Here is a 62,858-nt window from a genome sequence, read left to right on the forward strand (position 1 = left end):
TGCTAGGAATACTCTTTCTAGTGAGAATTCCCTCAGCTAGAAGTGGATGTCTTAGTAACTGGGTGGCACAGGTTGGCCAAGGTGGGAGTGGAGGTGGAAAGGGGCTGGGCAGTGGGGGAGACATGAGGAGTCGCTCTCCCAGCCCCAGCAGCTGCCTGCAGACTCCCTGTCTGGGCTTTTGGTTCTCTCTGGAATGATCTGCCTGCCCCCTAGTGGATTTCTGCGGAGCTTCTCACTACTTGAAAGGGACTGATGGCAGCTGGAGCCTCCAACAGGAGGGATGTGTGTAAAGAAGCCCAGGGCTAAGCCTGGACAGTGGTCATTGTGAAGGAACACAGGCGTGGGCATCCTTAGCCCCAGGCCACTTCCCCTCTGGTCCAGGTCTTCTTCCCATCCCCAGGGCTACTTGGTGAGGATGGCACCCAGTACTCAGTCCTGTGTGGCCCCGCCTTTTTGCTCTGCCCACATCAACACGGCCCATTGGATTCAAACCCCAGTCTGGCTGAGTTTTGAGCAGCTCTGACTTCCATGCACGGGGACTCACCTGTCGCCTCAGCAGCTTCCTCCACCTCCCCTGCCCCTTTGCAGGGTCCAGCAGAGCAGATCTGGCATCGTAGGAGGGGAGAGTGCTGAAACCTTGGGCTGCTAGCTCATTGACTCATCCATGTGGCAGCTTAGCCTCCTGGCACATGCCTCTTCCTGGGCATTGAGCTGAAAGAGTGAGTTGAGGGTTGGGGTGTGGAGGGGGCTCTGCTGCCGAGGGGTGAGGCCTGGCTGCTGCTCATCATGCAGAGGAGGGCTGGGAAAGGGTTTTGGTGGAGGTGGTTTGGATGGGGGCTTTGAGGATGTGCAGGCGTTTGGCAGGTGTCAAAAAGAGATAAGGTAGAGAAGGTGGCAGGAGCAGGGCTGTGCATCATGAGGGGTTTGGCATTGTAAGGGGAACACCATGGCCAGTGTCGGGGTGAAGCAGCAGGTGCAGGCAGATCTCGAATGCCAGGCTGAAATGTTTTACAAGGATTCCATCCCAAACTGGACCCAGGTGCAGAACCAGGAGGCAGACTTCTGCAGCCCGCATATCTGCCGCATATCCAGCAAGAATCTCATCTCCTCAAGGGACCAGGATGTCCCACTGTGCTTGGAGCCAATCCCGAGGATAGGAGCATGCTCCTGCACCCCCAGACTGGCAGGGGAGGTGTGGGACCGTGTGGAGCAGCTCTGGTGCTCAGTGGCTGTGAAAGTCACCCTCCAGAACTCCCACCTGGGGTCCCACCTGGGTTCCACCTGGGTCCGTGCACTGAGGCCCATGCAAGTGCTGGCCCGGCTCTGAGGACAACCCAGCCATGGTGCCACCCTCACTCCCATTCTGCAGAAGAGAAAGACACATGACGTCTACCTCCCCAAGAGCCGGGTTGACTGCACGGACCAGGTACTTGATTCCCCAGCATCTGTGCTCTCCTGGAAACTGGGCCAGTAACCTCTGGTCACAGGGTGAACATGGCTGAGAAAAGGAGTGTGGGAGGCACCCAACCCACACCCCAGCCCAGAAGCTGTTTACTGATGTCCCCTCCCCCACTGCAAAAGACCTATACCAACAGACTGGGACCTAGACACACATTGCATGTACGGACACAGGCTGTAAGCACAGGCACCCAGACAAACGCAGAACGTGCACAGCCAGAACTGTGAGCAGGCAGACAGGTCAAGGCACACACAAACCTGGTGGACATGCACACAGCACATGTGCAGAGCCCACAGGCTGGCCGTGACTTGTGTGCTCAGGGCCCTGTGCACACCAGTGTCTCTGGGGGTGTGGTGGGTTCCTTGGGAATAGGTGCCTCCCACAGGCTATGTGAGCCCTCTGCTGCCTCTTCTGTGGAGGGCACTGGTCTCATGTCTGAGAGTCCTACCCTTGGGACCTGATCACCCCAAAAGCCTTGCCTCCTAATTTCACTGCTTTGTGACTGAGGTTTCCATGTGTGGCTCTGGGAATGGAGGCAAGCTGCCTTCTGCTGTGAAGTCTGCATTCTGGGCCTGTCCCTATGCTGGGTGGGTCTCTATCGCCCATACGTGTGTCTGTGGGTGCTCCTGGCCTGCCACAGCCAGATCCCCAGGGGCCACACGAGCTCATGATGCAGATGAGGAAACCAAGAGACTGAGGTGGATGACACAGACAGGGCCATGTGTGTCTCCCCTGCTCCTGTGGCTGTGACACACACACACACTGGGGGCACCAGGGCCATGTGAGTCTCTGTCTCCTGTGGCAGTATCCCCCCATCCAACACACACACACTCACACCATGTACACCTGCCGTGTGTTCCATGGCTGGCCATGCAATTACAGTCTTGTTTGAGTCTCGTGACACCTTGTGAGGTCAGAGGGACTGTTCCCATTTCACTTTGGAGGAAACCAGGGCCAAAGCAGGCAGGGCCCAAAGATGTGCAGGTGGGGGCAGGCTGACACCTCCCATAGCTAAGCGCCCACACCTCTGCACATCTGCTTCTTACACAGACACACACACAAACAGACACACAGAGAGGCATCCCAGCCCCAGCAGATGCGCGGTCCCCGCATGGAGCATCCTCCCAGAGATCTCCACCGAGTCAAAGCCCTGGTGTCAGCTCCTGCCTCCAAGCGGTCCTCTGAAGAAGGCCAAGTTGGTTGAGGGATTTAGCCTGCCGCTCGGCCCAGCCCTCTCCCCTCAGTCAGAAAATGTATTTCCTGTGTGTGTGCATGCATACCTGCACGTACCTGGCCCACCCACCCTAGAACTGCCTGTGGGGATTTGGTGAGCAGCTCTGATGCTGGAGCGGTTTAATGTTTGGCTTGTGGGGTTCCTTTTCGTTTGTGTTTCCTGTAAGGCAGTGGTCTCATTTTCCTCAGAGCCAAGAAATTCCCCTCTTCCTCCTCCATCCTGAGATTCTGGGCTCCCAGCACGCTCACAGACCCTAGGGGCTTAGGCAGACTGGGGTGGAGAGCCAGGAAGGAGGCAGGGCACTCGGAGTGCTTTCTCTGGGCCAAGTCCTCTATTAGCAACTTTTTGTGTCCTCTCCTGGTCCATTTCATCATCATCATCATTTTTTAAAAATTGTATTTATTTGAGAGGTGGAGACATTGATAAACAATGGAGACCTCCCAACAGCTGATTCCCTCTCTAAATGGCAGCAACAGTGGGGCTGTGTTGGGGGTAAAACAAGTGCCAGGATGCCATCCACGTGGATGGCACAAAACACAGTTACCCGAGCCAACACTGCTGCCTGCCAGGGGCTGTGTTAGCAGGAAGCCGGACTCCAGAGTCAGTGCTGGGAATGGAGACCAGGTTCTCCACTGTGGTTTTCAACTTCTTAACTGGTGTCTGAACTGCTGGGTTAAATGCCTGCACCATCAGAGCCCAATAGAAAGCCAAAGAACAAAGAAGTGCTGTGGGGGGCCCGGCGACGTGGCCTAGCGGCTAAAGTCCTCGCCTTGAACGCACCGGGATCCCATATGGGCGCCGGTTCTAATCCCGGCAGCTCCACTTCCCATCCAGCTCTCTGCTTGTGGCCTGGGAAAGCAGTTGAGGATGGCCCAAAGCTTTGGGACACTGCACCCGCGTGGGAGACCCAGAAGAGGTTCCTGGTTCCCGGCTTCGGATCGGCGCGCACCGGCCCATTGCGGCTCACTTGGGGAGTGAAACATCGGATGGAAGATCTTCCTCTCTGTCTCTCCTCCTCTCTGTATATCCGGCTTTCCAATAATAATAAAATCTTTAAAAAAAGAAGTGCTGTGGGGACAGCAAGGTGGCATTACAGACTACGGGGGGCGGGGCACCAGCATCCCACATAGGCGCCGGTTCTAGTCCCAGCTGCTGCACTTTTGATCCAGTTTCCTGTTTATGAGCTGAGAAAGCAGTAGAGGATAGCTAAAATCTTTGGGACCCTATACCCATGTGAGAGACCCAGAAGAAGCTCCTGGTTCCTGGCTCCTGGCTTCAGATCAGCTCAGCTCTAACCATTGTGGCTATTTGCGGAGTGTACCAGCAGATAAAAGATCTCTCCCTCTGTCTCTCCTTCCCTCTGTAAATCTACTTTTCAAATAAAATAAGTAAATTTTTTTAAAAGTGCCATTACATGAGTAGGTTGCGGTTGCCTAGCTGAGTCCAGAGCCCTCGTCTGCCTCCAGTTCCGTGTGCCAGTTTGTTCTTGCCCATGACTGATGCCATCTCTACATGCCACCTGAGGCAGGAGACCTCCTCCCTCCCTCCAAGCCTGGGGCTCCCAGCTGAGGAGTGGGGACAGTGATTTTCACTGGCAGACATAATGTGCTCTCTTGAGGACAGAGAAGCCCCGAGTCAGTCACCCAAAGTGAGTGCTATGTAAAAGGCAGGCATCACTTCTATTTTATTGTTTCTGTGTCAAGGGGGCAAGTTCACCCCCAGGATTCCTCCAGCAGTACATCAATTCCTCACCTCTCCCCGGCTCTTGCTAATGAGTACCTAGTCAGTTACCAGGGAGTTCAGGGACAAATCCTTTGCAGGAAGTGGAGCAGGGATGATGGAGGGTGTGTCCAGCCCAGCGATCTCTGAGCAGGTGCAAGCCCCTGGCCTACTTGATGTCTCTCCTCAGGGTGGGCTCGGTGCCTTCTCTGAGCTCTGAGTCCCAGGAGTGCCTTGGTGGGCTTTGGCAAAGGCTGCCTTGATTTCTTGGTTTATGAATTGCTGCCAGGGGTCACTGCAGAGCAAGGAGAAACAGGAGTCAAAAGCATCACCCAGAAGCACAACCGTGGACACTGCAATTGCCCGGCAGCTTCTCTCTCTTCCCAATGCAGGCAGCTGCAGAGCCTAGCACCACTTCTGCACTTTGACCTTGAGGGACCTCACACTCCTAGCTGCTGACTCATTGGCATGTGCAGTCTGAGTCCAGAGGCCTCCCAGGCGACGGGGGCTAGTCTCTGTCTGTCCTCTTACATAGGACATGAACTTGAGATGCTCTGGGGTGAGGCACCCAGAGCCCCCCAACTGGCCCCACTTTCCCATTCTCTTCTGCTGCCTGCAGGTGCATGGAACCTGAGAGCCAACCCAGAGGAGGAAGCTGGGCTGGAGGACCAGCTCCCTATGGCCCAAAGGGCTACTCAGTGCAGCATCCACCTGATGTGTGGGGTGTGAGGGGTTTGGCTGCCTCCCCCGACCTCCACCGGCCCCTCTGAGCCCCATCAAGACTAAGAGCCACAGCAGGTGTAGGAGTGCTACGAGGGAACTAAGGGAAGCACCAACGCAGTTTTAGAGAATGTGGCTTTTTAGACAAGTCGGGCTCTAACATACAACTCAAGTTGAAATGAGCTAACTGAGGCTCCAGGTCAAGTTCACACCCAGCTGATCCCCCAGCCTCTCCTGCAGAGACACTGTGTCTGATTGCTGTACCTGCTCACCCAAGCAAGGGAAGGCCTGTGTGTTGGCATCCTCACACCGTGGCCGGTGTAGTGTTTGTGCATTCACATGTGTGCATCTGCGCACACGTGCACACAGGCCCTGTAAGCTCTTGTGCAGGACATGACTGTAGAAGTTGTCCCCTGCCTGCCTGCGGCCTTGGGAGGATGCTCACCATGACTCATGTCAGCTCTCCTCCCTCCCTGAGCCAAGTAGATGAAAACATTTCTGGCACTTTCTAAGGTTTCTGCCCCAGGAGTGGAAATATCATCAGCTGAGGGAGCTCAGAGGACACGTGGCTGCCAGACTCCACAAGTTCCCAGGCCCAGGGTAGGACGGCTCTGGCAGGGCAGGAAGCTGGGCTTCCCAGGGGTACCTGCAGGGGACATGGCGGGAGGACACCGGTGCTCATGCTCCTTGGGTGCTGGGCACTGATGGGCAGACCAGCACCACATGGGCCATCCAGGAGCTGACGAGACTTTCCTGGAGTGGGCGAGGCCAGCACGCTGGAGGATGGACTGGCATGTGATGCAGGCCTCCACCGGAAAGTGTGACAAGGCACTGGTGTGGGGCATGGCTGGCAAAGCCACCACCTGCAACACTGACATCCTGTATGGGCATGGGATCATGGCCACCAGTTGCTTCACTTCCAGTCCAGCTCCCTGCTAACGGCCTGGGAAAAGCACCAGAAAATGGCCCATTTGCTTGGGCCCCTGAACCCATGTGGGAGACTCAAGGGAGCTCCGGGCTTCTGGCTTTGGCCTGCAGCCATGGCAGTTGTGGCTACTCACTCGGGAAGGAAGCCAGGAGATGAAGAGCTTTCTGTCTTTCCCTCTATCAAACTCTGGCTTTCAAATAAAGAAGCATGTGTTTAAAAAAGAAGAAAGTATGACAAGAGACACCTCCAGACAGAGGTAGCGGGAGGACTGAGACCTGAGCCCCAGAAAGGTGAGTGTGTTTCCTGTGCAGGGAAAAGCATGGGCAAAGGCCCTGGGGCTGAAGGAAGAGAGAGGCTGGACACATGGCAGGAGCCTGTGGGTCGTGCCCATATTGGCCACTGAAGGGGCATCCAGCAATGCTGCGGATGGTACAGGAAGGTGTGTCGAGCACTGGGGAAGTGATGCTTCCATTCCCGGGAAAGCAACCACAGCAAATGCAAAACAAACATGTACAGGTACGTGGCTTTTACTCACCCAGGCTGGATGTCCAGAGGGGCAGGGAGAGGCCTGGTGAAGCCAGCCTTGCCGGTTAGCCAGTAGGTCTCTTGCACACCCTTCCCCTGGGAGAGAGAGGAGGCAGCACTGTGAGGACCCCCAGGGAGAAGCCAGGGAGGGGTATGGAGAGCAGTCCAGAATCTGCAAGATCAAGTCCTGGCTCCGCTCGGCCAGCTCCCTGCTGGCTGTGTGCCTTGGGCCAACTTGCTTTCTCTCTCTGTGCCTCTGTGCCCCTGTGTCCCTGCTCCCTCACACAGACCTTGAGGATGGAATCAGTGACTGTTCGGGAACTAAAGGAGTCAGCCTCTCCCCTGAGTCTGTGCTCTGGCTACACCAGGAGAGACCTACTGATCCCTGGAGATTAGGTGAAAAGGGTGCGTGAGGGGCATCTCTTAGGAGTCCCCTGCCATGCCACTCTGCCATCAAAGTCCTCCATACCCGGCTCCCAAACAAACTGTTCCTGCTGTGTCTGAGCCCAGCTTGTCCTCACACTGCTGGGGTTCCTGCAGGCGGCACCCTCTTACTCACATACCCCTAGTAGGATGCTATGAGTCCCATGGAGTTCCCTGTCACAGAAGTGGGCCTTTAAAGCAGTCTGCCCTGGTCTCCCGGGCAGGCCTGGCCCTGGGGAAGGAACCGGGGGACTAGGAGGAGATGTGGTGAGGGGGAAAGTCACTCCCAGAAGTACTGTCCCATGTCTCTACTGAATCTCAAAGTTCAGATATTCTAGACCTTTCTGAACCCTTAAGGTGCTCAGATTCAACCCCAGGGCAGGCGCCAGGGCAAGGGACAGGTGGGTACATAGAGAAAGTGGAAAATTCCGGCTGGAGTTCTGAAAAATGAAGAGGAGCTCAATAGGGCTATAGAGAAGGGCCAAGCTTTGGAGTGGCACGCTGTGTCCCGAGCTGTGTGTGGGCCTTGGACAAGGCATTGACTCACTAATGGGATTTCTCCCATCCCATTCCAATCAAGGCTAGTGTCACCGTGTGTCATGCGTCTGTGGGTAACACAGGCAGACATCCATAGGAGTGATATCTCCGCTCCTTAGGGACACGCAGTGACCACGTGAGGGTAGCCAGCCATCTGCCTCCCCAGCTCCAAGTAGCCTGAACAGTCATATGAGGCCTAACCCCTTGGGGGGGATCACGACGTCCACTCACCTTTAGCTCGGTGGGGCCCCTGAGGTCGACCTGATAGCCCTCATCCAGGCTGAGCAGGGTTTGAGCAGTGCTGAGGCTGATGTGGATTCTATAGGCTGGGAGAAGAAAGGGGAACTCCAGGTCGCCACCTGGTGGCAGCATGCTTGGTGTTTGGTCTAATCAGTGGCTTGTTCAACCCTTGGTGCCCCAGGCTGTGATGCCCGCAGCACCCTCAGGGAACCTCTCTGAGGAGCTCCCACTGCCAACAAGGGTCCAGGGACTCTGAGGTGCCCCCACCGTGGCAGGGTTGGGACTGCCTTGGCAGGACCAGAGTGGCACAGGGCCAAGAAAAAAACCTCAGCCTCAAAGATGTGTCTCATTGTGAAGATGCAGATGCAGAGCACGTAGCTGCCAGCTGTGGGGCTGGGGAGGAGACCCAGGCCTCCCCCACCCTGAGTCACCCCCTGCTCTGCTAATCCCCCCTTGTGAGATCATCATACAGACCTCGTGGTGAGTGAAGGCAGGCGGTGATGGACAGCATCCCCTCCCGCTTATTGTCCTAGCCCTCGAGTGTGGTGACAGGCCACCCTGGGGGCCCTGAGGAAGACTCCCAGTCCCCACCCTACTCACGCAGTCCCATGGTCTCCATCCGGGAGGCAGTGTTGACCGTGTCCCCAAAGAGGCAGTACCGAGGCATGGTGAGACCCACGACCCCCGCCACACAGGGCCCTGTAACCCAAATGTGTATCCATGAGCTTGCCCGAGTCCTGGTCAAGACAGGGGTGCCAATAGCAGTCTCCGCCCACCCCCTGCCTGCTCCCTGCCTTCCCCCTGCCTCCTATCTGCCCCCTGCCTTCCCCACCCCTGCCCCCTGCCTTCCCCACCCCTGCCTGCCCCACACCTACCCCCTGCCTGCCCCCACATCTGCCACCATGCCACTCTGCACTGCTGGGCTCCAGGGAGGGCTGAGGGCTGTCTGCAGTGTCCACTATCCCCAGCTCCAGGTTAGGGTGGGGAGAATGCAGAGAAATCAGAGCTGGGTGTACAGGCAGGAAGGAGGGCCTTGAGGGAGGCGGGCGAGGTTAGGTTGGAGAGGGCTGGAGAGCTGTGGGGATGGGCAGTGCTTTATCCCACAGGTGAGGGGAATCAGGCAGGGAGAAAGGAGTGGGGGCTGGGGAGGGCATGTTAGGGCCTGGGGTCTCTCCCAGGGTTGTCTCAGCAGTTGTTGGCAGTTCTGCCCTGCCTCTTGCATTACATCATCTGTCAGCTCCATGACCTGGGCCCAAAAGCCCTTGACAGGTACAGAGACACAGAGAAGTGAATCTGGCGTGGCAAATTCTTTGATGACATATCAGAGCCTTCAAATAACAGAAGGGCAAAAAAGCATACAACTGTTCTAACAGGGCTTAAAAGCTCAGAATTCCCAAAATGTGCGGGGTCTGTCCCTGAGTGCCCCCAAAGATGGCTGGGATGCATCTGAGCTTGGTACTCTGCACCCCACTCCTCCACCCCCCGCCTTGGCTCTACCTGAGTGCAGGCCAGCCCTGATGCACACAGGCACATCAGGCATGTGCCTCATGCGGAAGTCGCTGGCGGAGCTGAGAATGTCCAGGGCCATGTTGGCGATCTCGGCTGCGTGCCGCCTTCCGTTGCGCTGAGGCAGCCCCGACACCACCATGTAGGCATCTCCGATGGTCTCCACCTGTAAAACAGCAGTGGGCATGCTCCAGCGCCTCTGCAGCCTGGCCCCTGCCCTTCACGGGCTTCCTCTGAGACCTGCCCCCTGCCTCTGCCTCTGCCAGCTCTGCACATTTCAGACCATTTTGTACCTGCTGGCTGCAGATCTACCTCTCAAAGTTAATCCAGAAATCTCTCCCAAGCACTGTCTGTGTTCCCGAAGCCCTGTTCTGGTTGCTGGGAACACAGCTGTGAATGACGCATGGCCTTCTCCGCCTCCACAGGCCAGGCCAGCCAAGACCAAGGTGAGAACTCTATCCCAAACCTGTCCTGTAGGCTGAAGAATAAGTAGGTGTTGGGCCCGGCGGTGTGGCCTAGCGGCTAAAGTCCTTGCCTTGAATGCACCGGGATCCCATATGGACGCCAGTTCTAATCCCGGCAGCCCCACTTCCCATCCAGCTCCCTGCTTGTGGCCTGGGAAAGCAGTCCAGGACGGCCCAAAGCTTTGGGACCCTGCACCCGCGTGGAAGACCTGGAAGAGGTTCCAGGTTCCCGGCTTCGGATCGGCGCAGCACCGGCCCGTTGCGGCTCACTTGGGGAGTGAAACATTGGATGGAAGATCTTCCTCTCTGTCTCTCCTCCTCTCTGTATATCTGACTTTGTAATAAAATAAATAAGTCTTAAATAAAAAAAAAAAGAATAAGTAGGTGTTCTCCCTGTGGCCAAGTGCTTCATTAGAATATGGTGGACCTGCAGAGCGCATAATCCGGGAGTGGGAGTGGCCTGGGAGGGAAATAGTGGGCTCCTCCCTCTTGGGTTACCACTCCCATGGAAGGGCACAAAAACTAGGACAGGGGCTGAGGTGGCTAGACAGAGGCACCCAACGACATCCGTGAGGGCTGGATAGTTGAGTTGGTTAGATGGAACTAAGCTTTTTTTTTTTTTTTTAGATTTTATTTATTTTATTACAAAGTCAGATATACAGAGAGGAGGAGAGACAGAGAGGAAAGGAACTAAGCTTTAATACCCATTGACATGTATGAGAGCTGAATGGGATATGGGACAGACTGGGCTAGTCTGCTGCACATACTGGCAAAACAGAGTAGGGGTGGGCCTGGTAGTGGTTATTGTGGGTCGCTCCAACTAGGCTGCAGCTCCCACAGGACCGAGTATGTGCTGGGCAGAACCAGACTGGACTGCAACACCCACTGGTTCCAGTGGAAGACAGGGCTGGAAACAGAACCGACCCAGCAATTGCAACCACCAGCTGATCAGGGTGAGGGACTGTGCCAGACCCTGTACTTGCTAGTACATACAAGAATCTGGACTGGGAACACCTCAGACAAAGTTTCTTTGGGGATCTCCCCAGTCAAACTGCTGGACTCAGAACCCCAACCATGAAAAGACAGAAGACAGAACAAGTCAATCAACCACCTCAGTTATATATTGGTAGCGAAATACTCAGCTGTATGTCAATCAACCACCTCAGCTTTATGTTGGCAAACGGAGACTCCATGATGGACTATGTCAATCAGTGGATTCTTCAACGACCTCATTGTGCTTGAAGTGGTGAGATTGGCAACAATTCATAGCTGGTGAACCATCAAAACCACTTGAACAAGACCCTCAGAGCATGCCCCACATTGGGGACCTGGGGTGGGTGGGGCTTCTTCCTCAATATCCCCATTTACCTCAGATACATGAAGGAAACAATATGGAAATAATAGTCTTACCCACTTTCCTATAGCCCTTGAACCTTTTTACCGTAATTAACTATGTAAAGATTGTCAAAAATATAATAAAAAATAATTTTAAAAAAATAGAATACGGTGGACGAGAACTATGATGATGTTTCCTGGCCCATAGGGGGCGCTCTAACACTACATGCTTCTCACTCAGTGGATGGTGCCCCTGGCCTACCGTCCCTTGCTGAATCTCTCCCTCACCTGGGCTGACCTCCACTCCCTAATCACATCACATTCTGCTTTGGATCCTTAAATGATTCCACCCTGTGCCAATGGCTTTAAAATTTACAGCCCACAACCTGGCCATCACGGCCCTCCCCTCACCACAGAGAGACAGCCATTCACTCTACACCCCTGGAAGGAAGATGCGCCAGGCCTGGCTTTCCCCTGTGCCCCGCACTGTTTGCCCTGACAATACTGGGAGGGGACCAGGGACTCCCTGAATACCCCCATAGCACTTGCTGTATGTCACATGCTGTCCCCAAACCTCTCACAAATAGAAACCTATTAGAACTTCACAAGAATTCTGAGGAACTGGTGCTGTGGTATATATCAGTTGAAGCCACCTTCTGTGACACCAGCATCCCCATGTGGGCGCTGGTTCAAGTCCCAGCTGCTCTACTTCCATTCAGCTCCCTGCTAGTAGCCTAGGAAAAGCAGTAGAGGATGGCCCAAATGTTTGTGCCTCTGTGCTCATGTGAGAGACCCAGATGAAAGCCCTGGCTCCTGGGCTTTGTCCTGGCCCAGTCCTGGCTGTTCCAGGTATTTGGATAGTTAACTAACAGATGGATGCCTCCTGTTGCTCCCTCTTTCTCTGGAACTCTGACTTTATTCAATGTTTTTTAAGATTGATTTATAGAGATAGAAGGAGAGACGTACTGAGAGATCTTCCATCTGTTGACTCACTCCCCAAATGGCCACAGTTGCCAGAGTTGGACCAGTTCAAAGCTGAGAGCTTGGTGTTCCTTCCTGGTCTCCCACATGAATTCAGGGACACAAACACTTAGACCATTGCCCACTGCTTCCTCAGGCAATTAGCAGGAAGCCAGATTGAAAGTGGAACAACTAGGGTTTAAACTTGTGGCCATGCTGGATGCCAGTACCACAGGCAGAGGATTAGCCTGATACACTAATACACTGTACCTGTCTTACATAAATCCTTTTTGTTTTTTAAGATTTATTTATTTTTATTGGAAAGGCAGATGTACAGAGAGAAGAGACAGAGAGAAAACGCCTCCATCCACTGGTTCACTCCCCAAGTGACCACAATGGCTAGAGATGCACCTATCTGAAGCCAGGAGCCAGGAGCTTCTTTCAGGTCCTCAATGTGGGTGCAGAGTCCCTGGCTCTGAGGCCATCCTCTACTGCCTTCCCAGGCCACAGCAGAGAGATGGTAGGGGAGTGGAGCAGCCAGGATATGAACCAGCACCCATATGGAATCCTGGTGCATGCAAGGCGAGGACTTTAGCCACTAGGCCACTGTGCCCGGTCCTGACATAAATCTTAAAAAAAAAAAAAAAAAATCTGGGGTATGTGCATCATTACTATTGCCATTTTACAAATGAGATGTAGGCCAGAGAGGCCAAGTCACCTAGCCACCCACAGCGTGGCTAGCACATGACTATGATATTGATCCACCCAGCTCCGCTTTCCATAGCTCGTACCGCTCTTGGTACCATGTCATGATCCTCTCCTTCTCTTACAAGAGTATTTTGTGGTGGGTGGTCCCATTACCATCCAGCAGTGGGTCAGCCTGGGTGTCAGGGGTGGGGCCTCGCTCAAAAGATTCCTGCTGACTGGCCAGGGGCAATTCAGGCACAGGGCATCTGCCCCAGGGACCAAGCTCTGCCTCAGATGGGTGTCACCTGGTCCCCAGCTGGCCACATTCTCTTAGCTGCTAAACCTGCCTTGTAGGCTGAGCACAGCGTAATTTATCACCACTTTCACCCCTAGAGACAGGAGAGAGGGCAGGCCGCAGGCCCCACCCGCTGGGAGCCACATGCCCAGAGGCACCTGTTGGAATAGGCATGCTTGGCTGCTGGGAAAGGCTTCTTGTGCACAGATGTGGCTCCTGGCACAGACAGGGAGAGGCAAGAGTATTTTGAGGTGAATCTCACGCCAGCTCTGCTGTGCTGTGTGTCTGGGGTAAGTCCCCGACACTCCCTGAACCTGTGTCCTCACCTGTACAGCCAGGATAACTTCAATCCAGGGCAAGATCCCCATCAGCCTGAGAGTGCTAGCTAATTCTCCCTTCCTCCCCCTCTTCCCCTCAACCCCTCCAACCCCAGTTGTTCCCTGCCCTGGTCTCATCCATACACCTGCTGGCTCAGCAAGCACCACAGCCTGGGGCGGGATGGCAGACCCAACCCTGATTGCTTGGCTGCCTGCCAAGTGGATTAGTGAGAGAGCCGTAACCTGATCCTGTTGTGGGAAGTGTAAAGGGGCAGGGCTGGAGTGGTGAGAGATTGCAGGAGCCCCTCTGGATACCCCATTCCCAGTCTGGAGGGTGTGCGGCCATGCCGCAGACCTGCTGGCCAGAGTTCAGAGCACACCAGAGGCGTGAATCAGAGTGCAGAGCCAAGCAAAGAGACACGACCGGGTGACTCAGGGCACATCAAAGCTGTGGCACTCTTAGGGGCAGGCAAGATGAGGAATCTTTGCGGGGGGCGGGGCGTGGAGGGGAAACGTGGGGCCAGGGCAGCTCTGGAACAGAAGGGAAACTCAGATGGATGATGGGCATGAGACAGTGTGGAGGCAGGGTCCAGGAGGGAGGCTGCCTTGGCAGGGAGCCTGGCTTGGGTCTCTGATGGACGCCTATGGGGCAGTGGTCAGAGCACCTGTAGGGGAGGACGATGCAGATCACCCTCCAGGCAGTGGAGGAGCACTGAGGCACATCCAGGTCAAGTAGTGGAGCTGCTGCTAGGAAGATGCCCTGGCCAGCTCCTGGAGGGCTCACAGGCCACAAGGAACCCGTGGCTCTCTCCTTAGGATGTCCAGGAGGTGAAGCCTCCTTGGAGAGAAGCCTTAGGACCGGAATGCCAGCGCTGTGTCCACTGGAACTGTCAGCAGCAAGCCGCGAAACCTCAGTTGCCCCATTTTCCCTGGTCACAACAGGCAGGCACCAGTGTCTACCCTACAGCTCGCTCTGCTGGTGAAATGGGTTAGCACATACAGAACACTTTGTACAGTATACAATTGGTGCTCACTAAGTGCTGATGGTGGTTGTTGCCAGAATACTGCCTACCACACCCAGCAGATGGTCTGGCTCCTCTAAGATTCCTTCTGACCTCAGGAACTTGCTCGCCCAAAAAGGGCCTGGCTCTCTGCAGCCAGCCCTGCCTCTTGGAGCCTTGTGAAGCCCAGGCCTGTGGAGCCAGAGCATGGCTGTGTTTTGTGGGCCTGCCATCCCCTTTCCCACCACATCGAAAGCTGTGCAGAGGCCCCAGCTCCTGAGGCTGCCTTTCAAGCCCAGGGGATCTGCAGATGCTTCTGGGATGCCTTTCTGCTTTTTATTCCACATGTCTACTCCTGACTGCATCAGAGCCTCCGGACCTCTCTTGCCTCCCTCTCCCTCCCCTCCCCTCCCCCCATCTCTCTTCCACTGTGTGGGCGGCAGGCTGACAGCCCCTGGGGAACAGGGCCCAGAGCCAGCCCAGCTGTCTGCTCAGGCATCCCAGGGCCTGCCCATGAGAATGTTAAAGGGCTGGGTGGTGGTCAACCAAACACCATGGCCAATCGTGTGCAACAGCCCCTGTGCCCAGTCGGTATGCAATGTGGCTGGAAGCTGCTCTCGCCCAGCAGGGGAGGGGTCTACTTCCCACCTCTGGAGTCAGGGCTGGTCTGTGACTTAGACCAAGGGAATACACCAGGGAGAACAGGTTGTGTCTCCAGAGGCCTTTGTCAGCTGTGCTCTCAGAATCTGCCACACTGTGAGGACCATCTCAGCTCCTCCTGCTGGAGCATGGGAGGCTCCAGGGACCAGGATGGAGTGAGGGACCCCAGCCAAGATAAATGGCACCGCCCCCTGCCCTCACCCACAGGTGTGAGTCCAGTTGACCTTTTGGCTGATGGGCAGCTTGTTGAACACTGCTGGTCTGGGGATTGTCTGTTATACAGCATTAGCTGGCTGAGACACCCACATAAATGTAGACGCTGCAGCAGAGAGTGGGGTGAATAGCCCCTTCTTGTCCTCACCTTGTACACATCATGGCTTCCCAGAATGGCATCGAACAGTGTGTAGAGGTCGTTGAGCAGGGCCACCACCTCCATGGGCTCACTCAGGGCTGCGATGGTAGTGAAACCCACAATGTCACTGAAGTAGATGGTAACCTGGTCAAAATACTCCGGCTCCACTGCCTGCCCCATCTTCAGGGCTCTGGCCACAGACCTGCAGGAATGGGAGGGTGGCCTGAGGCACAAGGTTGCTTTGCTTTGCTTTGCTTTCACAGCTTGGAGATCAGAGAAGACGTGGAATATTTGGGAGGGAATTCTGGGTTGTATGTGTGAGGGCATGGGATGTGCCTAAGGGTGTGCTGGCTGCCCTGCAGCAGGGGCCTGTCTCTCTCTGGAGATCACGCTTCCATTTGGGTGAGGAGGTGTGTATTGTGCTTTCCTGCTCCCAACAATGCAGCAAGCAGAAAGTCAACACTTGTGTGTGCAGCACAGTGGCTAATGCACCGCTCTAGAGGCACATGCTGGACAAGAGAGCATGAATGTGTTAACAGACTGGGACTTCCTGGGGCTCCTGCTGGTGCCGTGTGTGTGTGTGTGTGTGTGTGTCGGGGGGGGCACTTACGGAGGCAGCATCTGTGTGAGCAGACGGTCTGTCCGCTGGCGCTCCAGCTGCAGCTCCTGGGTGCGCTCCTGGACCAGGCCCTCCAGGTCCCGTGAGTATTTCTCCAGCATCTGCAGCAGGCAGTCCGCCGTGCCACTCTTCTTTCCTTGGGTGAGGCTTTTGAACTGAAGATGCAATAGAAGCACTGAGTCACCCACCAGCCAGCAGTGGTGCACCTGGCTCTCAGCAGGGGGCCTGGGTCACGGGAGAGAACCAGACGTGGTCCCTGCGTGGAGGAGCAGATGAGTAAGGGGTATGGTGGCTTTGATGAGTCATCAGACTGGGAGAGGGCTTTGCTAGGGGCCCAGTGTTCAGCACAGCAATGCTGTGAACAAACATGCAACCCTATTGCATTGCTTCCCAAATGCTGCTGTGGCAGCACAATCTACAATAGCAAAGTCATGGAAACAAAACAGATGTGCATCCAGGGAAGAGTGGTTAAAGAAACTGTGGTACATCTACTCTATGGAATATTATTCAGCCATTAAGAAGAATGATATTATTCTATTTAAAACCAGTGGTCCCAACTAGAAGCCATTATGCTCGTGAAACGAGTCAATCACAAAAGAACAAATACCATATATTCTCTCACATATAAGGAAGCCAATATGGAAAGTGTAGCGCCAATAGTCCAATCTATACTGATTTTTTTTCTTTCTTTTTTTTTTTTTGTGATTGTCTGCTCTTTTGGCTGTATCTCATAGGTTTTGATGTTTTTATGTCAGTTTGTTTGCTTCCAAATAATCTCTTTTCTCTAGTAGAATTCATCAAGTGCTCATGAAGTATACGATGGCATCATCCTAACAACCTCTTAACAGGAGGTCATACGCATAGAGCAGGGAGGGGACCCCAGAGTGGAGCAGGCGGACAGGAGGAAGCTTTTATCCGAACCCTGAAGACTTCTAGATCCTCACCAAGGACTATCAGTATGAACACTGAGGACTACATCCCTACTGCCAAGGAGACCACGGGGAATTGGAGTGCCTTCAGAGACCAAGAACTCTGAGGTCACCCACCTCCATTTGGATCTACCAAATGGAAGAAGCCCAAATCCTGCCTTGCAGGATCCAAGGTCATCGGAACAACAACCAGGATCCCTGAGCAGTCCGCAGAAACAGAAGAACAGTAAACTTCCTTCGGGACTACAGAGAGGAGCTTTCTCTGGCCCTTGCCTGATTCCAACTTTGGGTCCCCACCCCTTCTCGTAATAACCATCAGGAGCGCTCCAGAAACCCCTCAAAACAAACAAACAAATAAACAAACAAATAAAACTAGAATAGATAAACAGAACAACAAGGAAAGCTTAGAAACAGACAGGAAACAGTCAGTGGGGATGCACTTGTAACTCACTGGGTGGGACACAAAGATTAGTTACTCCTCACTGGGGTATGGAAGATTTCTCTGCACACCCCTCCTACACATTCTCACCTAAGCTGTTGACATATATCCTGTTAGAATTATAGAGTTAGACCACCCGAAAAACAGCCAGGTTCAGCAAAAACATGCTTCGATGCTATAAACTGCTAAATACTAAAATTAAAATAGGCATGAGACAGCTGAATAGCAATCTAAGCCATTTTAAGGTATATAGAACACGGTTGAATAGAAACCAAAATTGAAATGTCTATGAAGAAGTCACAGGTTGTGGTTGAGAACCTGCATTTTACTATTAACATATTGGTTAACCAATACCATGTCAATTAATGCCATAATGTTGTAAATGGTTGGAAATATTATGTTGGGGCTTTTAATTGATTGGGATGATACTCTGCTGGCTCTACCTTCAGACCAGAGCTGGTATCACCAAGAAACCATTGAACTTACCAGGACAAAAAGATGCTAGACTTTATGCTTGGTAAATACCTCCAATGAAAGAATGTCAACTGAATTTGAACTATGGAAAGGCAACAAGGTGGAGCAATCCGCCATGGGGGGAGGGGGAGGGGAGGGGAGGGGGAAATCCCAGTGCATAAAAAATGTATCACATAATGCAATGTAATTAATTTTTAAAAAATGAAATGCAATAAAAATATGTTAAACAAAACAAAACAAATGCTGCTGTGGGATAGATAGCCTTTGTTCTCCTCCAAGGTAGATGGACAGATGACAGGTGAATGATGATAGATAGATAGATGATAGATAGATAGATAGATAGATAGATAGATAATAGAGTGGGTAACATGCTTAAGTGGGCAGAAGAATGGATGGATGGATGGGTGATGAGTAGATAGACAAATGGATTATATACAGAATCTACCCTTGTTCTGCCTTTTTGTCTTGTTTCAAAAATGTTTTCTTTTCTTTTTTGTTTAAGAACTAGAGAAAAACAAAAGCAATATCTCAAAGCAAAGTAACAATTGGGATCAAAGCAGAGTGTTCTTCATACTCTGCTTCAGGAGTGAGGTCTACATGCAAAAGGTGTGCTGGAATTGTGTTGCCATTGTGAATCGAATTTTCCAGCAGTGCAGAAGGGAAAACAGACTACATGACCCACGCGGACACAGCACAGCAGGGCACTAAGCCAGATGCTCTAAAGCAGCATGGTGGCTGACAGCAGGGCCTAGAGAAGGTCTCTCTTGGGTCTTTGCCTGAGGACACTTATGTGAGGGTCATAAATTGTACTCCAGGGCGTCCCTAGAGCAAGCCCATCAGCAGATTTCCCAGGGAGATGCCCTGGAGCCTTCCCAGGGTGGTCTACACCTGCTCCGGCTGCAACCCATAGGAGAAGCAAAGCAATGATGGCCACAGTGAAGGGGTTCTTCTAGCCCAGTTTCAGGAACTTGAGTGTGTGTGTGTGTATGTGTGTGTGCACGTGACCACACCCAGCCTCTGTCAAGGCCACTCCTTTCTGCCAGAGTCTACATGGTAGGGGGTGGCAGCTGACCCTGAGGGACACCTATTTGGCATTGCCTGTTTCAGCAGAGATATAAAGTTCAGGAGTCAGTGAGGGTGGGCAGGAGAGCTACTGACCTTGAGACCCCAGCAAGTATATGGAGCCTACCACAAGGCCACCTCTGTCTGTAGAAACACAGAGGATCTCTGAGGAGAAGGGCTGGCATTGTGGCATAATAGGTTAAACCTCCATCCATAATGCTGGCCTCTCATATGGGTACCAGTTCGAATCCTAGCTGCTCGACTTCCAATCCAGCTCCCTGCTAATGCTCCTGCTGAATCAGTGGAGAATGGTTCAGGTCCTTGGACCCCTGCACCCACCCATGTGGGTGGCCCGGACAAAGTTGCTTGCTCCTGACTCCTGGCTTTGCCTGGCCCAGCCAAGCTGATACAGCCATTAGGGGAGCGAATCAGCAGCTGGACTCCTCTCTCTCTCTCTTTCTCTCTCTCTCTCTCTCTCTCTCTCTCTCTCTCTCTCTTCTCTCTGTAACTCTGTCTTTCAAACATTAAAATCAATCCTTTTATTTTCAAACAGAGAGGTAAAGTAACTTGCCAAGGAGCACATAGTAGCAGAATTGAAATTAAACTGAGGTATTTCAGATGTTAATTTTTGCCACCAACTGTTAATCATTTGGAAAGTTTTTTCCCATGGTCCCCAAAGGATAGTTCAGGTGCACAACCATGGACTCTGTAAAAAGCAATCGTTGTCTTCTTTCATTCCAGTACTTACTTTCTTGTCTAATTGCACTGGCTAGTACTCCTAGAGCAAAGTGAAGCGAATGTAACTCAGGTCTTTGACCTTGACGTCAGTGTTCTTTCTCCCATGCCTCCCTCACTCAGTCTCACTGAGAACTCCTGGTGTTTTCCAGTTCTGTCACTTGGTGGCCATGCCCATCTACAGGGTGAGTCAGGGTTACCCGGGCTAAGACAGTGTGGGTGTGAGTGCAGGTGGCCTGACCTTTCACCTCCCCAAAGAGTGAAGGGGCGGGGTCCTGCTCCATTCAGCTCCCCCTCAGCATTCTTTACCACCAAGTTCTAGACGAGTGTCTGTCCTCAAGGCCAGCCCTCACCCAGGTAGGTGCCTTCTCCCTGCCTCACCCACATGGCCCTCTGCGACCCCTGACAGGTGTCTGGCTACTCATCTCGGCTCTGCCACTCTCCCTCACGGTGACTGCTCAGCACCATTTTTACCAAGGTCTGGATTTCTCATCTGTATGTTGGGGCACCAGAACTGAAGCCGAGACAGACTTGTCAAGGTCCTTGCCCTGCTGCTTGCAACTCCTTTCACCAATCTGGGCATTCTCTTACCTGTCACATCTCTGTGCAACTCCCCATGGTGGCTGGGGGTAGAGAGGGGGAGGGCAGGAAGCAGAGGCTGGAAGATGCCACCTTTGGATCTATGGCATACACCCTGGGGGAGCAGCCAGCAAGCTCATTCATGCCCACACACACCCCTGCAGTTGCAGACCTGTATGGACTTGCCTCAGCCCTGCCACCTGCTGTTGGCCCCATAGGCCTGGGGTCCCAGGGCCTTTCACTTCTTCCCCTCCCTGCCTCAGGCACAGCCACCCTGCCTGGCTGGTCCAGGTCCCAGAGAGGTTGTGAGACCAGCCCGGGGCAAAGAGAAGCAAAGGGTCCTATGAACACCAACCTGGCTGTGGATCTGATCCAAGCTTGGCCTGTCCTCCGGGGCCTCCTCCAAGCACTGCTTCATCAGCTGGATGCACTCGGGCCGGCCCTGCTCGGGGGACACCAGTGGCCGGCACAGGGGAGGAGGACTTGCCACCTTCCTGATGATTTCTGCAACAAACACTTCATGGTGGTGCCTGAGTTCTCCAAGAGGCTCTTGGCAGACGCTGGTCTCCACACTGAGAGAGAGGAGGCTGGGCAGACTCAGGGTGCAGGTTACCCTTCAGCTCCCTCCTGCACAGATGAGTCTGGCCAGAGGGCACAGGATGGCTGCTTTCCTGGCTCTGCCCCGGTTGTGGCCAGGGCAAGGGGTCTCAGCTTGGGAGCCCAGAGAGATGAGTATGAATCCTGCTTGTCTGTGACACGGTAGGGAGGACAGTGAGCTCTCTGGGCCTATGTCTCCCCATCTGGGAAGCGAGCCTAGGAGGCTGCCATTTTGAGACAGGTGGTAAGGGAGGAGATACCGGACATTAGGTACTACCAGGCACCTGCTGTGCACTTGATGCCTGGATGCTCTGATTCTGCACCAACTGCAACAGAATCCACATGGGTGGGAGATGTGGTAAGCCCTGCGTTGTCACTGTTACTGCCCTGTGCTGTTAAGTCATGTACCCAGGGCTGAGTAGAGGCAGCAGGTGGAAAATTAGAGAACAATCTGGGGTCAGGGGAGCCCTGAAGGAGAACAGAGTGGGAGGGAACATTTCTGAGGTTGGGCCTCTGCACTGCAGTCAGAGGAGTGGAGCTGTCTACAGGGGCAAATGGAAATGACTGTCCCAGAAACCCAAGGACTGCCTGCATACGGAAGTGTTCTGGAAGGAGCTCACTTGGACAGGTACCCCAGCCGCCGGGACGAAACAGCCGCATCATGGAGCAGGGTACATGGTATGTGTACTGTTGGAGGCTCAGGTATTTATCTCAAGTCTGATAGTGAGTGAGGGATGCAGCTAGGTAGAGGCACACACACAAGTCTGGGCTGCGTATGGAATGCAGGAGTTTCTACAGATGTGGCAGAGGAAGGAGTTGAGGCTCCCACCCATAAGCCAGCATCTTCAACTCTGGCAGGTGGTGGCCTGGCTGAAGCCGAGGAGACCCAGTTCTCATGGTCAGACTTAAGTAGGCATATCTCTGTGGTTGCTGTCTGCTGGACACAGGGGTCCCTTGCTGTTGGGAGACCCCAGCCAAGGACAGGCCAAGGTGGGGAGCAGGACACAGGACACGGTACCTTCTGCCGAGATCCCCGAGGAGCGGTAGGGTGGGCCCTGAGTCAGCACCTCATGCAGGATGATGCCCATGCTGAAGACGTCCCCTTGGAGGGTGCCCCGTCCAGGGCCCCCAGGCCTCCGCAGCAGCTCGGGAGCTGTCCACAGCAGCTCTGCAAGCACAGGGCAGGGCCACGCCGCTGTCACTTGCCGCCCTCCCCATGCCCTGTAAGGAGGCAGGGGTCTCCTGATCTTCCTTGTTCCCAGGCAACCAGAGCTGCTTCAGGAAGAGGCTTCAGCGGGGGCCTCCAAAGGTACTGGTGGCTCCTATTCACACTGGAGCTGACCTTCTGGGGCTGGCTGGGGTTGCGGAGCCTGTTGAGCATCCAGGAGCTCTGCATAGCCATGATCAGTGACCTTGAGCACAAAACGCCCATCCACCACACAGTTTCTGGACTTGAGGCGGCCATGAGGGAAGTGTCGATGGTGCAGATACCGCATGCCCTGGGGTGGACAAGATGAGGGACAAATGGGGGCGGGACACCTGGTCTGGTCCTCTCAGGCTGACCATGGGCCCCAGAAAGCCCTCCTGTTTCATTTTTCCTTTGCCACACCCTTCAGATAGTTCTCAGACCAAGTGGAAAGAACCCAGCTGTGTGAAATGTGAGCCTCTTCACTCCTCTGCCCCACCCCACCGCCCCATCTCCAGGCCCGGTAGGTCCTCACACGGATCAAATCCAGCAGCAGGGAGGCCTTGAAGGTCCAGTCCAGCCGCAGGGCTTTGTTCTGCAGCAGGTCCTCCAGGCTGCCCCTGGCACAGTGTTCCAGCACCACAGCACTGACTCCAGAGGTCACGAGCAAGCCCAGACAGGCAGCAACATTCTCATGTCTCAGCTCCTGCATCTGCCAGGGCAAGGGGTACCTTAGCAGGCCCCACAGCTAGACCAAGCACAGCGCATGTGTAAGCCTCCGGCACAGAGCTGAGCACAGAGAGGCATCAGAAATTCTCAATGGGTGGATGGATGGGTGGGTGGGTGGATGGGTGGGTGGATGGATGGGTGGGTGGATGGATGGATAGATGGATTCATGGATGCGTGGCTGAATGAGTAGATGGGTGGGTAGATGAATAGGAAAGTGAGAAATGAATAAATGAGTGACTAGGGAGTGGGAGCACTGTGGGTGAGTAGTGAATGAGCTGCAAGCACCTCCAAAGAATGAGTGCTTAGGATGGCTTTCCATTGTATTTGCCATCATGGATCTGAAAACCATAAATTTTCTCCCCAAAATTAAAGAGCTGAGGAGGGGAAGAAAAGCAGAAGGTGCCAGGCATAAGAAGAAATCAGCCCTCACATGGCTTTCCAACAAGTCACAAAACTTAAAGCTGACTTGGGACATCTGTGGTCCCCAAGCAGGAGAAATGGAACCCATGGTGGCACAGTCCTCTACACACAGATGATGAGTAGGCTGAAGGGGAACCTATGTGTAGCACCCTTTAGAGTGTTGCATGCTTAGCGTATGTGTGTTCTTAGGAGGTGCACGGGCTCTGGGTTACGGCAACCAACAGCGTTCAGGGGAGGTGGCCTTGCACGCCTCTGGGTTCAGGTGTTAGGACACCAACAGCTTCCATTCGCTGGCTCTAGCAATGTTCTCTGTGGGAACCCTGGTCAGCCAGGTGAGGGCCTTCCACCTGAGTCTCCACCAGGAGAGGCCCTGAGGCTGCACAGAGGGGCACCAGCAAAGTTTTCCACAAGGGCTCAGACAGTAACTATTTGGGGCTCAGACAAAACATACCACAGTCTCTGCCACTATAGCATGGAAGTCTGGGTGATATATATGGCAATGGATATGGCCAGGTTTTGATACAGCATGGTTTCTGAGAGCAGGCAGTAGATCTGGTGGGGTCTGTAGGCTGAGGTAAATAACCCCTTCTTGCCCAGCTGGATACCACAATGTGGTCCTCTTTTGATGCTAAACACAACAGAACTGCCTGTTTCTTGCCCACCATTTGTAAAATGTTATAGTGTTAAATGATTGCTTTAATCCCCAACCTTCTGGAGTAGACTGTTTGGTAGTGATAGGCAGCCAATATGGCATACTCAAGGTTCTGAGATGTACTATGACTACCTGCAAGCCATTTCCAAGTTTGTGTGACCACGTCTAGGTCCTTTACTTTTAAGAAATGTTTACTCACTTTGGTTGTAAAAAGATACCTATGAGGAAATGCCCAACTTTACTCTGGTCTTTTAATCTATCTGAACTTTATTCCGAGCAGTGGTAATTTGAAAAAAAAAATAAAACTCATCACTTACTGAAGGCACACATGGCCAGGAATTGTTCTAAGCTATTTCATGGACTTCCTGCCATCCTCAGAACATTCCACAGTAGCTATCCATAGCTCTGTGTTAAAGTCTGCCGAGTGGCCCGTGGAGTCAGGATTGCTCCACCCCCAGCCTGCACGACCTGGGGGTGACAGCGCTCATACAGTTAGTGATAACAAGGGCCTGGAGGAGGACCCAGCGTGATAGCCTAGTGGCTGAAGTCCTCACCTTGCATGCGCTGAGATCCTATATGGGCACCGGTTCGTGTCCCAGCAGCCCCACTTCCCATCCAGCTCTCTGTGGCCTGGAAAAGCAGTTGAGGACGGCACAAGGGACTGGAGGCTCCCTAAGGGAGGGAACTTTGCATCTTCTCATCACCCACAGCACTACCCAGAGCACAAGTGGTGCCCAACAGACAGTGATGAAGTGGACAGATGGGCTGAGGGATGGCAGGTGTGGGATAAGTGCCTGGTGTCAGGTATGCCCTAAGGTGACACTAACAGGTGAACTGATTCCCAAAGCAGCACCTCCAGCTTGCCCATCCCCTTTCCCCTCCACCTTCTGCATTCCTCTGCCCTCTGCAGCCCTACCTGTCTCAGGAGGCTGAGGGTGCGGGGGCGTAGCTCGGAGGCTGTGTCCACTTCCAACGTCTTCAACCAAACCCATTCTCCCTGTTCAAAGAGTAACAGTGAGGGGTCAGCGGCTGCTGCTCCAGACCCAGCCGCGGGACCCTGGAGGACACCTGCCTCCTTGGCCTCAGCATCGGCCCAATGCTGCGTTCCTTCCATATGCTTCAAGCCAGCCTAGGCCTAGATGCCCCTGGCTGACCGAGTGATGGTCCCAACTCCTCCACTTCCTCATGTGGGACCTGAGGCTGGTGACATGGGTTCTCTGGGCCTCCTGTTCTCAAATTGCTGAGTTGAGGATGCCTGCGAGGTAGGAGTATCCAGCCTCCAGAGAGGTAGGGGCAGCCAGCCTCCAGAGAGGTGGGGTACCCAGCTTTCAGGCACTCCAAGCCCCTCCAAGAAGGGGTGCTCTGTGACTCAAGGACTTGAGGGCAGGGTGGTGGTGGCACAGGAGGAGGCCTCAGGCCAGGTTTAGGGCTTGCCTGGCCTGCCCCACCATGTCTCCCTGCCCATTGGCTGGGATTGCCCCAACCCTCCCCTTTGGCTGGAGTTATACACAGAGAAGCAGACACCAACTGCTGTGGGCAGCAGGAAAGTCACCTATCCAGAGAGAACAGGTAGCATTGCCCAGGGCACCAAGAGAAACAGGATGCTGGCGTCTCGTGTGCATAGCGTGGAAACAGCTTGCTGAGCTTGACACCCATGAGGGACCCAGAGTGTGAGAACTGCAGGGGGCATCAGTGAAGCAGTCAGCTTGACATCCCTACACCCTGGGTAGTCACGTGTGACACCCTCTCACACCTTGGGCAGTCACAGGGTCCCGGCAACCTTGGGGTTTGCTTCTCTGACCTCTGACTGCCCAGCTCTCAGCCCTAGCCATGCCAGGTACTTGCTGAGGAATCCCACAGAAGTCACTGTTTTTCTATGCAGGCTTCCCGCTTCCCACTGTATACCAGGGCTGAGGCATGCAGCTGGACAAGAGGCTCCGGGCTCCTCTGGCTTCTCACACACTCACTACCACTCCCCAGCCTGGGCACAGGATGGCAGAGGCCCTCACCTGGTACAGGGCCACATTGGTGGGCTCCTGGGGAGCCAGCAGGTTCCCTGCTGATGCGTGGGCTGCCGATCTCAGGCTGTCACCATCTGCCATGCTTCTTGATTCACTCACACTGTCCATGTGAGGCCTCTAGAGGACACACGTGCAGTCAGGATCTTAGATCCTGCCGTGGCCGCCAGGCCTACCACGGCCTGCTCTGCCCACCCACCTGCCTGCCCAGTGGTGGCTGGTGGAGAAAGGTGAATTCCTGGGCTGGGAGCAGGATCCAGTTAGGCCCCTTCGCCAGCCGCTGGATACCCCATCTGGAGACAAGAGAAAGCAAGGGTTGGGCAGGTGCTGTGAACATGACCTCTGTACCTTGTCTCAGTCTTGGACCAGTCCTGACCCAGAGCCCTCCTCTCCCCTCTACCTGTTTTCATTTCTCCCAGATGCACTGGGGAGGGGGGAAGGGAGTATTTCTAAGCCCCATCTTTCCAGAGCTCAGATCTGAAGCCCCTGGGCACAGATGTGCTCACCAGTCCCCAAGTGGGACAGCCAGAGTCTAGGGGCTGAGGCCCAGGAAGAGCCTGGATTCTGGAACCCAGGATAATCTAGACTCCAGGGAGAAGCTGGGCGTGGCACTGGCCAATTCCTTTATTGTATACAGCAGTAGTCTGAATGCAGCAGGCAATCTTGTCCAAGGTCAAGGACTTGTTCTCCCAGTTTCTGGGGAGGTATTCAGGGCCCTGACAAGTCCTGGCTGTTGGATTACCCTAAAGTTCTGGGTGAAGAGCCCGAGCAAGACCCTGCTCAAGACTGCCAGGGTTGAACACATGGGAGGGAAAGGAGGAAAGGAGATGTTGTTGTTGTTGGGGGTGGGGTGGGACTGGGACACAGCGGGACAGGACAGGTGCATATGGAGTCTCACCTGATGAGGTAAGCAAGGACCCCGGTGACCAGCAGCAGGACACAGACCAGCACCAGAGTGGAGAGACTGCCCAGGGCGTGTGCACCTGTCGGGGGAGCAGGGGTATGTGGGAGCCTTTCCAGTCTTCCCTGGGCTCCCCGGTAGCTTCCACTCTGATGTTCCCTGGGGTGGGTGGATTCTCAGGCACAGGCATGGAGTCCCAGCTCTGCTGTCCATGTCCCCACCCCAGTCACAGGCCCGGGGCCCGTGGGCCCTGGTCCTACCACTGCCTCTTCTCTGCCCCTTCCATGAGACAGAGAGTAGCTGGACACAGAGCTGGTGTCCCGGTCACTTGACACAGGTGTGGGCATGGCAGGTGCTATAGGAAAATGAAGGAATGAATCCTTGACAGGTAGCATCCTGCTTCTTCTTGCATTCTGCTCTGCCCCAGGCCACTCACGACCTGCACCTAATGCAAATCCCTAGCCTGAGCAGTGGGGCCAAGCAGACCTGGGTGAAGGCTTCTGAGAGCTTCCAGGAGAACACCATCTTGTGTGCCCAGGGGTGGTCCCAGCCAGACTGCAGAGCCAGTCCCACAAGACAAGGAGGATGTGTCCTGCCAGATTGGGTGGGGGAGTAGGCAGTGGGAGGGAGTAATAAGGTGCTGGGGGAGTTGGGTGGGGAGAGCAGGCAAAGGCTAGGTGGGGAGGAAGAGGTTGGGGACACCTGAGGCAGGGGACAAAGTGGCACATAAGCAAGCCTAGTTGAACCAGAACTGCCCACCAGAGCTGCCTTAGGGAATGAAGGATATCTGTTTATATGCATGTGTGTGAGCACATGTGTGCCTCTCTATGCATGGGCATGTCACTGTCATTCCATTGGGAGTGCCCCTGTATGGGGAGAAAGGACAGCAGTCGCTATGACTCTCAGAGATCACAAGGAAAAGAGACCCTGTCCATGGAGTCATGAAGCCTGCACCAGCCATCGTCTCCCAGTGGGACCCAGAGAAGACACTGCCCCCTTCTGAGCTCCAGTTCTCCTCAGTGCCACAAGAACGGTAAGCTAGACACATGGCCACGGTGCAAGCTAAGGGCTCTGAGAGACTGGAACATGCTCTGCCGGCCCATCTGAGGGAGGCCTTGCTAATCTTTCTTGGTGCTTCCCAAGAGTCTGCTACTGCTCCTGCAGCTCACATAAAGCTTTGCACAAAGAGAATGCTGGACAGATGGATGGATGATGGATGGATAAATGAATGGTGTATTGCTTGTTGGATATGTGTATGGTGGATGGATGTACAGGTGGGTGGACAAATGGATGGTTGGATGGATGATAGATAGATTGATGAAAGGTAATAAATGGGTAGTGGTTGGATAGAGGATAAGTGGATGATATATGTTGGATGGGTAGATAGATGAGTGGATGGATGGATGGATGGATGGATGGATGGATGGATGGATGGATGAATGGATGGATGGACAAATGGATGAATGGGTGGGTGGACGGACAGACGGCCTGATGGACGGACGGACAGATGGATAAATGGATGGTAGATGGGTAGATAAGTGGGTGAAGATTCGCCGATGGCAGATGGATGAATGGACGATGATGAATTACCTCTCATGCATAGCATATTGGGGTCAAACCAGCAGCTGGAGTCACGGGCTGGGGGGGCCCCTCCTGGAAAGTGTATGGTCCTGCCCAGGGACTGCACCTCCCATTTGCCTGTGTCCAGGATGTGGGTTGGGACCAGCTGGCTCCCCTGGCCATCTGTGTCCAGGATGATGTACTGGGCCAGCCTCTGGCCCTTCTTGTCTGTCCGGATCCTCTGGTTGAAGCCAGCCACATCCAGAGCTCCTGTGTAATCCCCTAAGTGAGCCCCTGAGAGTCGTGGCTCACGGCCCTGAGAGCGGTTCAGGGCGTGGACCAGGAGGACAACAGCATCGTAGATGGCTCCAAAGAGTGGTGATACCTGAAGAAGAGAAGGGCCCTCAGCCCCTGATCCACAGTCAGGAGACTCATGTTAGAAGTGGTTACTCTCCCCCAGGATTCTCCCAGTGCCCCCATCCAGCACCCTCACAGTCTTCATAGCCACCACCCACTCTGACATCCCACAGGCACAGATCTTGCAGCAGGTCCCATGTGAGTCTTACTTAGCAGCCCCACTCTGCCTGCCATTTCTCTCCCAGTTGAGAAAGTGGTCTTTGCACCTGCCCCCTTCTTCAAGCTGCTGGTCCCCTACTCCTCACTGCCTCACCTGCAGCTCATCACTATGGCTTTCTGCAAGGACAAGATCCCCAGTGTGGGGGACCTTGTGCCACCTGCACACCTGCCACCTGGCTCTGAGCTTCCCTCCATACTCACCTGGACCACACAGGAGCCTCATGAGGAACTCCTAGAATCCTCCTGCCTTCCCCCCAAAATCAACCAAAGTGATTTAAAAAAAAAAAAAAAGCAAACCAGAAATCAAATAATTTCTGACTTAGCACTCACCAACAGCTTCTCATTTCACTTAGGAGAGGTGCAGGGTGCTTGACCTGGCTGCAAAGCCTCAGATGCTCGGGCGCCACTCACCATCACCTACAATGGCAGCCCTGCCTCTCCCGCCAGCTCCCTCTGTCCCAGACCCTCTGCACTTCCTGCTTCCACTGTTTGGCCACTCTCTCTGCCCCAGACCCCTGCCTGGCTGCTTCCTCAAAGTAGGCTTCTGTGCGCTGGCCATCGCTTGTCACCCACTATTGGCTTCTGACCACTCCATCACGTCATTGTCTTCCATTTCCTGGGCAGCCTCATTTCTACTTTGATCTGCTTCCTGTTTGCTTGGCTGCTGTCTCTCTTTCTCTCTCTCCCTGTCACAGAATGCCAGGTCTCATGTTCATCACTGGGTCCCTGATGCCTGTCATGGTGGCACAGAAGAGGGACTCAACCCACACTTGTCAGAGGCATGGCAGCCAGCATAAGCCCCTCCAGCATCACACCCCATCACCACTTCAAACACTGCTGTCTTCTTATCACCAATATGCAACCAGTCTAGGGGGCACTCAGGGGCAGCTGGGTCCTACAAGGCAAAGCCACAGCCACATGCCCCAGTCCCTGGTTTTCTTGTCATCCCTTTCTTTCTCCCACTCCCAGCACTTCCTCTTTCTGATCTGCCAGAGACAGGAATGGAGGACTGTCTGTCAGTGGAGGAGTAGCCGAGTCACAAAGGGAGCTGCAAGGATGGAGAGAGCTGGGCGAAGGAAGACAGAAGTGGGAGAGACACAAGAGGACCCACGCAGCAGCCACGGTAGGGGGTGTGGGAAGGGACAGTGGCACAGAGAGCAACTCTGCAATATGGGCACCGACACAAGCATGAGAGCAAAAGTGAGAAAGTGAGAGCGAGAGTGAGAGTGAGACTGTCCCCAGGCCTTGGTTACACAGGGAACAGCCAGGGCTGACACGCAGCAGGTGAAGACAGACTCTAGTCCTGGCTGCTCCACTTCCTGTCCAGCTCCTTGCTAACGCACCTGGGAAAGCAGTGGAGGATGGCCCACGCATTTGGGCCCTGCATCCATGTGGGAGTCCCAGGAGAAGCTCCTGGCTTCAGCCTGCTGTGCTCTGGCCATTGCAGCTGCTGTGGAAGAACTAGCAGATAAAAGATCTGTCTCTCATTCTACCTCTCCCTTTCTCTCTCTCTCTTCAAATAGTTTTTTCCTTAAAAAAGAGGATGAGGAACCAAGGTCTGTACCCACAGTGGAGATTGGACTGGATGGCCGGGTGGGGCTCGCTAGGGCCAGGGTAGGAGGGGAGCTGACTGGCAGGTAGAAGTCTCGTGGCCCTACCTGCTCCGGCTCCAGGTGCACAGCAGCGAGGGCCTCGTCTGTGGAGTCAGACTCCAGAGTTATGGTGAGCACGGCATCGTAGGCCTTCTGCAGGGTCCCATGGCCTGTGAGCACCGCGTAGGAGTGGTTGCCGTGGGGCAGGGCGAAGAGCAGCGTGTCGTAGGGCAGAAAGACCAGCCTGCCGTCGGCCAGGCCCGCAGCCCCCATGTGACCAAGCAGCACGCTCTGCTCCGCACCTCCCAGTAGCGCCGAATGCATGCACAGCACCACGACTGTGGACAGGGGCGGCAGGATGAGTCCCCCAGCCCCACCCCAGCCCCACTTGAGCTCCCTGGGCCTGGGCTTCAGCTTAAGAAACTGCCCTAGATAACAGCGTGCAGTTTCCTCCGCAGGGAACTGGGCAGAAGAGGACTAAGGAACCTGGCCAGCACTGGAACCATAGCCAGAAAGGGTCTGGATGTGGTCTGGGTCCCCCCAGAAAAGTCCAGAAAAATAAAGCACCCAGAAAATCTGAGGGTCTCCAGCATGGGATCCGAGGACTGATCCTTCCTTGTATGGAGATCAGAGGCTGGAGCCCCTAGTGTGACCCAGGAACAGAGCCATGGGCCACCTCTTCTGGCGAGGACCCTTAGAGAGACCCTCTAGAACCAGATGGAAATGAACCTCCTGCTCTTCCCTGCTCATCTTATGTAGAGTTGGGAGCGCTGTTTTGGATTTGGTCACTAGGAGGCGCTGACCCACTTGGTTCACAGGAAAACTCAGACTGGCTGGTAAGCCACACCCACCCAGCACTGGTAGTGTTGAGCCCCACAGAAGCCCGTAGCCCCATGCAGAAGGGTCGGATCTGTTTCTCCCTTTTTCAGTCTCTCTCTCTCTCTCTCTCTCTCTCTCTCTCTCTCTCTCTCTCTCTCGATTCATTGACTCCATTTCCTAACCTGAATGGGCCACAACCCCTGGTGTGAAGCAGCACTTGAGTAGGTTCCTTCTAAGAGCTGCAAAGCAGAGACTTAGGCAGGGTTGTCTCACAGGGCTGCTGTGAGGTTACACCCAGGGCCACTGTCAAGAGCTCAGTCCCGTGCCCGACACCAAGGAAGCTCCCCATGGCAGCATGCGGAGTCTGGGTGCCCGAGGAGGAGGGCTCTGAGTGCACTTACCTTTCAGGCCGTGCACACCCCTGAGCTGCTCCACAACTTCCATGGCTCCCTGGTCCCCACGTCCCAGAGCAATCACCAGCTCCACGGGCAGTCCATATGTCCTGAGGGTTGTGGCCAGCTGCCGGGCAGTGGCCACCCAGATGTCCTGGTGGGATGACACAATGGCCAAACGAGCCCAACCAAAGTGTTTCATGATATACAGCAGCACATGGGCAGTAGGAGGCAGGGTGGGCACCAGGTGGGCACGGTGGGCTCTCTCTGGGGACCCACATGCCCAGGAGAAGAGGGTCTTGCCCCAGCCTTGGGCCAGCAGGGCTGCCACTGGGCAGTACTCAGGATTGGCAGGACCCACAAAGGCAGCTGCAGAATTCCTGTGGGTCAGGAATGCGGTCAGGGCACGGGGAGTGTCACAGCCTGTGGGGAGTACCACCGGAGCCAGGTGCAAACCTGGCAGCAGCGAGGGGTCTTGGTGGGCTCTGTCCACAGCCAGCTGGGCAGCCACTCCAGGCAGGGCCTGGGCAAAGATGGGGTCACAGTCCCAAGGACCCAGCACTCCTAAGGAGAAGGTTTCTGTCCCCCGGGCTAGATAGGGGAAGGGACCAGCCCCCATAAGGATACCCCAAAGCACTACAGACACCAATGGCAGGACAGAAACCTTCCTTGGAAGATGGGGAGTGGAGCCCCGGTAGTCCTGGCAGAGCAGGAGCATCCGGTCCCAACCTTCAGTGCAGGAGCCCCCTGCAGCTCTGGGACACTGCGACTCCACGGGCCTGGGGAGTGAAGCACAGGGCAGGTATGAACATTGCACCCATCATGAGCTGTGGTGAAAGAGTGGCACACACCTGTATGACCCACCTGGTCCCCCTATTCACCCCCCTTCTCGCTCCACAGAATGGAAGAGGAAACAAAAAGACAGTGTTAGGAAGCAGGTTTGGTGCAGCTCTTCCTCCAGGGCACACACAGCCTCCCTGGGCAGGTCATCTGGATGCTAACCTTTCCCCTCCTCACCCCGGCACCCCAGGGGCCCCACAGCTCCTCTCGGTCTCTGCTTTCCTCCCCATAATCGCTCGTTCTCCACCCATGGACTCAGCCACTTTTCTCCCCATGCCGCTGATGCAGCCAGGGCTTGGCCACTGTGGATGCCCAGGAAGAATAGGATCCACTCTCATCCTTAAGATCTACCGGGCCAGCAGGGAGGCAGGTCCCTGCTGAAGCATGAGCTGACCACAGGTGTGGCAGCAGAAGGGCCAACGGGGAGGGCTCCAGTCCTTAACAGGCCAATCTGGGGCTGCAAACAGAACCAGATCTGATCCAGGCTCTGTTACTGATTTGCAGCCAGGAGTCCTCAACCCTTGCTGGGCCTCCATTTTCCCAAAGGTACGGAAGAACCCTGATATTCAGTGTTTCAATAAAAATCAGGATGTGGATCATTTTTGTCTTCACAGATGGCCCTGCACCCTCTCACAACTCCTCCCCAAGAGAATAAGTTTCCAGGACCTCCCCCTCTAGGCCAAGCAGGCTAAAGTGTCACCCTGTATGCTATCTAGGCCACAAAAAGGATGAGGTCATCAGCTTTACCAGTAGATGAAGGAGAGATGGGATTCCTCTGCCAGGCTGAGGGTCTGTTCTGCATCCAAGTCACCCACCTGAGCACCAACATGGGCAATCCCCTAGACCCACCTGCCATGCTGCATTCTGGGGCTGATCCACTGCCTCCTGCAGCTTGCAGGATGCCTACACCAGGGTCCTGGGGTGCCAGTCTCTCCAGGCAGGTTCCTTTCCTGTCCCTCTGCAGCCTGAGCAATCACCATGCCTGATGCCTGCCAACTTGCTGAGACTTCTGCCTAGGCAGGGCCTCCTATATGGTTCATCCCCTCCCTGCCCCCTGTGGGGCATGAAGAAGCCACTTGGAAAATTAGATCTGCTCAGATCCAAAGGCTTTGGGGAGCCACAGGAGCAAAGGGAGTGCAGAAGAGAGGGGCTGGCAGAGGGCATCTTCAGCACCCCGGACAGCTCCAGGTCAGGCTGGGACTCCCTGAGGCACAGGCTTGGACTAGCATTGAAGAAGGCAGCCTTGCTGAGGCTCTGCCTTGGGCCAGCCTCGGTGCTGACCACTGTTCACATGGTATCAACATTCTTATCATTTATCCATGAAGTATGACCCAGAGAAGTCAGGGCACAGCTAGACTGGGACCCAGGCACACTTATCATGGCTCCTCCAGGGCTGGAAAACCCAAGCAGAATGTCCCTGACCTTCCCTTTCAACTGGACACCATGTGGATGTAGAGGCCTCGGCCAACAGACATGCAGGCTACAAGTCCCCCTGCTTGCTCCTGCCCAGGGAAATGCACGAAGGACTCTTAGTGTCTGCCACATGCTGGTGATCCTACGCTCCCACTTCACCCACCCTTGGCAACTACCTTGTAAAGTGGGTGTTGTGCTTTGCTTTTTTCGTGGTCTGTGTGTGCAAACAGCAGGTCTCATCCAGCATCCTCTTCCTGTTCATCTCCTCCCTGCTTTCCCCACCTGTTCCACACACTGGAGCAACATCCACACATCAGGAACAAAGGGCTTTGATTCCATGGTGCTTGACTTCCTTCTAGGAGGGACGCTGTGTTTGGAAATCCAACATTGCCCTTCTCTGACATCTGCTGCCAGTCTCCAAATTGTATCCAGTGCCAGCACATTGGCAATCCCTCCTCATCCTAAGCTCCCACTATTCCACTGCTGGTACACCCTGGCTAGGTCTGACCTGTTTCTGACCTCTGACTGTTATGCATAATTCCTGAATGGGATCTTGCTTGTGCCATGATTTGATTTTTTTTCTGATAGTAAGCCCCCTGACAAAGCCACATTTTTTTTTTTTTTTTTGTCCACAAAGATGGGGACGTTGTTAAGGCTTGCTGTGATGTGAGCATCTGTTGCCCAGGAAGTCAAGAGTTCAATCCCCAGAGTTTTGTGTCAATGGCATTAAGAGAGAAGAGATTTAATCCGATGATGATGTTGACAGCTGGGGCCTGTGGGAGGTGGTTGGGTTGAATCAGATCGTTAGAGCAAAGCTCCGTTAATTGGTACCTGGGAGCTTTACAGGGACCAAGACAGACAGATAACACCCTCCCTTGTCTTTGGGCATGTGATGCTCTGTGTTGCCTCAGGACTCTGTCAGCAAATGTTATTGCCAGCGGTCAAGCCAATGGGACTGTGAGCCTCAAGAGCCATGAATCCAAATCAGCCTCTCTTCCTCGTGGAGTCAGCCTGCCTCTGGTATGTCACTGTAGTAGTGAAACCCTGACCAACACAGGGCTCTGGGATGCAGTTTCCTGTTACAGGGCTCAAGGAAGGCATTCATGTTCACACATTCTTCGAATAATTGAGGAGCCTTGCCTTTGGATACAAGGTTGTTCTTGAGTCTATTTGGTGTGATCATGACCATGAGTGTGCAAGGAATCAGCTATTTTTAAATCATGCATATTGAAGTTTGTAGGGGGATTGGCAGGTCAGATTTGCTTGAGACTTGTGCAGAAGGGGGAAGCAAGGTGTGAGAAAACATATCTATCTCGGGGCCCGGTGCGGTGACTTAGCAGCTAAAGTCCTCACCTTGAACGCTCCAGGATCCTATATGGGCACCAGTTCTAATCCCGGCAGCCCCGCTTCCCATCCAGCTCCCTGCTTGTGGGCTGGGAAGGCAGTCGAAGATGGCCCAAAGCCTTAGGATCCTGCACCCGCGTGGGAGACCAGGAAGAGCTCCTGGGTCCTGGCTTTGGATTGGCTCAGCACCAGCCTTTGCAGTCACTTGGGGAATGAATCATTGAATAGAAGATATTTCTCTGTCTCTCTTCCTCTCTCTATATATCTGACTTTGCAATAAAAAATAAATAAATCTTTTAAAAAAATACCTGTCTCAATCTAGGCCGTGGTATATGTGGGTCCCTATTTTTATGTCTATTTGAAAACTTTCATAATTTAAAAAAGCAGCGTTAAGGCCAGTGACTAGTGTAGGCATAGAATATTGCCACGCCTGCCTGACTCTTCAGTATGCTAATCCTTTCCTTTCTGGCATTTTAAAGCCTGTGCATTGTGTTAACTTTCCATGACATGTAGCAAATTGCTGTAAACATAGTGACTGAAAGCAATGTCCCTTTCTTATCTCACAATCTCTGAAGATAAGAAGTCAGGCCATGGCTGAGCTGAGACCCAACACCTTCTGCTAGGGTTGATGTTTTAGAAGGGAGAGAGAGAGAGAGAGAGAGAGAGAGACTGACTCCCACTTCCAGGTCATCCCCAAATGTCTACAATAGCTGGGCCTGGTCCAGAAACTTACCCGTGTGGGTGGCAGGGGCTTAATTACTTGATCCATCATCTGCTGCCTCGTGGGTTGTATTGGGAGCAGATCCAGGATTTGAACCCAGAGACTCCTTTATACGATGTGGGTGCCCCAGGCAGCACTGTAACAACTGTGATGGATGTCCAGCCCTCTGCCGGTCTAACAGGGTAGGGTCTCATCTGGAGGCTTACCCCAAGATGGAGCTCCTCCCACCTCACCCCCAGGGCATTGGCTGCAGGAGCCAGGGTAGCCTTGCTTCTTCAAAGCCAACAGCACGGAGAGGCTGCCAGCTGGACAGAGGCCCAAGAGGCTCAGGGCCGCCCTTTGCCCTGTGCTGCTGGCAGGACACAAATACCAAGTTCTCCATTTCTTGGGGGCAGTGGGGAGGGAGCATGAACACAAGAGGCAGGGCCCAGGGGGCCACTCAGACTGTTACTCCCCTGCAGCAGTGAAGGCGATGGGCAGCCTGGAGAGCCTAGGAGAGTGGAGTGACTTCCCTTAGGGATCCCAGTCAGAGCTGGAAGCAGAACCTTGGCCTCCCTGCCAAAGAGCCAGCCTCCGTCTTGCCCTTCACCCCCGACTCTGACATCTCCCTCCCACATCTCCAGGCTGCAGGCAGTACCCTGTTCTTCGTCCTGAAGTCTCGTCCTGGGAAGCTTACTCAGAGTTCCTTTGCCCTGAAGGATGCACAGTGGATGAGCACCTGCCAGGATTTGCTGCTCCGGGTGTAGCAGAGACAACAAAGTGATTGGTTGCTCCAGCAGGAAACGAAACTCTCAGACGTGGGGGCTGTGAGTGACCGCAGGGGCCCACTTGGCATGGAGGGAGCCAGCAGGTGTCATCTGAATGTGGCTAAACTGCGGTTGGTACAACGATCCTGAGGGAACTGTGATGGACCTTGGGCACATTGCATAGCCTCTCTGCTCTCCGGGTTTTCCTGTGTTGTGGGGAGCGGCCGACCCCACACGGATGAGGGGCTTCAAAATGGCGGCTGGCAGAGTGCCAGGAGGCGGGACTTGTTCCTGCCAGGAGGCAGGCAGGAAGTCACAAGGATAGGCTAATTCTCCCTCGCTGCGATTGCTGGCCTATCAGATAGCACCCCGTGGACCACGTGCCGAAGTGATTGGTGGAAGAACTATATTTAAGCAGCCTGTTTTCGGCAATAAAGGTCTCTTTGGTTCGGGATATTCTGGTGGCTCTTACGTGGGGAATGGGGGGAATACAGAAACGGGAAGAATTGGGAAGAAGGGTGGTGGAAAACGGGAGGAAGGACGGACAAAGAGGCGGGTAGGAAAGCTTAGACAGACGGGGACAGGAGCAGCGGAGAAGAGTTTTTTTTTTTTTTTTTTTAAAGATTTATTTTATTTTTTTATTACAAAGTCAGATATATTGAGAGGAGGAGAGATAGAGAGGAAGTAGAGCTGCCGGGATTAGAACCAGCGGCCACTAGGCCACGCTGCCGAGCCCGAGAAGAGGTTTTTAAAACGCAGCCGCTTTTGCCAGTTTTTTCCCGGACCTCCAAGAATATTCCTCATCATTTAGTGTTGCTGCTGAGCGGCGGTAACACTGTGTGTTATGTATTTCCACATGAGAGCAGGGTGCAAGGAAGTGTGGGAATTTCAGAAGGTCACAGACCCTGTGAATAATCATCACCCTCATCGCCATCACTGAGCACTTACTAGGAGCCAATGCAGATGACATGGTGTGAGACCAAGGGCTCAGTGACATTGAGTGATGCCAGGAAGGGAGCTGTTCAGAGCCAAGCCAAATGTACAGGTCAGGATCCCAGCAGGAAGCAGGTGGCAGGGGAAAATAAGATCATTTGTTGACAAGGAAGTTATCGTCCATAGACTCCCAGGATGCAGGAAGTGCTGCCCTAAGCCAAGGGTGCATAGCAGCAGAGTGTGGCCCATCCCTCTGCCCAAAGGGTGAGCTGGGGAGGACAGAGGCATGAAGGAGGCTGCCCTGGCAGGAGCTGTGAGCTTGACTAAAGCTCTGTGGGAAGCAGCAGAGGCAATAAACACCCCATCTCACTCGTGGCTCCGTTTACTCCACCAGGATCTTTTGTGCCAAACTCCACCTGATGCCAATAGACCTAGAAGACTACTGATATCCCCTACAGCCAGCTTGCAGAGTCACAGCTTACAGGGACAGGTGGAGTGCTCATCTGGGTGGTAAAAGGGAACTGTCTGTCTCAGGCCGTCCCTGCCTCTACCAGTTGCTCTTGCCCATCATCCAGTGAGTCTGGGAACATAGGCAGCCCTGTAAGGTGCTGTATTAACAGCGCAACTCAAACCTTCTGACACTTGATACTTGACACCTATGTTAGGTACCACTGCTAGTCTGCATGTAAGAAAGTAGACACGGAAGAGGCAGTGGACATCACATAGGGCATGCCACCGTGGCTCCCATCCCCATCGCTGATCAGCAACCCAAGTCAGTCACCAGAGCTGTCCCTATCAACTCTCCAGTCTCTTCCCCCTTACAGACCCTCAAAGTTTCATCTTTATCGGTCCCCTTCACCGCAGTCCAGGAGCACTGGACGGGGTGTCCTAAGGGACTCCCCAGGTGACATGCTGGGGTCTGGCCACAGCTCTTCCTGACCCCACTGTCGCCCAGCAACCAGCTTTCCTTGTGACCACTGGATCCATCACTGGGACTTACGCTGAGAGCCCTCCTCACCTGCTGACTCAGAGTCATGAGGATCCCAGAAGGCTGTGCTGGGCTTGCTTCCTCACACTCTCCAGGAAAAATGTACTGGGTTCGCTGGAGGGAACCAGGTGCGCCAGCTTTCTAAGTCCAAGACCGCAGGTTCAGGTGGCTAACGTTCTCCCAGTGAGCTTGTGGGGTAACAGAGAAAGAGGCTCCTCTTGTCTTTTTCAAAATTACTATTGGAAAGGCAGATTTATGGAGAGGAGAGACAGAAATATCTTCCATCTGCTGGTTCACTCCCCAAATGGCTGCAACAGCTAGAGCTGAGCTGATCCTTTATTGCTTTCTCAGGCCATAATCAGGGAGTTGAATGGGAACTGGAGTAGTCAGGACACGAACTGGCATCCACATGGGATCCCAGCACTCCAAGGTGAGGATTTAGCCATTGAGCCATGGCTCCTGTCTTTACCGGCTTCGCCTGCACATGACAAGCTGGAAAGCTGTCAAGCCTGACGCTTCTGATGATGGCCACTAGGGGGTGCCAGGGAGCTCCTCTGTGGGAAAACTGCCTTTGGTCAGAGGCAACGTGGCAGGGCATACCATGGTGACACAGAAGTTGTGTGGGATCAAGACCGATGGTTGTGGTCAAACCACTGTGAGCCAGCAAGCAGAGCTGGAGGCTCTGTGAGCAGGAGTGTGGCTTCTGCGGAGAGAGCTGATGCAGTCTCCCTGTCACCAGGCTGCTGGCTGGAGGGCCAATGTGTGGCCGAGCAGGGGTTGGGGTGGGGAGCCTGCAGCTGACTGGTTGAATACAGCTGTGCAGCAGCCTGCTGGGCCGGGCTGAATGGACGCCCATGATCCTGGGCCCAACACGCCGCCTCCATGCGGCCTGCCATGGCCACACTGGCCTGTTGAACACCCCTGGGTGGCTGGTCCTGTTGGCCGTCGCAGTGCCCAGGGTTCCCTGAGCTACTGCCATCTTCTGATGGGGCACAGTGTGGGTGTGTGTATCCTCAACCCTGTGAGTGGCCCCCTTACTGCACCTCGCTGAGGCCAAGCGAAAGCTGCTGACTCCCCCGACTCCGGCTGCCCATGAGGCAAAGTAAAGAAGGGACCTGGGCTCTTCCTCGTCCTGTCCAGGGTGGACAATCAGCTGTACCCCTAAAGTTCTGACCTGAGAAAGTAACCCCTTATCCCTGCAGGTCCAAAGAATAGCTTCTTTCAAAAAATAATCTCGCATTTAGGGGCCAGCACTGTGACATGGCAAATCCCTGCCAGGGTTTCAGAATCAGAGACCCAACCCCTAACTCCAGCCACCTCTGGCCACTCAGGTTCCTCACTGGGCAAAGGCAGCTAGAATCCAGGAAGCTGACTTTGCTGACACCACCTGAAGGTGACCAGTGAGTGTGATCTGGCCAATGGAAGGCCCTGGAACCACTTTTCCCCCTGCTTGAGGCCAGGGCCAGCAAGACCCTCTGCACCCTGGAGGGAGACAGGCTTCCCAGAGGAGAGCTTCTCGGGAGGAGAGGGAAGGTCCATGCAGGTGCAGGTGGGGGCTTCGTGTCAGTGCTCACAGGTGCCTGGGCCCGAGTCACCCCGCAGAGTCTGGAGATGCCCTGTGTCTGGAGCCTGCCCATTCTCCTTCCATGGTACCTCCCTCAGCGGGCACGCAAAGACCTCAGGAACTCCCCTCACAGTGGGCACCAGGGCAGACACCCCCAACAGCCTCCCCTGCTGCTCCCTCCCCTGCCCCCACAGTGGAGGGCCCAGCTAACTCTGATCCTGGTCTGCCCCATGAGCCCAGCTGCTGTCAGACCCCAACCTACGTGGCGGCTGCCATCTGGGGTCTGCTGCACAAAGTCCTGTGGTGGTGAAAACCCTGCCAGGAGACAACGCAGGGCTTATCACATGCACAGGGTATAAGCCATGGATCCCACCCAGATGGAGTTGAAAACACTCGGGAAAAAACATGCTTGTGTACTAAGCCAACGCAAGCACTCACCCACCCCCTTGTCCCCACCACTCTGGAAGCAGCTCAGAGCAGCAGTTGTCTATATGGCATTGACAGTGTGCTACACAGAAGAGACGCTTTTGAGGAGGTGTGCAGGGTGCACGCCAGTACTGCGCTGATGTCTGCAGGAACCTTGGGTATCCTAGGGGCTAGGGTGTCTTCCAGGGTCCTGGGCATCCACACAAGGCATACCTGGAGCCCAGCAAAGATGATCGAGTCCTAGGGTAGAAGCAAGGATGACTTCAGGGAGCATGTGTCACCTGACTGTCTCCAGAGTCCACAGCTGTCCCTCAGGTGGACAGGAGAGGAAGGTGTCCAGGTAGGGGTGCACCAGCAGAAACCAATGTTGGAGGCATTAGGGGAGTGAAAACAGCTGGCAAGAGTGAAGGACAAGCTGCCTGTGGCTGCAGACATGGCAAAAGATGCGACTGGGAGGTTTGCGGGGGCGGCAGAAAGGGAGCCCCAAGCCCAGGCTCAGGAGAGGGGATTGCATTCTCAAGGTAGGGGCAAGTCTTGGGATGGATTACAGGGTGGTTATGGCTCAATCTGCACTTTCAAAAAGTTCCTGTTGTTGTTGCTCCACTTTGCAGAATGAGGAAACTGAGGCCCGGAACAGGAAAACTGTTTGCACAAGGTACAGTTTGTGCGAGGTGTTTGCCAGGCACTCTGAAGCTCACGCATTACACCTGAAATCTCAGAGAGATAGAAGGACATGGAGTGATGCTCTGGTTAGCTGGCTATGCGAGATCACCTCAAACAGGGAGGCTCGGCGTCTGCTTTTCCCTTGAGTTTGCAGGGCCTGGCTGGAGGTCTGTCTGCCATGGCTGGGGCAGCTGCCCAAGACAAGTGTGTGTGAGGGGTCTTGGACTCAGGTGGAGAGAGAGGCAGCTGGATGCTCCACTGAGAGTCGCCAGAAGGCAGCACTGCCCTGCTTGGGTCCTCTCCAGCCTGAGCCTCTACCTTCTCTGGGATGTTGAAGACCACTCCACCTGTCTCTAGGGAATGGAACTCCGGGCCAAGCAGGAGCTATAAATGCTCGAGTGGCACCTCCCAGACCCAGCAGGTGCTCCCTGTGCCATTAATGTGTCACTCACACTCCTCACTGCCACTCACTGCTCATCCTGCAGGGGAGGCACCTGCTTCCCTGGACCGCTCTCCCAGGTCCCTGCTCCATACTGTCCACTTGCAGGACAAGCCCACCCCATGCCTTTCCAGTAAGCCACCTCTGTGGACAGAGCTTCGGCAAACCCCGGTGCACACCTGTCCCAGGTGCTGTAGACAACAAGACAAGGGGGGCACTGGGTGACCTGGGAGGTGTTTCTCGCTCTCTCATTCCTTATAGGTCCCTACAGTGTGAGGCTGAGAGAAACAGGGGCCTCTTCTGCCCTCATCCTTGTTCTCTACCCCAATATTCATCTGGCAAACAGTGCATCGAGCGCCTCCTGTTGAGTTTGAATGTGTTAACTTCACATGCGAGAGATTCAGGTGCAGAAAGCTTAGGACCCTTGGCCTGGTGCATGTTTGTGGAAAACAGAGCCCTGGCTTGAAGCCAGTCCCTCTGTCCACAGGAGTGGTGCCTGTGGCACCAGGCTGCTTGGCTTCTCTGGGTCCCAGTTTCTCATTGCTTAAAAATAGAACTGGCTTCCTAGGGTCACTGTGGGACAATGGATACTGTGGAAGTGAAGGTGGCTCTGCAGACAGAAAGGGAGAGAAATGTGGGCATGTCTGTGTCCTTCTCTGTCACTGAGGTCCCCCACATGGCCTACAGCAGAGGAGCATCTGTGGATGCTATGAGAGTGGTGAAACTGGGATGGATGGATGGCTGGCTGGATGGGTGGGTGGATGGATGGATGGTGGGTAGGTGAATGGGTGGATGGGTGGATGGATGGTGGGTGGGCGGGTGGATGGGTGGATGGATGGATGGGTGGATGGTGGGTGGATGGTGGGTGGGTGGGTGGATGGTGGATGGTGGGTGGGTGAATGGGTGGATGGGTGGATGGATGGATGAATGTGTGTGAAGAATGAGTAGATGAATAGATGGGTGTGTAGCTGACTTTAAATGGACAGAGGAGTGGCTGGACGGATGGATTGATGGACATATTGTTGAATTTAAAGTTGATTGGGGATGGATATTTGAGTGGATACTGGATTAGTAGGTGTATGAGCATAAGGATGTGATGAATAAATGACCACTTGAAATAGCGCAGTACTAATGTGGTCTCAGGTTGATATTTTAGTCTTTGTCCAGAAGAGGGCACCAAGGCTCCATTAATTGGGTTATTAAAAAGCCTCACTTCCCACAGGACAGACCACCTGTAGTGTCCTGGGCCAGACAGATGAAGGGCTGGGGATACAGATTACCAAGTCAGGGTCCATGGGGCGTAGGAGTGAGACATAAGAGGCACAGGCTTCGGGACAGACCCCAGTTCCACCAGTCCTCAAAGAACATTGCCTTTCCCAGGAACCTGTGACCTGTCCTAGATGCAATGAGGCACTCCAGGGAGTGCGTGGGTGCTGGGGACAGCCTTGGCATTGTGTGCCAGACCATCCGGGGAGGAAACAGGGGTGCTGGGGACCCTAAGAGGATTCCTGTGAAAGGGAGGAAATGCTTTCAGCATAAAAGTGGTCCCAGAGGAAGGAGGCAGTTTGGGAGAGGAGGAAGAATGGGAGATGAGGAGCTGGATGAACTCCTTGGCCTCCGGAGTTGGAGGCCAATGCCCACTTACAGCCTGGGCTCCAAAGGCACGTGGGAAAGTAGGGAGAGCAGGAGCAAGGGCCCATGGGGTGAACATGCTGAGGCATGGGCTTCACTCTGGTGATCTCTGTGTCACTCCTGAGCCCTGTGAGTGGCACCCTGAGCAAGGCCAGCCCACTTCCAAGGAAGCTAACCATGGTCTCCCTGAGGCCAGTGCCTGCACTGAGCCAAGGGAGGGGCCAGTTTGGAGCTCAAAACAACAGCAAACTTTAATATCCCTGTCCAGCCTGGAGAAGGAAGCAAGCCCAAGTTGGTAGCAAAGGTCATCCTCTTTGTTCCCACCTATAGTAGCCACACCTGCAGGGCTGCTGTAGGTGTCCACCTGGGCTGCCACCCAAGGCCACCTGCCTGTATGCACACTCACCCCACAGCAGGCTGACCCCTGTGCCACCACAGCCCTGGGCTGGGAGTATCTGGTGTCCTCACATTTGTCCTCGCTGAGATTCCCTGCCCATGCCATAGAAACTGTGAAGACGCAGATGAGGCAGTACCCAATGGTGGGGCATGGCCCCAGGACCCCCAAAGTGCAGGCCTGGCACAGAACTTACAAGGGCACAGAAACAGGATTGGGGGCAGAGAGCTGACTCCCTGGGATGGGACCAAAAAGCACACCCTGACTGTGGCACGCCCCTGCTGGAACACCAGCCCTGACAGGTGTTATTCTGGCTGCCTTTTCCTGCACCAGCGGTCAGCAGCTGCTTCTGCAGCCTCCCTCACTTCCATATTCAAACTTGGGTTGTCTTTAGGGAGAGAGGACAATAAGGCCAGGGAAGGTATGGGCTGGGTTGCCTAAGTGCCCTCTCCTGTGAAAGGGACAGCACCTGTGCCTGCCTCCTGGGGCCGCTGGGAGGTGTACCTGGAGTGACAGTGCACCTGGCAGACCCAGATTCTAGAGGGTTTGGGGTGAAGTTGATGGATGGGAAGGGGATTAAGCCAGTTCCTAATCCATGGATGGGTAAGAATTCCCACTCCCTTTGGGGTCTATGCATTCCACCGGTACTGATGCTAACAGATCGTAGCCGACTGAGTCCAAACTGTGAGTAAGGACAGGGGAGGATGCCCAAGATAAAAGATTTTTCATATAAGCAACTCCAGACCTTCATGAAAAATGAAGAATGCCTACTTTGTGGAACTCTTCTATACCAAAATCAAAGCCCATGCAGTAAAGGGAAGCTGGCAGTTTATCAAATGCTTGAACGTTTATGTAGAACCCCCAAATGGGATACAAGCCAAGGGAGAGCACCCCATATCTATGTCTGGCTTTGAGTCCCAGTTCTGTCCTCCACCTCAGCTAAAGCACAGCCTGGAAGGTAACAGGTGTTGGTTCTCACCCACGTGGAAGACCCAGATGGAGTTCTGGGTTCCTGGCTTCAGCCTGGCTCAGCCTTGTTGTTGCGGGCACTTGGGGAGTGAACCAACAGGTGGAAGCTCCTTCTCCCTGCTTTCAAATAAATACAATTGATTAGCATATTTAAAAAGATGTAAGGTAAATCTCAGGTACCAGCCTCCGGGAGTCTTGCGCCCTGACCGGCACTTCCTCAGCTCTCCGTAGCCTGTGTTGTGCCAGCAGTGGTGCCATCATGCATCAACACGGTGAGCCCACTTGAAGAGTGGCAGTAAACACACCGGGAGGAGCCTGTGGCACTGAACAGCTGCCTGAGCAGCTGCTAAGCTAGCCCTGAGCAGCCTCCTGCATGTTCATCTGTGAGGAAGATGCAAACCTCTTTTACTCTTTACCCACTGGGATTCCAGGTTTTTTGGTCCCTCTCAGCAGAACGTAATCTCCCACCAGCATTCAACAGCAGAGCCCCATAGATGGAAGAAAGGAGACTTGATGGAGGTCAGTGTTCATTCATGGGTTCTGAAATCTCTCAACAAACTTGGAAGAAACAACAGCTTCCCTAACTTCAATAGGGAATATGGATAGAAACCTCACCAGCAGGTGCCATCTGCAATGGGGAGTTTAACAACCCACTTTAAAACCCCAAACAAGACAAGCATTCCTATTGCCACAACTTCTACTGAATTCCAGTCCTGGACTTCTCAACAGCACAATAAAATCAGGATGAAGAAATGAAAATGTTCAGTTACGGAAGGGTAAATAAAAACCTATTGTTTGCACACGGTGCTATCATCTACACGGAATCTACACACAGGTCAAAATAATAAAAGTAATAGAGCTTAGCAAGATGGGTGAATGTAAGATAAACACACACAAAGTACTTGCATTTCTATATGCTGGAAACAAAGTTCAAAAATACTGGTTTTGAAGAATTATTTATTTGAAAGAGTTACAGAGAGAGGGATGGACAGAAACTTTTACCTTCTGGTTCCCTCTCCACATGGCTACAATAGCCAGCTCTGAGCCAAGCCAAAGCCAAAGCCAGGGGCTTCTTGCAGGTCACTCACATGGGTGGCAGGCCTGGCAAGTGGGCAGCCCAAGCACTTGAGCCATCTCTCACTGCTTTTTCCAAGCACACTATCAGGGAGCTGGATCAGAAGTGGAAGAGCCAGGACTCGAACTGGCCACATGCCAGCTCCCAAAATATAATTTTTAAGAGCTGTGCTTGCAATACTGAAAAAATTAAAAAGCACTTTGAAACAATTTAGCAACAGACAAACCCTTTGGTAGAGAAAACTTTTAAATTTTATTAATTTTTTTAAAGGCATCACAGAACACCTTTCAAAAATAGGGAGAGAGTGAGTATTTAGCCTAGCAGTTAAGACATGAGTTAAGATGCCCACATCAGAGGACCAGGGTTCAGTTCACACTTCCAACTTCTGCCTCCAGCTTCCTGTGATGCAGTGCCTGGGAGGGGACAGTGAGGTTGGATGAAGTTCAAGCGATTGGAGCCCTGCTCACTTCCCCATCTCCCCCAAGTTGGAGCCCTAAATTGAGCTTCTGGTCCTGGGCTTCTACCTGGGCCAGCCTCTTCACTGGAGCATTTTGAGGGGTAAACCAGCAAGAGAGCACTCACTCTCCCAACTCCCAAATAAATTACTGAATCATAAATCAAAATGGGAGTCATTTTAGACTCATAGATTTTTTTTCTCTACTCATTTATTCATTAATTGTATTACATGACACAATTTCATAGGTACTGGGATTCTTCCCCCTTCACCCCAAAACCTTCCCCCATGTGGATTCCTTCACCTTGATGCATAACCACAGCTCAAGTTCCGTTGGGATTCCCTCATTACAAGCACATACCATACATAGAGTCCAGCATCCCACTGTCCTAGACTCAGATTTTTTAAAAAGATTTATTTTTATTTTTTTAATTGGAAAGGTAGAGTTACAGAGAGAAGGAGAGACAAATATCCTTCATCTACTGGTTTATTACCTAAATGTCCGCCATGGCTGCAACTGAGCCAGGAGCCTCTTCTGGGTCTCCCATGTGGGTGCAGAGTCCCAAGGCTTTGGATCATCCTCCGCTGCTTTCCCAGACCACAAGCAGGATGCTGGATGGGAAGTAGAGCAGCTGCGACAACAAGCACCCATAGTGAATGCCAATGCAGTATTAGCCGGTTGAGCTATTGCACTGGCCCCAGATTCACAGATTTTAAAATGCTCTGTTCTCAGAACTGAGTAAGTAACATAGAGACTCCAGATTATTCCAATCAGTTCTAGCAAAACTTTGTTAATTCTAATATGTTTTAAACAAATGTGCAAAGGGGCAAGACACATGATGAGGTGTACCTGCTGCTTTTTATGAGTGTTACCACAAAGCTGTTGGAGTTGATAGAGCATGGTCATGGACTGGGGTAGGAAATGAATGCAGCGACAGAATGGAGACCTCAGAACTGGCCCCTACACACAAGGAAGCCCGTTATAGGACAGCTGCATGACCATTGGAGAAAGAACAATTCGGGGGGCTGGCCCCTTCCCGCCCCCTGCCCTGGGAAGAACAAAATGTGACCCGCACCTTATACCATGGACTCCACATGGACTCAGGGTGCCAGCGTTTCCTGAGCCCACTTCTTTGTTCATTTTAGGAGAGGATATAACATTGTTGTAAGAACTTATGAACCGGCGTCCATATGGGGTCCCGTCACGTTCAAGGCGAGGACTTTAGCTGCTAGGCCATGCCGCCAGACCCAAGACACAGGTATCTCAATCAGCATCCTAAGCCCCAGACCCAGGTCTTTGGGAACCTAACCAGGAAGTGGAGTCTGGGTCCTAACCCTTGATCCCGAGCAGGTGCTAGCAATGGCCTTGAGCAGCAGCCAGTGTGAGTCTGTGTGACTTACAAGGTCCAGTCACAGGAAGGCCATTCACCAAGGCCTCTGAGCCTCTGGTCTTACTCCCCTTCCCCTGCCAGCCTGCAGGTGACACAGCGGCTAGCTGACTCACACTGGCTTCACCCCATCTCAGCAGTAAAGGTTTACTTGAGCTGTCTCAGCAAAATTATCCCCAGTGCACCTGGCCCGGAGTGCTGCCTGGGCCCTCCCGGGCAGACATGCAGACAGTCCCTCAGCCTGAGAGGGAAAGAAGGTGCAGGCCATGGCAACCAGAGGCAAATCCAGCTGAGGAGCCGGGGCCAAGAGCTGGCCTGTTGCAAATCTGCATGGGAACACTCAAGGAGGGTGCTGCGCTGCTCCCTGCCAGCTGCCTGTTTCTGTCATCCAGGGTCAAGCCCAGTAACGGAGAAAAGATTTGTGCTTGGAGAGCTCCAGTTCTTGTTCTGCCCTGGCAAGCTGTGTGTGACTCAGGCACATTGTTCAGCCTCCTCAGCACCAAGGTCTCTCATGTTCACACATCTAGTACCCAATGGGGGGCTGATATGTGGGGCAGGTGCTCCCTAAATGAAGTCATAGAAATGCCCCATTCCCCTTGCTCTCCCTACTGTGCTTGCCTAGCAATCTTCTACCCTTTTCACCTCCTCCGGGAAGTCTCCCTTGAGTCCCCAGACCTACTGGACCTTCATGCTTTCCTTTCTCACAGCACTGACCTCTACCTCCCAACTTAACCACCCAACACTTCACCCCACCCACCCGACCCCTGCCTGGGAGCCCTCTGATGGCAGAAATCAGTTGTTTTTGCTATTTAAAAGTCAAAGGTACAGAGGAAGAGACAGAGAGCTTTCATCTGGTTCACTCTCCAGGTGTTCACAGTGACCAGTGCTGGGGCAGGCAAAAGCCAGGAATCAGGAGCCAGGAAAGCATCTTCTAGGTTTCCCATGTGGGTGCAGGTGCCCAAGCCCTTGAGCCACTGTCTGCTGCTTTTCCAAGGGGCATTAGCAGGGAGCTGGATCAGAAGTGGAGCAGGTGGGACACAAACAGGTGCCCATATGGTATGCCAGCAAGGTAGACAGTGGCCTTCCTCACTATGCCACAGCTCCGGAAAGCAGGACTACTCTCTGAAGCACGTCTGTGCCCCAGGATCCAGCCCTAGGAAATGGCTGCAGAACTCCCTACCCATCAGCATGCAAAGAAGTCGGCATCTTCAAGAGCACCAAGGGAGTCTGCTCTGGCAAAGAGGGAGCAGAGTTCCGTGAGCGAGGCGAGTCACAAGTTGCTGGGGCAGGTCATGGGTTGCAGACAGCTGCTCGCTCATTTGATCTCATGATATGCACGGGGCACTCGCTTGTTCCTTTTCCGGTGTTGGCTATCTTCCAGCAGGGTCACGCCTTCCTCATAAAGCCCTGCAGGTGTCCATGAGGCCACTGACGGGCATCAATTCTCATTTCCAGACCCCATCATGCCATCCACAGCTCCTCCAGCACTGGCCTGTCTCTGCTTGCCTGGGAGCTGGCTTGGGAGTCCCCAGCGGGCAGAGTTTTGTTTCTACTTATCCTTTGCTGCTTTTCCTCCTCTCTCCCTGTGACCTGATCAGCCCCTAGAGCCTACCACGTGGCCCAGGGGCTTGTCTCAGGATGTGCTCTGTGGGGAAACCCATGGGAGGGCAGTCTTGGCAGAATAGGCCAAGAACTAGGTGGATTGAGAAGTGGCTGGGTGCAGTGGCAGGGTTGACCAGTTCTGGAGGTTGAAGTGAGACAGAGGGAGGAGGCAAGGAGGGTTCCAGGCTTCTGATGGGAGCACCTACACTGGGAGAAGAACCCATGGAGCGGACCGGTGCAGTGGCTCAATTGGCTAATCCTCCCCTTCAAACACTTGGATCCCATATGGGCACAGGTTCATGTCCTAGCTGTTTCACTTCCAATCCAGTTCTCTGCTTGTGGTCTGGGAAAGCAGAAGAGGATGGCGCAAAGCCTTGGGACTGCACCCACGTGGGAGACCTGGAAGAAGCTCCTAGCTCCTGGCTTCAAATCAGCTCAGCTCTGGCCATCGTGGCCATTTGTGGAGTGAACCAGTGGATGGAAGATATTTTTGTATCTCCTCTCTTGGAAATCTGCCTTTTCAATAAACATTTTGAAAGTCTAAAAAAAAAAAAAGAACCCATGGAAGGGCCATCTCAGCTAAGAAAATCCTACTGCAGCCTTTCATGGATTCCTTAAGCATCCCTCCTAACCCCTCCTTCTCTCTTTTCTCTCCACCAGAACATTTTTGGTGCTGCCTAGCATCCTAACTTTGGCACTTCTGCCAAGAGCATTTCTTATACTCAAATCTCCTGAGCCAAGTGTGTGGCACCCGTGTTGTCAGAGCCCTGTCAGTGGCTGGCAGGTGCAGTTCCCAGCAGCCTGCAACAGCAAGGGCATGGGGTCAAAGAACTGTGGAAGAAAGAGAGAAAACTTAATAGCTCATTTTTTGTTTGTTTGTTTTGCTTTTTTGTTTGTTTTTTTTTGGTGTTTTTTTTTATTTATATGTGAACACACATATTTTTGGAAAGAAATACTACAGAAAAGATTGAAAATAGCCCTCTTTATGTCACATACAGAGTCTCACATACTCCACCAAACAGCTAAGATGAACATGTATTATTTTCGTAACAGAGGGAAAGTTATTTTAAAAGGACTTCTCGAAAGGGCATACCATTTAAAATAACGTTTGTTAAGTAGGCGTGAAAGAGCTCAGCACAGGGAGAAAGTTGGCACGGCTCAAGACGAGGCATTGGCTGTGAGTGGAGTGCTCTGCTCCCAGCCTCCCTGCAGCCAGGAGGCGTGAGAAATGCAGCCCCCTGGTGCAGGAGACTGAAGCAGACCAACTGCTCAGAAGAACGGCTATTCTTAGGCCTGAAAGCAGACAGGAATTTCTGCCAAGGCTCTGGGAGACACATATCATTAATCTGCTTTTTCCAGAGGCGAGGGAGGCTGCGTGGTGAAAGAACTGGCCCAGGAATGTAGACAGGGAGCTGGGATGGGAACCCACAGAACACGGAAACAAATCTAATCCGGCCTCTTCTCAGGAGGTTGCTTAGATTTCTCACCATGGGTTCCAGGGAACCCACAGCACACACCCTAATCCCATGCCCTTAGACCTGCTGTGCCTGCTGCCACACCCCGTCAGCACAGCTTGACTCCACCTTACGGCCTTTGCCCCGACTGTTTCTTAGCCAAGAGCATACCCCTCCCAGACATCTACATGACCTCTTCCAAGGAGGCCCCCACTGACCACCTGATAGTAGCTTGTAACCCACCTCTTCCCAACCCTCCCCAGGCCATTGTTCTATTTTTATTCATAGCACTTGTCACTGCCTGAGTCTGCATTTGTTGCAGGCTCCCTGTGCTAGAAAGGCAAGCTCAGCAAGGACCGATTGCGGAACTCCTGTCCACTGATGTCATCTAAGTGGCACTGACAGAAGTCGACACATAGTAGATGTTCACTGAGGGGCTGCCCTGTGGATGACAGACACATAGAGAATGCCTCCCATGCACTGAGGCTTGTGGTGTGGCCCCATGAAGGTCAGGGTTGGGCCGCTCCTCTCTATGGGTATTGTGATAGGTCAGGCCTAGTGTCAGTATCGAGGGGTGGAAACAGCCAGGTCCTCCAGGGTTCTCCAGGCTGCTGAAGTCCGCATGCCAATTATAACATGAGGAGGGAAGCGGGACATGGTTTTGATTGGAGGGAAAACATATGTGAACTCAGGGAGGGAATGGACATGCCCATCTAGGGCTACTGGATGTTTCCATATAAGGTTTTTTCATTAAATATTTGCAGGATCCAGGGGTGGACACAGACAATGTCCTCTGTAAAAGCTGGTAAATGGAGGCTTGGCAAGCCAAGTAAGCTGTCCAAGGTCAGGTTCATGCATGAGTGGTTCTGACCTAGGGAGCTCTTGGCAAGTGAAAGAATGGCAGCAAGATGGATGGGAGAAGTCTGGGCCACGCAGTCCAAGGGATGAGGACAGCTGGCACCAAGGCACAGATGATGTAAACATAGCTAGACTTGGGAAAGAGCAGGGCTACCTGCCTGGCATGCCCCTTGGCCAGGTGCAGGTGTACCCAGGCTCTCTGCCAAGGTAGGAGGTGAGGCCTAGAATCAAGAAAACAGCTCTGTCTTACCCCCATCCCAACCTGCCCCCACCTGCTCCTAGCAGGGCTGGATCCCTGTCCCTGCCCCTAGGCCTGCTCCGGACCATGGCTTCCCAGGGTTTGGATCTCTGGTTCCACAGTAGCCACCCCAGTCACTTGTGTCAGAACCTGCCAAGAGTACCTCCAGGCACCTCTCCTCCAGCTGCTGAGGACCCAGGGCTTCTTCGGCAAAGCACGCCAGGCCGCTCTTCTGTGCTCCTTGAGCAGCTGGGGCTCAAACAGGAATAGCTGTTCCTGCCCTTTATGTCCCAATGGATCCTTGAGTCCTGGATTTTGTGCACTCTACTTACTATCATTTAAATAAGGGCTAGTATTTGTTGAGGCCTGGCCATTCATTTTGCCATTCCTTACTTACTGCCAATCTCCCAGCAACCTTGCAAGTTATGTTAGCTTCTGAGGCCTGTGGCACATGCAGTGTCAGTGGCTAGGATCTGCTCACCCCTCTTCCCCGTCAGTATATTGACTACCCAGCCCCTGATCAGCATGCCGTCCCCCACCTCCCACCCTCCTACCCCAGACCAGGGACAGAAGACAAGGATGGGATTTGCACCATATTCCTGGCTTCTGGCATGTTTCCCCCTGGAAATGGAAACAGGTGTGTCCACCGAGAGCCTTCCACTGGGGTTGATGCACATGTCTTTTTCAAACAGTGCTGGATCAGGCTGTGTTTTTTAGGAAAGAAGGCAGAGGCTGAGGCAGGGAGGTTTGCCTGAGGCTACCTTGTTGAGGAAGGGCAAAGCCCAGGAGCCAAGGGTTTCCTGTTTCTGCCTCACTTTCTCTGCCTCCTCCATTGCATGCACCCTCTGGTCCTCTTACCTCCCATAGGGCCTGAGGTCTAATTGCTCTCAGCCACAGAAGCTGAGCTACCCAGCAGCCCAGCGGGGGACTGCTCATCAGTGAGAGCACTGCATCACTCAGGGCCAGCAAGGGACCAGGCTGGTTCATGCTGCATTCAGGTGGTTGTCTAAGACTGAGAAAGATGCAGATGCCCTTGGCCATGGGGTTGTTGTCACGCTCTCCTCCCCTCTGAGAATGTAGGGCTAGGATGCTGTGGGCCCCATGCAGTGCCCTCAACTGTCTTCTGTGTCCAGCCAGTTGTGTCCTGGAGCAGCTACGACTAGGGGTTTGGGGAGGGAGGATGGGAGCAGGGAGTCGTGCTTGGCTGGGACCATGGAAGAGCTGAGCTAGACTAGGGGAGGGGGAGTGGAGTCCCAGACAGGAGTCTGGAGACAGAGAACAAGAAGAGAGAGAAAGGCATAAGCACAAAGACAAGGAGACACAGGGAGGAAAAAGGGACCCAGGCTCAGAGCAACTGAACTTGAGAGTTGGAGGGAAGAGGAATGGAGTTTCCCTCAGGGGTGGGACAAGGCCTTGGGCAGCTTGGGCTGGGCTGATGCCTGCTGACCTTGGTGACCACACCCTGTGGAAGCTTTCGGGATACCCAAAGCATGAGGGTGTGGGTGAAGCCAGACCTGAGCCTGTCCAGCAAGAGGAAACAGCAGGATTAGCCAAGGCCTGCGTGGGCAAGTGGGGGCAGGCAGGCGACTGTAACCCGAGCTCTCCGCTCCCCCTTTTCTCCCAGGGCCAAAGGACAGAGCCAGGCTCTGCAGGAGGATGAGGCTGCGTGGGGTCTTTGGAGATGAGTCCAGCTCATCCATGCCCTCTCCCCATCACCACCTATGAGAAAGCCACAGGACCAAAGGCACATCACTTTTCATCCATGCAGTCATTCAACAATATGCTGAGCACCTGTTGTGTGCTAAGCCTATTATGACAAGCAAATGGCCTTTGCTGTCCAGAAGTCAGTCTGATGGTGGAGGCAGGCCTGACCACACAATATGCTGAAGGGAGGCCTGGGGGCTGTGAAAATCAGGACAGCTCCCCAGGAGAGTCCTCAGAGCTAAGCTGAAAAATGCAATCAAAACCCAACAGGCGAGGGGGCAGGCCGAGGAGCTAAGCCAACGCCCTGCATCACAGAGGGGTCCCAGAGCCCACTCCCTGAGCCGGCTAGGATCAGGAAGCATAATTACTTTGTGCCTAATCTGACCTGCTTCCCAAATGCCTCTCTCCCCACCCTTGGTCAGCAAGCACACATTACATGATGTCATCTCCTCTGTTTTAAAGCTTGGTTGGCTCTGAGCACTTAAACTGTCTGGGTTCAGTCTGTCTAGTAGAAAAGTAACTTCCACCTGCCTTCCAGCAGGTCAGGGGGTGCTGACCATGAGCACCCAGGCAGGGAGAGGATGCCATGGATGCCACCTGTCTCTTTGAGATGATTCAGACTTGCCCTGTTACTGGGCTTCTAACTGGGGTCTCTAGCTGAGAGCCTGGGGTCTTGTTTAGGCCTAGGCCATGCCTGCAGGGCTGACCCTGGCTAAACTGGGTCCACCTGGGCTCCTGGCACCTGCTGAACCACAGTCCCTGCCCTACTGCCCACCCAGGCATCTGCTCAGTGGTCCTCCCTCAGCCTCTTTTACCCTTCCAGGCCTGTTAGTTCTCTGGCCTACACTACAGACTCTGGGTCACTTGGAGTGTTGAATAATCCAGGGAAGCACAGGCTGGGGCCTCCCTCTCATGGACCACACTCCAAGTCCAAGTTCACAGGAAGCATCACAGGATTCCCAGAGTCTTTAGTCACCCCATTTGTGTACATTTTCCGCTACCACGAGCAGAGTCACTTTCACCTGGCAGTCCTTTCCTCCTGGTGCAGAAATGCAGGTGTTTCTCTGGGGTAGCTGCCAAGAAGAGAATCATGGAGAAACGCCTGTGCTGAAATCTGGCAAGATCAGTCCATGACCTTCACAAAAGCTGCCCCAACATTCACGGCCAGAAAGCCTCTCACCACTGGGTGTTGTTGGTATTTTTCAGTATGTTCCATCCTACCTGCAAAAACCAATGCCTGTTTTTATGCTTTCAGTTCCCTGAAGGCCAGGGAGGGCATCTTTGCCTGTACAAATTTTTTTTATAACTTTCTTTCAAGATTCATTTTATTTATTTGAAAGATAAGGTTATATATAGAGAGGGACAGGAAGAGAGAGAGGTCTATGTACGTATACATCTATCTATCCACCTGTGAATTCACTCCCTAAACAGCTGCAACTGTCGGAACAGGACCAAGGAATTTGAAACTCCACTGGGGTCTCCCACATGGGTGGAAAGGACCCAAGCCCTTAGGCCATTCTCCCTGGTTTTCCCAGGTGCATTAGCAGGGAGTTAGATGGAAAATGAAACACCTAGGACTTGAACCACATGGGATGCTGGTGTTCACAGGCAGTAGCATAACCCACTATGCCATGATACTAACCCTGTGGCTTCTTACATTACTTCACTGTTCAAAGTCTTTGCCCAGTTCTTTATTGGGTCATCAGCTTTTCTTATTGGTTGATGAGAATTCCCTCTATCTTTCAGACACTAATTTCTTCCTACAAAGTGGCAAATACGAGTATCTCCCTGTGTTATTAGTGCTTTAACATAATTCTTTTTTAAAACAGATTTATTTATTTTTATTGGAAAGTCAGATATACAGAGAGAAGGAAATAACAGAGAGAAAGATATTCCATCTGTTGTTTCAATCCCCAAGTGGCCTCAACGGCCAGAGCTGAGCCAATCTGAAGCTAGGAGCCGTCTTTGAGTCTCCCCCATAGGTGCAGGGTTCCAAGTCCTTGGGCCATCCTTGACTGTTTTTTCAGGCTACAAGCAGGGAGCTGGATGGCAAATGAAGCAGCTGAGATATGAACCGGTGCCAGTATGGGATCTCAGCGCATGCAAGGTGAGGAATTTAGTTGTTAGACTACCGCACCGGGCCCTTTAACATCATTCTTTTTCCTTCTACATAGAAATTTCCAACTCATGTGTGATCACAAGCCGCAAAATAGCCTTCAGGGACCCTGTCTACATGTATTTTTCCCCCTAACTTACAGCTGAATTTGGCCTAGCTCTCCAACCTGGCAACCTATCTTGTAGGAAGAGAGTTCACTGCCTATCCCCAGCTACCCTTTCCTGCCAGTGGGCTGGCACCTGTGTCCCATCAACCCTTGTCACTATCACAGCTCCCTGTGACCCAGTAGGTGAGGCAGGCCTTCTGCGAGGCCACCATTGGCCTCTCTGGAGTCTCTACACAGTATCTGGACAGGGCACCTTGCCTGGCAGTCCTACCCATTTGGCCCAAGACCATGGGTGATAGTGGGGTAGCTCGGCACCACCAGGTTCTTACAGGTAAGACTGCAGACCCCTTTGCTCCTCTGGGTAGGTCCAGGAGTCCAAAGACTTTTAATTTACAGCTCACAAAACACTGTAATTACATGGTAATCACACTCCCTCCCCCCATCTCACAGCTCTCCCCTCCTTGGGGGCTTTGCCTCCCTGCCCATATATTTCAAACGGTAGCCATACGTCCCACAGTCTTGCTCCCTCCTGCCCCCAAACCCCAAAGCCTGGGCCCTGAATGCTGCAGCAGGTAGGGTGTCCCTTTCTCTATTGTCATCCCTAGGCAACCCCAGAGCCCAAGACACCGGCAACTCCCAAGAGCCCTGACCCACTACCCCTTTCTCCAGGGACACTCACTCTGCTGGGATGGTGGGGGCCTCTGGGGTCCAGCTGCATTGTAAGGAAAACCACAAAAGTCTGCCTGTAACTTCTGTCAAGAAAGAATTTTTATCCTTCTAATAGGGCACCCCTGGCCCTGAGCCAAGGTGATCATGTAGGTGCACAGAGACACCGAAGTTGGTGCTGCCCAAAGGAGAATCTAGCTAAGAAGCCACAGTGCCTGCAATTCCTCCCATGTCCCCTCCACCCAACAGAGTGACTTGTGACCTCTCCAGGCTCTGCCTTTAATGTGCAGACATGGTCAGCTCTTTGCACTATAGTATGAATCATATCATTGCTGAGTTCTCTCATGACAGACCTTTACAGATACAGAATTGCATGGCATGAGGTCTGAGCTGCCCTTCGTTATTGCTCCACAGTAGGTCTGTGACATCCTTGGATACTGCCTAGAGCAATGACTCACAGCACTCTAGCTGGGAAGGCATGGCCACTCTACTGCTAACAGCCATTAGGGGGGGTCTCCCTTCCTTGACTGTGGTATTTGGAATCATGGAAGCTCTTGTACAACAGGGGTCTTCAGAAAGTTCATGGAAAATGTGTATTATGTGAAAACAATGCCTTGCTTCCTACTTGCATATGAAAGGCAGAGGAACAGACAGAGATCTCCCAGGTACCTAATGGCCCTTCATTCAGTCTTACCCAACCGGATTCCTCCAATATGTACACATGTGTTCACACACTAGAAGCCAAAACCCATGGCTACACAGCCAGCCAGGAGTGTAACATTTGAGGAATGACCTGCTACCAATTCAGCTGGGGAGGGAGGGTGCAGGATACCCCCCTCCAACCTTCAGCTCCCCCCACCAGAGCAGAATGGCAGCTGTTCATGGCAGATAGGACATGGGCTGCCCTTGCGGGCACATACTGTACCTGTAGGTTTACCTTCTACTGGTGGACAGAGCTCTGGCTGCCTCCAGGTCCCTACTGACAGCTCAGGGCTTTTCTCTGCCCAGTCAACCCAGGCTGTATCTAAGGTCTGGAGGCGGGCAGAAGCACAGGGTGCAAGGACACCTTTCCAGTCACTTCCGGCCGTGATGGCACTCACTTCCACCGCTGCAATGCCCTCCTCTACCCCACCCCCACCAGCCCTGTTGCCAGCATCTCTCCAGACTTACTCTTAGCTCTGGCCGTCAGGGGCTTTAGAGCTTTGTGAGCATTACAGAGTCTCCACATGTCACAGAATCTAAATCCAAAATGCCTGGAACTGGATAGAGTCTTAGGAAACAACTCTTCTGAAAGTCCACCTTCTGGGAAAGCACAGATAACTCGAGGTGGAGGGTCCAAGGCCAGAGTCCCTTTCCTTGCCAGATGAAACGGTCTGGGACTGACAGCATGTCCCTGTGTGGGGAACCAGCACTGCTGGGCAGCAGGCAGGCTGAGTGCTAGGAGTCATTGGACATGCAGGAGGAATGAGAAACAGACCTCCTTCAGCCCACAACTCCCTGTGCATTCTCATGGCCCTGCCAGGCCTGGTGCCCTCCGCTCAGCAGCCTCATTAGCTCACAGCAAGTCTGAGCTCTCAGATGGATTCGGGCTCAGCAACAAAACAAGCACTTGGGGAGTGGGTCCTGATCACATGTGGGGATGGGAGGCAGCAAAGCCAGGGTCCTCAAGGAAAACAGAAGTACAGGCACATTCCACAGGGCCTGGCTAAAGCTCTGGGGGTGGCACAGGCCTAGCGGGCAGGAGTGCCCAGCTGTGGCTTCTCTCCAGGCCCTCACAACCCAGGAACTGAAAGTTCTAGCATCTGGAAGGCAAGGCCCAGAGGGAGGCACAACTGAGCTCTGCCCACTCCCTGTGGAACATAGGAGCCCTGGAGATTCAAAGGCTGGGACTGGCTCTCACATGCCCATGGCTTTGTTTCTGCATGGCAGATAATGGATTTGATAAGACAAAGCCACTGAGGCCCAAGCAGGTCCTTCCTCCCACAACTACAGCTTCTGTGCCCCCAAAAAGGAATGTCTCAAGAATAATTGGCCAGGGTGGGCATCTGGCACAGAGGTTTAATAACCCAGTGGGACACCCATGTCCCAAATCCAAGTGTCTAGGTTCTTGCTAACACACTCACCTCCAGAAGCAGCAGGTGATGGCTAAGTGATTGGGCCCTTGCACATGCGTAGGAAACTTAAATTGAATTCCTAACTCCTGGCTTCGGCCTGGCCCAGCCCTGACTATTGCAAGCATCTAGGTGAGTGAAACAGTGGATAGAAGTACTTGCTCTCTTTCTGCTTTTCAAATAAACTGATTTTTTTTAGGGAAAAAAAACCAGTTGATCAAATCAATAATTTCTGCATCAGCGCTGTGGCATAGCAGGTGGTATCCCATATGGGCACTGGTTCAAGCCCTGGCAGCTCCACTTCGCATCCAGCTCCCTGCTTGTGGCCTGGGAAAGCAGCAGAGGATGGTCCAAGTGCTTGGGTCCCTGCACCCTCATGGGAGACCCAGAAGTTCCTGGCCGCAGGCCAGCTCTGCTCTGGACATTGCAGCCACTTGGGCAGTGAACCAGTAGATAGACCTCTCCCTGTGTGTAACTCTGCTTTTCAAATAAATAAAATACATATTTTTAAAAATGGCAATTTCAGGAAATTTTTCTTTTAAAAAACTTTTATTTGTTTATTTGAGAGGCAGAGAGGAAAAGAAAAAGGGTTTTGTACAATCTGAAGGCAGGATCTAGACCACACACTTCCTGGTCCCCAGCATCCGGCACCTGCTCCTTAAGGAGGAAGCCTTGATAGGGAGCACGTGTGTCTATTATGCTGGACTAACATCCCTGCAGTAATGGAGGCTCGGCCCAGCCCACGCCAGGTGAGATAGGCAGGAAGGCAGATGGTGTGAGGCATGGGTGGAGGGTGGATAGAGTGGCTTTCCCCCGTCCCTCCCTTCCCCATCCTACCCCGTGCTGAGAGGGTGGCACCAGCAGGTTCCTGTGCCCTTTGGCTATGGTTAGATCAAGCCCAGAGGAGCTCACAGGCAGGAATCAGGGAGCGGCCCTAGGGGTACTTTTCCTGGTTCTCGCTCTGGCATAGCCCTTGTTTGTGTAGCTGGGGCTCGCTTGACCACGTTGGGCTCTGGGTCATGTGGGACTGGGTTCCTAAGTCAAGTAACAGGCAGGACACTGTGGAGGGGTTCCCCCTTTCCAGCTTCCCCTCTTTCACCTTTACAGATGGTCCCTTTATTAAGCCCACCTTGTACTGTCCCAAGTGCAGCCTGTTCTCTGCTGCCATCTGTCTGCTGTGGCAGGGCTGGTGGGCTGAGTGGCAGCCATGCCCGACGCTGGTTAGGAGCCCACATTCGTTGCCTGAAATCCTCGCTCTACTACTTTTCTGATGTATAAACCAGATATGTTTCACAATGCTGCGAAGATTGCATTTTCTCAGCTGTCAGATGGGAGCTCGAATAGTAACTTCCAGAGCTGTCATGGGGATTGAGCATGATAGTGAATGCAGAGCTAAGCCTCTTGTTTGGCACATGGTAGGCCAAATTGTTACTACTTCTGTAGCTGGTTGACCAGATACCAGGACAAGGCCCACAACTCCTCCCTGGGTTGAGTCACCTGAAGTAAACCAAGGAGGTCAACTTGGATATTGTTGTTATGGCTGCCCAGGTCCTCTCCCTGGGGCTGGGAGCTGCTCCTTTCCCTTCCTGGGTGGAGCTGGTGCTCAACTCACAAGGGGCAGTGAGCTCAGGGGGGCCAACATGGCCATCTCAGGTCCCATGGGGCTCTGTCCTGTGCGACTGTTGGTGGTCCCAGATTCTCACTAGAGTCAGTTGTGGGGAGCAAGGTCAAGCTCTCTCCAATGGCTACTGCCAACCGGGAAAAGCCCGAGACACTACAGCTCCCAGCAAGCTGCAACCCCTAACCTTTCAGGAGTTCCAATAAGAGAAGGTCAAGAGGCCACAGGTCTCTGTTAAGAAGCATTTAGACCATGGGAGCCCTGAGTTCCCCTGGTAGGCCTGTTTGAAACTGCGGCAGGGAGGATGCAGAACATTGCTGGGAGAATGCTGTGCCACGCTAGGGACAGTCTGGGGCCTGCTCACATGGTGCCCTTGTGCTGCCCCAGCCTCCAGGCCAGTCACACAGGCCAGACCCTGTGCCCACATTTAATGGATGGTTTCTACGTCCCCCTCAGAGTCCAGGGCCACCCCAGGAGAACAGATAAGGCACAATTAGCAGGAGATTTCCATGTATGCTGAGGTATACACAGCAGGTGTAGATGGGGAGAGCCAGCCAAGGCCACCTGGCGCTTTGCAGCACAGCCCATTCTGGTCCAGCATTCCCAACCACCAGACAGCATGTCATGAGTCATCACAAGTCATGGAAAAGTAGGGCACAGTCCAGAGGCTGAAGTGGGCCATGGCTCAAGGCCAGAAATCAAAGGACCTTTGCAAGTGTTCTGAGTTCAAGGTTTGAACCCACTACCAATTTGCTGGGAGCCCTTGACAAGTCACCTGATTCCTCTCAGCCTCAATTTCCTCTGCTTTGAAATGAAAATAAGAACTTCTTCCTCTCCCTCACATGGCTCCCAAGGAATCAGAGAGAGGACATGATGCTGTTATGCGGCCTGAGCCAGAAGGAGCAGCCAGGTTTTCAATAAGGATTCCTCCAAACAAGGGTCTCCCTGTTGGGGTAGTATCATCATCACTATCATCATCATCACCATCATTCCCTGGCTGTGTTTCTTTTTTTCAGCCACTCCATCTAGAACGGTGGGCATCGCGTGCAAGGCCTGGCATGCAGTGGGTGCTCACAAAAGCCCAGTCTCTCTTCTGCCCCTGATTTTTCTTCCACAGATGGCCTCAGGGAGTTGTATTTGCTACCAGAAAAGCCCTGTGGGTTTTTTCCTCAGCTTATTATAGAAATAAAAAGCCAGGAATCTTTTGCAGACAGAAAAGTTATTTGTGAAGGGACCAGGTGAGCAGGGAAGGGAGAGGAAGGGGAAAGCACCTCCGAAGAGCTGGGAGGTGGGGTGCCTCTTGAAAAGGAAGGGGGAGAGAGACACCAAAGGTTTGAGGAAGGATCTTGGGCTTTTAAGCATTCCCTCACCTCTCCTGATTAGGCAGGAACCTACAGATAAGATGTTCCCCACTGGACACTTAATCAGCTAGGAAATGGTTGGGCAATGATTTTCTGGCCACTTGAAGGTGTGCCCAAGACCTCAGCAGACCTGGATGGTCTCAGTTTTCTTTTCTGAGGACCACAGCCCTGTGGCCATGAAGACAGGACTGTGACAGGAGAGGGAAGAGCAGCAAGAACCCGTTTTCGAGAATTGCGCCCCCCCACACTTCCTGGGGCTGAGGGTTAGAAGGGAGAAGCAGCCAGGTTCTCTGGCCAGGCCACTAGACTCCCAGCGTGCTGGGTGCTGCAGGCAGGGCTGGCCCCTTGGATCTGGCCCTGCAGTGCTCTTTATACACTCCCTGAGCGGAACCCAGGGGAAAACCAGTGCTGGGTGTTCTGGCTCACAGTAGAGAAAACAGCTAGAACATCCTGTGGGAAACCGAGTCCCCCCCGCCCCCGCCCTGAGCCACAGTGAAGCAGAAGGTGGCAGAGGTGAGACAGCTGCAGCGTCTGAGTCCCGCCTGCTGTGCCAGATGGGTGGCTGCCACAACGGGCAAAGTATCGCCTTTGGCTTGTGACCCCAGCCCAAAGCATCCCTGCAGAGTTCCCGCCTCAACAGCCCCTTGGCATCCCCTAAGCCAGCCCAGGAGGAACACAGGGGTGCCCGAAACAGCCCCTTCCTGCTCCAGTGAGTTTGTCTCACTGGATTATCACCATCTACTTTGTACCCAACTCCGTCATCAACCTGGACCAGGGTGAGGCTGGACTCAGTGGTGTAGGGCAACTGCGGCGTGCTCTCCACATACAATTGTCTGCCCCTGGTCCATGGGGCACTTGTCCCAAGACCCCTAGAAAGTGTCTGAGGTCCCAGATGGTCCTGGGCTCTGTGTACCAGCCCTGTGATACCATGGCAATGTACCTAATCACTGGGAAGACTATTCGGTGATTCATGGGAAGTTAATTACCAGGGCAGCAAAGTTGATCAAAGGGATGACTCACACCCTGGGCAGAGTAGAGAGGATCAGTGCAGTTTAGCATGTTACTCAGAGTAGCAAGTGGCTTAAAATGTGTGAATTCTTTGTTTCTTTCTAGTCTGTATTTATTTTATTTGTAAGGCAGAAAGACAGACAGAGGTCTCCTATATGCTGGCTCACTCCCCAAATGCTTGCATATATAGCCAGGTCTGGCTCAGATCAAAGTTAGAAGCCAGGAACTCCATCTGGTACACCATAGAGGATACCAAAGACTTCCCCAGGTACTTGAGCCACCTCCCAGGTGCTTTAGCAGGAAGATGGAATCTGAAGTGGAATCAAAACCCAGGCATTCTGCCACAGCTGAATCTACTGTGCCAAACACCTGCTCCATGAATGGTT

General features: G+C 53.4%; 1 protein-coding gene across 1 annotated transcript; it reads right to left on the reverse strand.

Moving 5' to 3' along the window:
* Positions 1 to 4,404: 4,404 nt before the first annotated feature.
* On the reverse strand, positions 4,405 to 32,260 carry LOC101527485 (guanylate cyclase D-like). Its single transcript, XM_004590034.3, has 18 exons — positions 31,651 to 32,260; positions 30,497 to 30,768; positions 28,293 to 28,647; positions 26,700 to 26,784; positions 26,001 to 26,094; positions 25,793 to 25,921; positions 24,700 to 24,780; positions 22,518 to 22,694; positions 22,139 to 22,295; positions 21,815 to 21,964; positions 20,555 to 20,703; positions 15,973 to 16,136; positions 15,372 to 15,564; positions 9,283 to 9,457; positions 8,386 to 8,484; positions 7,777 to 7,871; positions 6,596 to 6,681; positions 4,405 to 4,707 (listed from the first exon to the last, which is right to left on the reverse strand). The coding sequence occupies exons 1-18, from the start codon at positions 32,258 to 32,260 to the stop codon at positions 4,599 to 4,601; spliced, it is 3,180 nt and encodes a 1,059-aa protein (XP_004590091.3). The 3' UTR covers positions 4,405 to 4,598.
* Between the last annotated feature and the right edge of the window lie 30,598 nt (positions 32,261 to 62,858).

The sequence above is a fragment of the Ochotona princeps genome, chromosome 4 (genome assembly GCF_030435755.1).
Source record: "Ochotona princeps isolate mOchPri1 chromosome 4, mOchPri1.hap1, whole genome shotgun sequence".
Lineage (NCBI taxonomy): Eukaryota > Metazoa > Chordata > Mammalia > Lagomorpha > Ochotonidae > Ochotona > Ochotona princeps.

What these genes read in the sequence shown, in the direction of transcription:
- LOC101527485 (XM_004590034.3), bottom strand. Translation starts at nt 32,260, where the DNA reads ATGGGGGCTGGTCCCTTCCCCTATCTAGCCCGGGGGACAGAAACCTTC. An exon ending in CTCGGGGATCTCGGCAGAAG is followed by an intron (nt 20,704 to 21,814) that starts GTACCGTGTCCT and finishes TGTTTGTTGCAG; the next exon opens with AAATCATCAGGAAGGTGGCA. An exon ending in GAAGCCATGATGTGTACAAG is followed by an intron (nt 9,458 to 15,371) that starts GTGAGGACAAGA and finishes GCTGTTTTACAG; the next exon opens with GTGGAGACCATCGGAGATGC.